The sequence below is a fragment of the Macaca mulatta genome, chromosome 3 (assembly GCF_049350105.2).
Source record: "Macaca mulatta isolate MMU2019108-1 chromosome 3, T2T-MMU8v2.0, whole genome shotgun sequence".
Lineage (NCBI taxonomy): Eukaryota > Metazoa > Chordata > Mammalia > Primates > Cercopithecidae > Macaca > Macaca mulatta.
In genome coordinates this window covers 16,277,521-16,349,609 of record NC_133408.1, presented here as the reverse complement: position 1 = coordinate 16,349,609, position 72,089 = coordinate 16,277,521, and the positions used below count along the sequence as shown (strand labels likewise).

The window sequence follows — 72,089 nt, the reverse complement described above, 5'->3', positions numbered from 1 at the left end:
TAACGAGCCCTCCAGGTGGTTTTGATGGAATGCTAAAAGTTTGAGAACCATGACTATCGTATGTCTCTGCAGACCTCAGTTTGAAAAATATTGCAGTAGCCAATAAGAACACAGGAGTTTAATGAGGGAGGCCATTGCCTGAAGCAGGAACAGCCTGTAGACCCTTAAAAGAGAAGAGCTCATCTATAAGACGGGGCATTGAAATAATGGATTGCACAGTGGAAAAGAAGAAAATGAAAATGAAAGAAAATGACAATAGGCAGATCTACGCATCAATAATCACTTCGGTGAGCACAGAAGTTTCATGCCATTTTTGAATTACAGGATTTATAGTTAGGCAGGCATGCTAAGCTTGATCTGGGAGAACTTAAAAGTTACAGGAAAGAGTGTGGACTTTCTTATTCCGGCATTGAGGAAACCTTGAAGGATAATGAGCTGGGGAATATAAAGACACAAGATTATGTTTAGAAGATGTGATTATGCATTAATGCACTTAGAGAAATGTAAAGGAGAGTCGAAAAGTGATAATTCGATTAAAAGTCTTGCAGTGTTTCAGAAATAAGGTTATGCGGGTCTGCATTAGGGTGCTGGCTATAAGAGACAAAGTTAAATAGATACAGAGATGAAAAGAAGAAAAATGGACGACTGTACTTGGAGTTTGGATGGGGTAGGGGAGAGTGAAGGAGGAACCAAAAAAGGAAGGGAGATGAGAAGAAGGAAAGTGGACAAAAATGACAGCCCAGCTTCAAGGCTGATCAATAAGGAGCATTTACGAACACAGGAAATCCTGAAGGGGTACAAGCTTGGGGCGGGGAGTCGGGGTGGGGGAGATTTGGAGCCTTATCATTTCTCACAATTATCTCTACTCTTTCTATCACATTCAATCCTCGAAACAAATCATTCTACTGCAAAGGAAATAAAGATAATAATTCTACAAGCTTTGTAGCAACTGGATACCAAGGCCCCTCTGGCTTACAAAGAGAGAAAGTCTAAATTTACCCAAGAAATGTTGTTTATCCATATTACATCTGGAGAGCAACTTCAATCTTAATCCTCAAAAATCTTCCAGGAAATTCCCCAGGGAACCTAGAATGCTGGCTCTCATTTACAGTAGCTAAAGACACCTTGGTGGACTTGGATGTATATTTGACCTGAAGTATCTGAAATTTCAAATCTGCCAACAAAAAACATGAATTTTGCCTTTGCATGAAAACATGTCGGCTAAGGAGACTCCATTTGAAGCAGTCTGAAAGCACGTTTTTGCTTCTGCCTCCTCATTAATGCTATGCAAGTGTGTTGCTAAAACATGTAAACATTTCAGGGCGTAGAGAAACCTGCTTGATGCCAGCATTCCTGTTTAATTCTTCCCTCTCCTGGCAAACCTTCTGGAATGTAGTAAACTCCCAGGTGTGCTGATGGGTAACAGAATGATTAAAGAGTAATAAAACACTAAAGGTCACTTTCTGGTTCAGGATTTGGAGATGACCTAGCTCCAGGCAAACTGAGTCAGAGGCTCTGGACTTGACTCAGAGGCGGTGCTTGCATAGGGCAGATTAAAATGCTCTACAAAGCAGAGGCCAGCAACACACACCAGGATGGGAGACAGGAATGCCTGTTAACAACCACTGCTGCCAACTTAAAGGGCTCCCAATGACCAAAACTGGAAGAAGCTGAGCAATAAAATAAATAACATTATATGAGATTATAATGCAAAATATAAAATAAGCATTCATAAACTCATACTCATTGTATTACTTTCCTATGGCTGCCATAACAAATTAACACCCAGTCGGTGACTTAGACAACAGAAATTTGTTTTCTCACAATTCTCAAGGATAAAAATCCGAAATTAAGGTGTTGGCTGGGCTACACTCCCTCTGAGACCCTAGGGGAGAATCCATTCTTTGTCTCCTTCAGCTTCCGGTGGCTCCAGATGTCCCTAGTCTTGTGTCTGCATAACTCCAAGCTCTGCCTCCATCTCCACATGGCCTTATCCTGGGTGCACCTGCTCTTCTGTGTCTTATAAGGACACTTGGCATTGGATTTAGGATCCACCTAGATAATCCAGGAAATCTCATTTTGAAATTCTTAACTTAGTTACGAATGTGATGACTTCTTTGCAAATAAGGTCACATCACAAGTTGCAGGGATTAGGTAGTGGGCATATCTTTTTGGGAGCCACCGTTCAAACCACTATGCTGAAATAAACGAATGATTGATTGAATAAATGGCTGAGTAAACAGGCAAATACATGGAGAGGATAGACAACTCTCCCATGCAAAAGAATTTTAAATAATTTATGGAGCTACTCCCCACTCAAGGAGGTGGAACAAAATTTTCCACTCCTTAAACATGGGCTGTACCTAGTGACTTCCTTCCAAAGAGTACAGTGTGAGAGGGGTTGGGGAGACAGTAACTCTACAGTGGAGAAAGCTAACGAACACTACCCAAGCCAGGTGATCAACGTTAATGTCAACAGCAAAGAATCATGTTAATAGCATAATGTGAAGAGAATGGCATTTGTTTCTGTTGTCTTCCAAAACTAAAAAAAAAAAGAAAAAAGAAAAAACCCATAACACCCTCTAATGCTGAAAAAAGCATCAGAAAAAGCTTCATTGAAAAAAAAAAAAAATCTACATAATGTATGACTGGTACTCCTCAAAGCTTCTCAAGGTCACCAAAACCAAAGTCTGAAAAAATATCACAGTCTTAAAGGAGCCTAATGAGATGGGATGACAAAGCACAATGCAGGATCCTGGACAGGAAAAAAGGAGGTTCAGTAAAAACTCAGGAAGTCTGAAAGAAGGGTGGACTTTAGACTTTAGTTAATAGCAATGTAACGATGCTGGTTTATTAGCTGTGACAGGTGAACCACAGTAATGTGAGATAAGGGTAGCCGGGCCTGGGGTCTATGAAAACACTCTGAACTCTCTATCTTTGCAGCTTTTCTTTAAATCTAAAACTGATCCAAGCATGGTGGCTCCCCTTATAATCCCAGCACTTTGGGAGGCCAAGGCAGGTAAATCACCTGAGGTCAGGAGTTCGAGAACAGCCTGGCCAACATGGCAAAACCCCGTCTGTACTAAAAATACAAAAAATTAGCTGGGTGTGGTGGCACGTGCCTGTAATTCCAGCTACTCGAAAGGCTGAGACAGGAGAATCCCTTGAACTTGGGAGGCGGAGGTTGCAGTGAACTGAGATCACACCATTGCACTCCAGACTGGGAAACAAGAGCAAGACACCGTCTCAAAAAAAGAAAAAAAAACTAAAATTATTCTAAAATAAAAAATGTATTTTAAAAATCTGAATATTGCTGCATTCCTTTGATAAAGGGGTGGGGGCCTAATCCAGGGGTTCTTGGCCTCAGCACTACCGACTTTTGTTGGAGGGAGTTTTTTGTGCATTGTAGGATGTTAAGCAGCATCCCTGGCCTTCATTCACTAGATGCTAGAAGCATACCTCCCTCTCCAGTTTGTGGACACCCAGATACGTCTCCTGACATTGTCAAGGAGTGAGGCAAAATCATTCCTGGTCCAGGACCGCTGACCCCGTCCAAGGCAGAGAGGTCAGATGACCTGAGAAAAACAAACTTATCCAAATCCAAGTGCTGGCTATGCCACTTACCTACTGTGTGACCTCAGGCAACTGACTTCCCTAAGCCTCTGATTTTTCATCCTTATTTTATTTTATTTTATTTTATTTTATTTTATTTTATTTTATTTTTTGAGACAGAGTCTCACTCTATCACCCAGGCTGGAGTGCAATGGCGTGATCTCGGCTCACTGCAACCTCTACCTCCCAGGTTCAAGCAATCCTCCTGCCTCAGCCTCCCGAGTAGCTGAGACTACGGGCCAGTGCCACCACACACAGCTAATTTTTGTATTTTTCACAGAGATGGGGTTTCACCGTCTTGGCCAGGCTGGTCTCAAACTCGTGACCTCAGGCAATCTACCCACCTCAGCCTCCCAAAGTGCTGGGATTACAAGCATGAGCCACCATGCTAGGCCCAATTTCTCATCTTGAAAATGATAATAATGAATCTTTACTTCCTAGGTAATTGTGAGGATAAAAACATGTGAAGATTTGAGCACAAGTGCCTGAATATAGTAAATTAAATAGAAAATACAAGTTGTGATTATTTTGATAACAATTCATAATCCTTCGCTCTGAGAAGGTTTATCCCACCAGATATAATAAAAGATAGACCCTATTGCATCTAATAGTAACTCAGCTGGCCAGGGTCTGTGCTAAGGCATGCAAAATAAACACTGGGAAGGCAAGGGTAGTGACAGCGGGAAGAAAAGGAAGAAATAATGTCTGAGTAACATCTTCTGAGCAGACATAAGGAGGCTTTAATTAACAACCAGGCCCTCAAATACTTTAACAGTAGATGTAGCTCAGGAATGCCACGCAATGCCTGTTGATGGCTTGTCCTGAATGTCATCGTTGTGACCCACGCTGAGTGATGAGCTTATTGAACACCTGACGTTGATGAGCTTCTTTGGAAACAGACTTCATTTTTCTCCAAGCACTTCCTACCAACGTACCTGGTCTGAGTCCTGTTCCCAGTTCTTGATGGCAAAGGAGCTTATTGGTCAGTTGTAGTGGGTAAGAAGGGCCTTCTTATAAATTGATTTGTGTAGACATGATTCGCTAACGTAACTTAAACTTCGGCCTCAGGTCCATGTCACAACACAAGCCTGGACCTGGAGTGGGGATGTGTAATGGGGGCCATACTCTGTCTTCTCCCTCCCTGTCCTGACATCTGTTCCTCCAGAGCCAGGCAGGTGGGAACCAGATCACAGAAGAAGCAGCGCACATCCTCCCGGGTGCTAGTGAGTTACCCACTGGGAGATGTTCACATACTGCCCCTTCCTTGGGGTGCATGGAAGAGTTTTCAAAAGCCTGCAGGGAACTCTACCCTACTAGGTCCCCTATAGGGGCGATGTGTTCTGCTGTCTCCAGTTCCTGTCCTAATAGTGCATCCACACAACTGTTACTGCTGTAATTCCCTGAACACCGCAGAATATCCTCTTGGCCATTGTATCCTCAAGGTACTTTTTGCCAGGCTATCGCCCATTATTTCATTTGGTCCATAGGAACGCATACCTTTGTACCAGACAAAAGGTGTGAGTGTCACCCTCCCAGCTGCCTTCTCTCAACTTCCTAACATCACAAACTGCTCTTATCAGCCTTCTCCCTCCACAGTTATGAAAGCAAGGCAAGAGGAGAGGAACAAGCTCATAAACTCACATACATGCACAGATTTCAGGAAATGTGTCAGGTTCTCCCAAGAAGGTTCTCACCACCCTCTACCACACGGAGATGGATCTTTGAATTTCTTCAGCTAAGCAGGCCTCCAGTCAGTGAATCAGTCTCCACTCTTGTTGGCATGCTCCTATCTCCAAAAGGCAACCTAGAGCCCTGGCCCTCAGGCAGCACAAGGAGGAAACACAGTCTCACTGCCTAAGACCTCTTGCTAGATCAGCAACCACTCTTTCTATGAATCCCCCTTTCTACCAATGCTCTTCTTGAATGAAATGCCATGAAATCTAGTCTTCTCTTTACATAGAGTGTGGGAGTAGCACAACAATCCACTCCTCTTTACCGAGGCATTTGGAAGAGGGATTTGCCACTTCCTAGCATTCCCTTTAAAATATGGAAACACTTCCTGCTTATTATCCTCAGCTTTGGGACTTTAGCTGAAAGCCCTGACCACAGGAAATGTCTCCTTCAACATCCTGTTGATCTGTGTACAGCTGCATTATAGATAGTATTATTGGCCGGGTACCGTGACTCATGCCTGTAATCCCAGCTCTTTGGGAGGCTGAGGTGGGCAGATCACCTGAGGCCAGGAGTTCAAGACCAGTCTCGGCAACATGGCGAAACCTTGTCTCTACTAAAAATACAAAAACTTAACTGGGCGTGGTGGCACGCGCCTGTCATCCCAGCTACTCAGGAAGCTACTCACATGCTGAGGCACCTGGATCACTTGAACCTGGGAGGTAGAAGTTGCAGGGAGCCGAGATTGTGCCACTGCTCTCCAGCCTGGGTGACAGAAAAAGACTCTGTCAAAAAAAACAAAAAGTATTATTTAAATTCTTGTCAGATGTTGACCAGGTAGAGGGTTTATCCCACCAGATATAATAAAAGATAGATTCTATTGCATCTAATAGTAACTCAGCTGGCCAGGGTCTGTGCTAAGGCATGCAAAATAAACACTGGGAAGGCAAGGGTAGTGACAGCGGGAAGAAAAGGAAGAAATAAACCTATCACACGCCAGCATCATGAAGATGTTACCGAGAGCCCATGGCTATTTGGGATCCTGCAGTAACATGAGGAAATAAAGATCAGTCTCACACATAGAAATAGGGAGGGCGTGTTGACGCCATGAAGATCCTCAAACGGACCTCAGGGATGACCATCCTTACCGTAGCTCTAAAGTGACAACCTGAGCCAGGCTCACATCACAAAGAGGAGAATAAGAGAAACCCTCATCCCATAGTGATATCCCAAGACTGTCTCCTGATAAAGCCCCCTCCCATCACCATGCCAACCAGGTGGTGTCAGCCTGTCACTAACGTGGAGATGTTTGTGCTCAGGGTCTGTTTTTCTGGGGATCTTGTGTTGCTCACCTCTTCCTCTTGGACTTTCAGCCCTCTCCATGTGCAGCATCAATAGATGAGAAAACATTCCAACTTACATTGATCCTACTTATTAAGCAAAGGAAGAATATTCTAAGATATAAGGAACAGCTGATTACTGCTATAACGTTGTTTAATAGATAAGAATTAAAGGATGTTACAAGGTTGTGACATTGGTCAACCAGGAGAAAATTTGGAAGGAAATATTAACCAAGGCAGCCTTGATGCTAGCCCCCCATTTCTTGGAAGTAGAGGGCTAAAGGGAATCAGAACAGCTCCTGAGCATCCCAACAAGGATTCCTAGATTTACTCAATTCGAAGATACCATCAACTGTGAGACACAACAAAAAACGGGAGGAAATAACAATTCATCAAAATTTTAAGCATTCAATCAATAGTAAGGTCCTTCTCAATTTCATAAATATTAAAATGTGATGGGAAAAACTAATCAGAAAAGGACAATAATTAAATGACTTCTAGGACTAGAAGAAAACCTGGAAAGGTCTTTCAGCTGACCCCATGCCTTGAGGCAGGCCCCTACACTTCCACCCAAATCAGAGAAAGTCTGACTCATGTTAAAGATTAGGCTCTTTTCATTTTCCATGCCGTTCCCTCAGTGAGAGTGAATTATAATTTGCCATGAATATAAAGGAGGGAAAAAAGCACATACAATTTGCATACTAAAAATTGGAATACTAATGAAGACAAATCACTTTCCTCAGGGAAATGGTCTGCTACTAAAATCCTTTTCCTCTGCTTCTAACTTGGCCTAGTGAAAAATAAATAATTTTTTTAAAACTGCGGGGGGAGGTGGGCAATGAACTTCATTTAGAAAGTATTTCCAAGGTACCCTGGCTTGGTGCATTTTAAGCATGAATTTCAGTAGATGCATGTGTCTTTTAACTATATTGTGCACACATGCTAAGTTACATATGGCTCCTACAAGAATTCGAAATTAGAATCTTCACACTGCAGAGAAAAGTGAAACACTCTTCATTGTACTAGGCAGTGTAGGGTAACCTCCGGCTTTGAGTCAGCTGAACCTAAGTTTGAAATTCAACTTTATAACTCACTTCGGCATCCCACCTCTACCCCTTGAACTTCTGTTTCTTGATTTATAAAATGGTGCAAACAATTCCCACAAGTTACATTCCGGATTCAGTGAGATAACAGGTGTATATAACACTTTAGGCAGTGCCAGAGATTCTCTAAGGTTTTGGTCTATCCTCTCATCCCTGCCCCTTTAAAAAAATTATAGTAGAGTTTTTCAAAGGAAATGCTAATTTTAAAGTGAATCACATTGTTCTTAATTATGCTGGTTTAGATTGCAACTTTCATGGGAAATGAGGAGAAAGAATTTTGTTTTTATTTAACAAACAAATGGTGCCTAGTTTATGCCATGCTCCATATGAGGTGTGAGAACGGACAGAGAGAAGACTGTGGCACAGTTCTGGTTCGCCAGGGTTCCACCATCTAGTGGCCCACTGAGGAGCAGAGCGAAGCCTCGTCAGACACAGTGAGCCAGGTTCTAATAGAGGCACGGTACCAGGGGCAGGGCCCTCAGAGAGGCATCTGACAACCTGGGAACGCTGAAAAGGGCTCCATAGAGGTGCAGGAACTGGAGGACAGCAAGATGTGGATGAAGCAGAGTGGAGTTTGCAGTGAGAACTGGACGCCCTGTTGCTCAGAAGGAAGGGAATCGGCTATCATCATGGCTGTCAGCCAAGGGGCCCAAGGAGGAGAACACACCTTCTATCTGCATAGCTGCCGGAGCGTCCAAAGGTCCAGAAAGGTCTGGGCTCCTTCGACTTTATTCCTCAGGAACTCTGTAAAGTCTCAGATCAACTTTCTGACTGGCCCTCCTTGGTTTCCTCTTCTCTTGTCTCAGGATTCCACAGCCTGCAGCCCCAGTGCTCTTACTGCATTTCATGATCCTCTTGTATATTAGATTCTAATTCCCGATGCTTCTTCTCAAGACCCCTTGTCCTAGAAAATCCATGGAAACTTTCATGGTTGCTAAAGCTTAGAAAAATGTCTTGCCCCAGGCTGGCCTCAAAGGATCACATGAAACCAGTAACTCACCTCTCTGGTATTGATTCAGTGTCTCCAGAGCTGCAATGACCCCTCATGCCATCACAAATGACAGTCTGGGATCAAATTTAGGATCCAGTGTAGAAAGAATGTGGGCATTGAGAGGAAAGGGGTCTGGAATGTGCAACCACTAAATCATCATGGAGCAGAGAAAACATCTGAATGTACTGAGACTAAGCCACTGGCTTCTGAAAGAAGGACAGGAGCCATAGAATTTAACACCTCAAAGAGAACACTAGAAAGAGCCTTCAAAAGGCATGGGAAGCCCCAGCCCCCCTCTGAGCATCCTTGTTCTTGCTCCGACATTCCTCTGCCTGCTTTGATTTTTCTTTCAAGCCACAGGTTCATACCTGGCACGGCAATGAGCAAACTCCATAGCCTGGCACATTTTCCACCTAATATTCACCCCCGGTGGAGACTGATTTATGTATAAATTGTCTTGGCATAACAGGTGACTCCTTGTAACTTGGCTGTCCTTCATTGTCAACAGGGGCCCCTGGAACACGTCTTCCTCACCTGCCTGGTGACTCTGCACCTGTGATTCTCAGTGGCTGCTCGCTCACCCCTTGACTTGCTGGCAGAGGCGGAGGCTGCTGATGGCTGGTATTCATCTCCCCACAGTGGCACCTCATGGTCCTCAACTCTAAGATGCAGAGGGAGGAAGGGAAGATGCAAGCCACTCTGTCATCTCATCCAATGGAAACAGTCACGTGGTGTTGGATCAGGCAGGGCCCTCACTGGGGACTTCTGTTTCAGAACCATCCCCAAGCTGTTACCACCTTTCAATCTCCTTTGGCAACTGGTCTAAGATCAAATGACTTTGGGATAAACTCTTGCCCAAAGTTGGGTCCGTGGCTCTGACTGGATGCTCCTGAATCGGATAATGGAGAAGGGGAGGAGGAATGTTCACGTCTACGACCTCCCAGGAAAATAATTTGAGACTAATTAAAAATAATTTAACTTAAATATAGTTGGGGTTCCCAGGGAAAAACACATCTCCTCTGATGGCAAGGATTAGAAAAATTACATTAAAAAAACCAATGCTCTGAAGCCCTGCTTTGCAAGATTTTGGCTTTTCTCTGCATTTTTGCAGGAAACATAAATTGTCTGCAGTACATTCCAAAGAGCCTCACCCAACAGCACAAGCCAAAGTGCTTACATAGCACAATCTTGATGGTTCTCAGCCCACCCTCGGTAATGGATAATTCTCATGACATTAATAATTTGTTATCTCAAGTGTGAATAAGGTTAGACATTTCTCCTCATAACAGTCTAAAAATAATACCGTGAGAGCCTCTTATATATTGACTCAGTTGCTCTATGGCAAGAAAAGAAGTGATGTAAGGTGACAAGTGTATCCCTCTAATCTTTCTATTCCAACCAAATTATTTTATTTCATGATCTATATCCTACTAATTGCAGGTGTCAGAAATAATAAGTGGTAGCACTTACATGGTACTTACCACGTGCCAGTTACCAGTTGAAGTGCTTTTCTGAACACATCTAATCCCTCAAACTACTTTAGGACAGGTATTATGATTATCAAGAGCCTTTTAAAGATTATGAAACAAAGGCACAGAGAGGTTAAGTAGCTTGCCCAAGATCACACAGCTTGTCCTGTAAGAAGCCAAGCCTGTATTCATACCTGGATGTTCCATATTTAATGTCTGTGTTCTTACCCATTATTACACTCTTATGTCTCTCTAAAAATGTCACATGGGTGAAAATGTCACAAGAGTGAAAAAAGTTAAACATGTTCAATATGTAAGAAAAATATTTTAGGGTTTTTTGGTCTAAATTGTGGGATGTTCAGGGTCTCCAAGCAATTTGTAAAAATTATTTTATTGCTAGTGCAAAAAAAAAAAAAAAACCTAGAGATCATCTAATCCAACTCTTACCATTTTTTATCAATGAGACTGAGGCTCAGAGTAATAAAGAGATTTCCCTGGGGCCAGGCGCGATGGCTCACTCCTGCAATCCCAGCACTTTGGGAGGCCGAGGCCGGTGGATCACGAGGTCAGGAGATCGAGACTATCCTGGCTAATGTGGTGAAACCCCGTCTCTATTAAAAATACGAAAAAATTAGCCTGGCGTGGTGGCGGGCGCCTGTAGTCCCAGCTACTCTGGAGGCTGAGGCAGGAGAATGGTGTGAACCCGGGAGGTGGAGCTTGCAGTGAGCCAAGATGGTGCCACTGCACTCCAGCCTGGGCGACAGAGTAAGAATCCGTCTCAAAAATAAAAAAAGAGAGAGAGAGAGATTTCCCTGAGAACTAAGATTTGGGTGTTTTTCTCCTAGTAATCTTGAAAATACTGCCAGAAAATAGGCTCTTGGATCTTGGTCCCAAATACCATTAATTAACCTTGGGTTAATCCTAAGCAGTTTTCTTAGTTCTGAAATGAGAAGCTTAAAATAAATGTTTTCTAGGGTTTCCTTAAGCTGCACTTTCAATGATTCTAAATTGACTGACTTGTGCAGGATCAAATAGTTTTGTGAACAAGGAAAAAATAGGAGAGGGGTGGGAAAGGCAAGTAGAACTACTAAGAGGGGTCTGGAGGAATGGGGCTGCATCGTCACTGGAGTGGGAACAGAAATCTCTGTGTTTCTTTTGTCTCCTCTAGGGAATGGTCTCAGAGCATGAAAGGAATAAATCAGAACATCAGCCCTTCACCTGATCTGTGTGTGAGTTAAAGCAAGACCTAGGGAGGACAGGGGACAGCAGAGTGTATCTCAGTAATGAGCCCCAAGTTATGCAAAGGGAGATTTGGAACCAAGCTGAACCCAGAATACTAAATTACAGTGCACCTTCAGGTACAGAGGAATTGAATTTCACTGGGGAACCTGAGGAGGCCTATAAACCCACAGAAGGGAGTTGGGCCAAAAAATATATAACCGAGAAGCATGTAGGATGACTAAATTATGATGACATTTTGTCTGTTCTTGTGTGACTATGAAAACTAAATGCATGCCCCCTGCCCCCTTCCAAAAAGAAAAAAGAAAAGAAAAAAAAAACTGCAGCAAAATCTGTTACACCAATGCCTACTGGAGAATATAAAGATTGGGAGGTCAAGTTCCACATCTGTTTTAGCAGTGAGCAGATAGAGTAACAGTAGGAGAGAAGATTGGATTAAAATCTGTAGGCTTGCTAAAAGCAGAAGCCCCAGCCTGTAGGACCTTTTTATATTATGTGACATTTTTTTAATGTCTAGGAAAACATGAGCTCACAGCCATTTTCAAAAGCCTTGAGGAGGACCTTGGACCTCCCTTGAAATGTTAGATTGACCTCTCCATAGTGGTAGCTAACTCTCCACACACAGAGTGAATGCCAGGTGACATCTAAGCTGCAGTTAAAAAGAACAGAACCAGGACTTCCCAGCAGAACTAAATGGAAAAAGATAATGGTTTCTCAACCTTGGCACTCTTAACATTTCAGGCTAACAATTTTTTGTTGTGAGGGGCTGTGCTGTATACAGTGTAGGAAGTTAAGCAGCATCCCTGGTGTATTAGTCTGCTCTCACACTGCTAATGAAGACATACCTCAGACTGAGTAATCTATAAAGGAAAGAGGTTTAATGGACTCATGGGTCCACATGGCTGGGGAGGCCTTACAATCATGATGGAAGGTGAAGGAGGAGCAAAGTCACATCTTATATGGCAGCAGGCAAGAGAGAGAGTGTGCAGGGGAACTCCCCTTTATAAAACCATCAGATCTCATGAGACTTATTCACTATCACAAGAACAGCATGGGAAATACCCACCCCCACCATTAAATTACCTCCCACCAGGGACCTTCCACAACACATGGGAATTATGGGAGCTACAATTTGAGATTTGGGTGAGGACACAGCCAAATCATATCACCTGGCCTCTGCCCACTGGGTGCCAGTAGCATTGCCCCTGCCTCCAAGTTGAGACCAAAAATGTCTCCAGATATTGCCAAATATCCCCAGAGTGGAGAGGAGGGCACAAAACTGCCCCTAGTTGAGAACCAGTGGCGTAGAACGATGAGATTAGAAAGTGGTTCAGCACTCAGAGACCCTGAAACTCAAAAAAAAGAAAAAAAAAAAAAAGCAGTCAAAACCAAAACGCCATATATCACTTTAAGACTCTTTATTCATGTTAATCAAGCTGAAAAATCTGGAGATGATTTGAGATTCAAAGCTTTGTCACTAATTATTTTAACAAGTATTTTAACAAGTACCCTCCAGATGCCCATTGTATTTTCAAATTTTATTTTTTAAAGACCCATTATTTTTCCCTCCTAGGACTGTCAGCTCTCTTCTCCATATTCCTTTTTTTTAATGCTTGTCAAAGTTTAATCAACCTGATTATCAGATTTGAAAATGAATGGCTATAAAATGCAAGTTTCTAAAAACAGATCAATCAACACAATTATGTATGCACCTAATAAAAGGTTTCAGGGGTAGGTTCTCCGTGCCAGGAAGCTATGACCCCAGAGAGAGTTTCTCAGCATAATAGATTAACCTGCCTATTACCAGCAAAGTCTGATAGCTAATGGCTCACACCCAGATTCAATCATAATAGCTACCTGGAGTGAAGTGATGTATCAGATTCTTAACTCTCATGGATGTGGTGCTTGGAAGTTAGGGGAAGAGTGTCTGGGAATCTCAAGTTAACAGAAATGTTATGGGTTGAACTGTGTCCTGCCCCCGGCAACCTAAAATTAATATATTGAAGACCTAGCCCTCTATAGCTCAGAATGGGACCTTATTTGGGAATAGGGTTATTACAGATATAATCAGTTAAGATGAAGTCATGCTGGAGTAGGATGGGCCCCTAATCCAATATGACTGGTGTCTCGTAAAAAGAGGAAATCTGGACACAGACACAGGGAGAACCCCATGTGAAGATGAAAGCAGAGATTGGGGTGATGCATCTACAAGTCAAGGAATGTCCAAACTTGCCAGCAAACCACCAAAGGCTGCAAGAGAGGCCTGGAGCAGACTCTTCCTCCCAACCTCAGAAGGAACCAGCCCTGCTGACACCTGGATCTCAGACTTCTGGCTTCCAGAACTGTGAGAGAATCAATTTCTGTAGCTTAGGTCACCCAGTCTGTGGGACTCTGTGACAGCAGCCTCAGACAATGAATTGAAGAAGCCTATTTCTAGCTCTGCTCTAACTGACCTCTGTCCAGCCACATCCAGGACATGCGGCAGATAATCGTTTTCAAACTGGCGTGGCCAAAATATCTCCCACTAGACTCAAGCAAATGGCATCAACAGAAATTACCTTCTTCAAAGTGAGTACAATTCAAGTGCTGCCCAGACGGTCACATCAGAGGCCTCAAGAACTCTGGTACTTCCCAGCACACTTGCAGGTTTCAGCCGAGGTCACTTATGTACCTAAGCTCAAAACCATTGGCCCTCACAGCTCTGAAACTGGTTTTCCTTTCCTTCTACCAGAACATAATTTTTGTTTCTCTGTATAGGCTCCAGAAGCTTGCATAAAACAGACTTTTTTTTTTCTTTTTTGAGACGGAGTCTCACTCTGTCGCTCAGGCTGGAATGCAGTGGCATGATCTGGGCTCACTGCAATCTCCACCTCCTGGGTTCACGCCATTCTCCTGCCTCAACGTCCCAAGTAGCTGGGATTACAGGCGCCCGCCACCATGCCTGGCTAATTTTTTTTTGTATTTTCAGTAGAGACGGGGTTTCACCATGTTAGCCAGTATGGTCGCGATCTCCTGACCTTGTGATCTGCCGGCCTCAGTCTCCCAAAGTGCTGGGATTACAGGCGTGAGCCACCACGCCCGGCAACAGATTTTTTAAATGTACTTTTCCTTTTATAAACTGTGTACAGAGCTGTCATCACAAGAAAGCACACTCGAATGCCTTATTTGAGCGGTTATCAGGGAAAAAAATTCAGGAGATGCACAGTTTTCCCCAAAGGGATCCAATTCCCTTTTCTAAATCTTTAGCTTCCTGAATTAACAAGTTTAACAAGGGTAATCCAAAACCAAAGCTTTCACGTGAGCTGTGTTTCAGAGATTATTTATAAAGTGGCCTCATTACGAAGCATTTTCTCACAGTGATAATATTATGAGTGAAAGAATCCTAGGCAGTTCAAGAAAAAAAAAAACTGTTTAATCCATAATGTCACTGAAGTACCATTCCCAAAAGAGCAGGCTGAGTCTGACATCCTGGGAGCAAGCGTTCCTGTACTTCCAAAGGGAAAGCCACTTTTCACATGTTTTTAGTCCTCATATTTATTTTACTTCCAGGAAGCAGTGGATATTTTCATGTTAAATTTGGTTTGACTGCGCAACAGGATATAGACTGGGGCTTTTCCTGACTCAGGATTAACGTAGGCACCAATCAGACAATACTCATGTGACTGTAAAATTCAAAGCTCCACCAAGAAAATTGAAGTCTGGATGTAGTGGTTCATGCCTATAATCCCAGAACTTTGGGAGGCTGAGGCGAGAGGATCAGATGAGCCCAGGAGTTCAAGACCAGCCTGGGCAACATAGCAAGACCCCCATCTCTAAAAAAAAAAAATTATTTCATCAGCATGGCGGCACACACCTGTGGTTCCACTTACTCAGGAGACTGAAGTGGGAGAATCGCTTGAGCCCAGGAGGTCAAGACTACGGTGAGCCAAGATCACACCACTGCACTCCAGCCTGGGTGACAGAGCAAGACCCTGTCTCAAAACAGAAAAAGGAAGGAAGGCAGGCAGGAAGGCAGGAAGGCAGGAAGGCAGGCAGGAAGGAAGGAAGGAAAGAAGGAAGGAAGGAGGGAGGGAGGAAGGGAAGAAGGCGAGGCAAGGAAGGGAAGGAGAGAGTGACGGGGGGAGGGACAGAAAAGAAAGTTTACACTGTGAATTGAAGACCTGCTCCAGGATTCTTGAATCCCCTCACCTATTTCAGGAATATAAAGACTAAAGGGAGTGGCAATTTAGAAGGAAGGTGTCTTTGGTGAGAGCTGGTAATATCCTCTAGCTGAGCCCCCAGAGCTGCCATCCTCATCTCGAGTGTGATGAGAAGGGCTTCTACTCTAGGGTACTTTAAAACCATGTTTTCTGTAGTTGGATGACTCCAAGGACCAGTGCCTAGTGACCCCAGAAAAAGCTAAATTAAACTGTGAAATTTCAACTTCTGGCTATGAGAGCATAGCTTGCTTCAAAGCTGCTTTCCTTAGATAAACTATAAAAGCTGAATTTCTGTTTAAAGTAGCTATTTCAAACCACAGCAGATAAAGCAAAGTAGCCAACATTTGAGGAATCAAGATCCAAAGACAAATAAAATGCACTGATATGATCATAACATTCTCTGCCACATTTCTCCTCCTGGTGTTTGCCAATTTCTCAGTGGCATGGGAGAAGAGACAAAAGAGTCACTACATACAGTTATCCCTCAGTATCCATGGGGATAGGTTCTAAGACCCACCCCCGCAACTCCAATACAGATATTTGTGGATGCAAGGGACTTAAGAGTCACTCACAGGCTGGGCGTGGTGGCTCATGCCTGTAATCCCTCGGCCTCCCAAGGGATTGAGCCCAGGAGGTCAAGGCAGCAGTGAGCCAAGATCACACCACTGCACTCCAGCCTGGGTGACAGAGCAAGACCTTCTTGTCTCAAAAAAGAGAAAGGAAGGAAGGAAGGAATGAAACAAGGAAGGAGGGATGGGGGAACACGAGATCAGGAGATGGAGACCATCCTGGCTAACACAGTGAAACCTTGTCTCTACTAAAAATACAAAAAATTAGGCAGGCATGGTGCCATGCGCATGTAGTCCCAGCTACTCAGGAGGCTGAGGCAGGAGAATCTCTTGAACCCGGGAGGCGGAGGTTGCAGTGAGCCAAGATCGCGTCACTGCACTCCAGCCGGGCAACAGAGCAAGACTCCATCTCAAAGAAAAAAAAGAATCCCTCATATAAAATGGCATAGTATTTGCCTATAACCTATGCACATCCTTCCTTATGCTTTAATCATCTCTAGGTTACTTATAAATACCTAATACAATGTAAATGCTATATAAGTCGTTATACTGTATTGTGTTTTATTTGTGTTCTTTTTATTGATTACTTTCCTTTTTTGTTGTTGTTTGTTCGTTTGTTTTTAGACAGGATGTTGCTCTGTCATCCAGGCTGGGCTGGAGTGCAGTGGTGTGAACACAACTCACTGTAGCCTTGATTTCCTGGCCTCGAGCAATCTTCCCACCTCAGCCTCCTGAGAAACTGAGGTACATGCCATCACACTCAACTAATGTTTCTAATTTTTTGCAGAGACACATCTCTTTATGTTCCCCAGGCTGGTCTTGAACTCCTGGGCTCAAGCCATCCTCCTGCCATCAGAAAAATACCAGGCATGTCAAGAAATAGAACCAAGTAATTGTAAAAAAGAGAGGAGGAAGGAAAATGGACAATAGAAAGATACCCCCAGCTCTTTAAAATAAATGTGATTGATGTGTTCAAGAATATAAGATAGCAAGATGGGGAATTTTATCAGAGAATTGAAATCTACTAAGAAACAATATATAAAATTTAGAAATAAAAAAGTCATTAGCTGAAATTAATAACTCAAGAAACAGGGTTAACACTAGCTTAGATAAATAGAAGAAATGGTCAATGAACTGATATTGCTCATTACAAAAATAACTATTGAAGCATGAGAGGGAAAAAAAGGAAATACTTAAGAGTGGAATTGCTCTACGGAACAAGGTAAAAGGCCTAAAGCATGAATAAGTGGAGTTCCAGGAGGCAAAGGAAGAGAGAACGAACAGAAGAAATATTTGAAGAGATTATGAATGAGCCTTTTCTGACACTGAAAGGCAGCCATAGACTCAAGAAGTTCTGCAAACCACATGCAAGACAATCACAAAGAAATCCACACCAAGGCATATTATGGCAAAAACTGCTAAGAACCAAAAATAAGGCGAAAAAGAAACACACTGACGCTTTCAGAGAAGCATGAAACTTTCAGAACACTCTTTTCCTTCTGTGATCTGATTTCTATGAAGAGTTGTATATGGTACTCACTGACTCTCTCCTCTCTTATCCCCAGTCAGCCTATCCAGTAAGGTGGTCAGGTAAGGAGAATTTCTCTCTTTAGCAACCCAGTCAAGCAGCTCACTTCTTGAGTTGGAAGATGCACTCTGCATTAATCTGTGGCAGACAGTGCTAGCTGCCTTCTCAATCATCACTCTCCCCTTCCTCTCTACAAACAGAACGATCGTGCCTAGCTAAAATCAAACCAAAACAACACCTCCTCATTTTCCAGCTTCAATTGTAGTTAGAAATGGCTATGGGACACAGTTCTAGCCAATAATAATTAAGCAGCATTTTTTTAAATTTATTTATTATTATTATACTTTAAGTTCTAGGGTACATGTGCATAACGTGCAGGTTTGTTACATATGTATACTTGTGCCATGTTGGTGTGCTAAGCAGCATTTTTTCATGTGGCTACCAGGAAGCACCTTCAAATGGAATAGAATCAGTTGATACACAGTAAATTAGGATTGTCCTCTTTGCTTTCCTCTTCTCTCTGATTGAAGTGCAGCTATGACAGCAGGAGCTGCAGCAGACATATTACAACTGAAAATGAAAGAAAATCTAAAGAACTTCAAAAATCCATCTGGACATTCTTGAGCTGTTCCACAAACTATGGTCTGACTATCCCAAAACTTCTTGGTCATTTGAAAGGATCATAAAACACTAAGCCACTATTATTTGGATTGTTTTGATATATGCGGCGAAACCCAAACTCTGTTAGAGCTTCCCTTTTCTTGTGGGTTGAAACAAATCTGTAAAAAAATATTCTATTGAGTTCAGCTTGTTGCTACTTTGAAGCTAAGGAAAGCCTCAAAATATCTGACCTAAGAAGAAACTAATCAGCTTCTTCTTCTCACATGGCATTTTTTCAACAGAAGAGAGAGACAATTTAATACAAGATATGTGATCATCAAATTCTGGGCCCTTGCTCAACGAAAATCTGAGTAGGTAAGTTACAAGTCAATCCGTCTTTGGTCTCTAGTATCTACTTCGCTTCAGAACAGAGAGCACAGTATTTAATTATGTCTCAGATTCAGAACACAGAGGAGAACTGGGGAACCAGTTTCCTTCCAAATCAGAGCCTCTGGTGAAGGGGCAGTTTTTTTTCCAATCCATCACAGAGCTATACTTTTATAAAATACAAAAAAACTAAAGCCAGCCATGGTGGCTCATACCTGTCATCCTGGCACTTTGGGAGGCCAAGGCAGGCAGATCACCTAAGGTCAGGAGTTCAAGACCAGCCCAGCCAACATGGTGAAACCCCACCTCTACTAAAAATATAAAATGAGCCCGGTGTGGTGGTGCATGCCTGTAATCTCAGCTACTTGGGAGGCTGAGGCGGGAGACTCGTTTGAACCCAGGAGGTGCAGTTTGTAGTGAGCTGAGATAGTGACACTGTACTCCAGCCTGGGCAACAAGAGTGAAACTTTGGAAAGAAATAAAGAAGGAAGGAAGGAAGGAAGGAAGGAAGGAAGGAAGGAAGGAAGGAAGGAAGGAAGGAAGGAAGGAAGGAAGGAAAGAGAGAGAGAGAAAGAAAGAAAGAAAGAAAGAAAGAAAGAAAGAAAGAAAGAAAGAAAGAAAGAAAGAAAGAAAGAAAGAAAGAAAAGAAAAGAAAAGAAAAGAAAGGAAGGAAGGGGAAGGCAAGGCAAGGCAAGGCAAGGCAAGGGAAGGCAAGGCAGGCAGGCAGGCAGGAAGGAAGGAAAGAAGGAAGGAAGGAAGGAAGGAAGGAGAAGGGGAAAGGGAAGGGAAGGGGAAGGGAAGGCAAGGCAAGGCAAGGCAGAAAGGAAGGAAGGAAGGAAGGAAGGAAGGAAGGAAGGAAAGAAAAGAAAATTGAATTACTGGGAAAGTGAACATTTTTAAATCATATAAAATACATATCTTAATATTATCAATTCAAGAGACATAAAGTAATTCTGTCAAATTGCTTCTTTTTTTTTTTTAAGTTTCTTCAGTCTTACTCTCAATTTTAGTACTTGTCTTACTGTGACCTACTAACAGGTCAAGCACCGGCACTGGTCCACAGACCACAAGTTGAACAGAACAGCTATTGCGATATCTTAGTCAGCTGGGGCTGCTATAACAAAGTGCCCCAGGCAGGGTGACTTAACAGAAACACATTTCTCACAGTTCTGGATACTAGACGTCCAAGATCAAGCTGTCAGTAGGTTTCATCTCTCCAAAGGCCTTTCTCCTTGGCTTGCAGGTGGCTGCCTTCTTGCTGTGTCCTCATCTGGCCTTTCTTCTGTGCACTTGTATCCCTCTCTCTTCTTATAAGGACACCAGTCCTATTGAGTTAGGGTCCCAACCTTATGACCTCATTTAACATTCATTTTCTCATTAAAGTCCTATTTGCAAATGCAGTCACACTGGGGGTTAGAACATTAACATACGAATTTGAGGAGACAGAATTCGGTCCATAAAAAGAGTAATGCTCATATAAGTTTCTGCAATTGCTCTCTGCCTTGGCCTCATTAGAATCTCAAGAGAAAGACCTCCAGATGCCCTCTCATCTCTGAGGGGATTAGAAAGTGCAAAAACGAAAACAGAAAAGTCACTCACAGACAGTGTTCATTTATCCACAGTTCATCTCCAATCAAAAAAGATCATTTTAACAAATCAGCTTGTAAACCTCTCCATCATGATTCTCCCACCTTCATCTGTTCTGTTTATCTTTGTATAGATTTCCTCCAAAGAAGCCCTAACGGGTCAAAAAAAGACTTTTTTAATGAATATTTCCAAGTACATTTGAACAAAGCAACAGCTTTTGAACAAAATTATCCAGACCTTTCTTACTGTGACTGTTGGACCTGCTGTCTTTTTCAAAGGTTATATTTTTGTTTACATTTTGCTTAGGTTTCCTTGGGATTTCATTTTGATGTGTGAGTTTTAGTGTGTGTTCCCTTAGCTCAGGGACAAGGATGGCGCTAATAGAGAGCAGAATTGTAAATCAGGTGTTTTCTCTAACACATTTCTAAGAGTGTGCTAGAATACTCCTGTGCTAGTAGCTCTATCTCTTGCCAGCTGTGACCCATCTTGTGTGCACGCAAGCAGATCAAATATTTTGTCAGGAAGCCCATGAACCACAACTGTGTTCACTTTGTCTTGGAGTAAAGATTTTTCTTTCTCCTTTGCCTGCAACAGCATACATTTGTACTGTCAAATCGTGTATTTTGTTCCTAAAGATGTCTTCGTTTCTTTTTCTAATTCCACAGCAATCTGCTGATTTAACTCATATGTCTCTAAGAGGTGACAGTTCAAGGCATCTGGCACATACAACCTGGTATTTATAATCAGTTCTGCTAATGGCTGCTTCAGTAAGTCTACTCTTGTTGATAATATTTCAGAAAATGAATGATGGTCAAACTACTTAAAATTGCATTTGCAACCAACAAATAAGTATTTGAAAGCCTTGCTGCAAACTATGTACACTGAGAGGCCCTTGGAAGAAAACACCCAGAAAGTCTTTCTTAAATATTTACAATCCTTTTTTTAATAAGATAAATTCGAATTTTTTTTTTTTTTTTTTTTTTTTGGCGAGAGACGGAGTCCTGCTCCATCACCCAACATGAAGTACCATGGTACAATCATAACTTACTGCAGCCTCGACCTCCTGGGCTCAAGTGATCCTCCTTACTCGACCTCCCAAGTAGCTGAAACTACAGGCACACACCACCACACTGGCTAAGTTCTTATTTTTTAATTTTTTGTAGAGATGGGGTCTTGCTATGTTGCCCAGGCTGGTTTCAAACTCCTGGACTCAAGCAATCTTCCCACCTTTGCCTCCCAGAGTGTTGGGATTAAAAGTGTGAGCCACCACACCTGGCAAATTCGAATTTTTAAGTAGAGCAAAGATGTATAGACTGCAGAAATAGATTTTATTTGTATGCTAATGTTATATTTCATCGTATAAACTTTTGGGTCAGGCGTGGTGACTCATGCCTATAATTCCAGTACATTGGGAGTCTGAGGCAGGCAGATCACTTGAGGCCAGGAGTTCCAGACCAGCCTACCCAACACAGCAAAACCCCATCTCTACTAAACATACAAAAATTAGCCAGGCATGGTGGCATATGTCTGTAATCCCAGCTATTCAGGAGGCTGAGGCAGGAGAATTGCTAAACCCAGCAGGTGGAGGTTGCAGTGAGCCAAGATCACGTCACTGCACTCCAGCCTGGGTGACAGAGCAAGACTCCATCTCAAAACGAACAAACAAAAACAAAACTTTTGGATTTTATTAAATCTACAAATAAAGACCAGAAAACTTCCTTGTGGAACCTATGCTCACCTATAACTGTTGTGAATGTTCAAATCACAGTTAACGTCTAGTCATATTTTAAAATGTACATCTAATGTTTTGTTTCCATGGAAACATTTTTGCCTTATTAAGACTTGCTTAAAATGGCCTGTCCAAGCCTTTGTTTCTTGATCTGCAAAACTTAGAAAACTGCAAAACAGTTAAGAGGCATTTTAATTTCTTTATTCTTTTTATTGACCTGCATGTTTATCATCTTGTGATCTAGTTGTTGCTATTCTTGCTTTAAAATTTCACATTGTATTTCTTCAATTCAAATGTTAAGCTCTTGGAAGCAGAAATCATACCATATCTGTTTTATATCTCTGCCTCAGTTTGAGTTTGCTGCTATAACAAAATGAGACTAAGTAATTTACAAAAATAGAAATGCATCTCTTACAGTTCTGGAGGCTGGGAAATCCAAGATCAAGGCACCAGTAGATTCTATGTCTGGTGAGGGCTGTTCTCTGCTTCCAAGATGGCACCCTGTTCCTATATCCATGCCTGGCAGAAAAGATGAATGCTGTGTCTTCAAATGACAGAAAATGGAAGGGCAAAAAGGGGTGCAGCTAGTTCCTTCCATCCTTTTTATAGTAATATTAACCTCATTCATGAGGGTGAAGCTTTCATGACCTAGTCACCTCTCAAGGCCCTACCTTTTAAGACCATCACCTTGGGGTTTACGTTCCAACATATGAGTTTTGGAGGGATGCATACATTTAAACCACAGCAATTCCCTACAGTGGTGCTACTCAAAGTACTTGGCCTCAAACTATTTGTTACTGGTCCCTGATGAGATCAGGAGCTTATACCAAAATATAATTCAGCCACACAGTAGATCAACTATGTCACTAAGCACACTGTTTAGTTGAGCCAACATTTTTTTCTGAGAAGGACTTTCTTGAAGAAGAAATCTGTATGCTGATTCACCTTTCTGGAATAAGCTTCGTATCTCACCATAACAAATGGTTCTGGGAAAAACACCAGTCTGTGGACCATACTTTGAGTAGGACTGGTCTACAGAGATTTTCTATAAAGGTCTATTTCAAATTCTCAATAAACATTGGTTGTTTGACAAATGGCTCATCTGTTCACTTAACAGACATTGACAGAGCATTTATGATGGAAGATGGCAGTAAGAGGTACTATGGTGGGGCAGGATGGGGACACACAAGCCTACGGTTACTTACAGTCTATTAGGCAAGATGACATATTTTAAATACGTGGACAATAGAATCAAAAATGTATAACAAAGGCACAAATAAAACACCATGGAAGTTCCAAAGAGGGAAGGAATTCATCTTACAGGTCACTTGGAAGAAGTAATCTGGAAACTTCTAACTTGAAGGAGGAGCGGAATGTTGAATGATGGAGTTGGGTACGAGGACCATCACCCAGAGCAAACACAGGATGCAAGGAAGCTGCAGACATGTTTAGGAGACCACCCAAGTTTGCTTACTGCTGCCTTTCCTACTCTTTGATTTGGGACAAGCATCCAAGCTCTGAACAATACCTTGCCCGCACCTGTTAAAATGGAAATCATAAAAATAGTATTCATCTTATAGGGTGAAGATCAAAGGACTTAATTCAAGTCAAGTGTTTAGAGCAATGGCCAGTGCTCACTAACTGTCAACTCTTGCTGTTCTCATTATCATTCATCACATTGTTTTTATGGAATGTTAACTTTGCATTAGCTCTTTGATGCTTTCAATATCTTTGGTTTCACGCTTTAGAAAATAAAAAGGCTACTGAAGTCTTTGAACTACCACGAGACCGAGAGTAGAGAAGAATGGATTAAGTCAGAAATGTGATGGTTACCTACAATTAAGGGCAAAAGGAGAAAGCAAAATTAGCAAAGGAAACCAAAAAGCATTATCTGAGAGGTAGGAAGAGAACCAGATAAAGACAGGCACCTGGAATCTGAGCTAGGAAAAAATGTTTTAGCCATTAACAAAAATAGGCCATTAACAAAATCAACTATTTGGGGAAAAAAGAAGCAGCTGAATTTGAGAAGTATGAGGTCATTCAGAGCAACCCTTAAGAGAATTTCTTCAGGGTGATCGAAGCAGACACTAGATTGCAAGAAATAGAGAAGAGAGAAAATAGTGAGGAAGGGGAAACAGTATAGATAATATACTCATTCTTTTGTGAGTATGTACTTTCTGCGACTGAACATGCATGTGTTCATAGGCCACTGAAATGACAGTCAACACTACTAAAGGCAGCTTCTCTCTCTTAAAAATGGGTCATAGACATCTATTGTTTTTTCTGTCCTACCCCATCCCCAACTTGTTCTTTAAACTACTTCTCCCCATACCTCAAACCTTGAAGGTGACATGAACAATACATGGATTTTATTTTTTCTTTTCTGAGATGGAGTCTCACTCTGTCGCCCAGGCTGGAGTGCTGTGGTACAATCTCAGCTCACTGCAACCTCCGACTCCCTGGTTCAAGCGATTCTCCTGCCTCAGCCTCCTGAGTAGCTGGGATTACAGGCACGCACCACCATGCCCGGCTAATTTTTGTATTTTTAGTGGAGACGGAGTTTCACCATGTTGGCCAGGCTGGTCTCGATCTCCTGACTTTGTGATCCACCCGCCTCAGCCTCCCAAAGTGCTGGGATTACAGACATGAGCCACTGCATCCGGCCAATATATGGATTTCTAAATGAGGTACCAGAGAGAAAGCATGAGTCCGTCCTTCCCGTGTGGTAAAAATTTTAAGATGAAAAACTTTGGTGTTTTCAGATGTCATATTTCTTCCCTGCTGTGCTAAGTCAGTCACTGTGCAAAGATAATGATTCCAGTTCTCAGAGAGAAGCAGATTGAAGAAATGAAGAGCAAGAATCCTAAGGGCAGCTAGACCCTAGTTCCAGTTATTTCGGAGGCACGGCTACATTCTGCCTGCCCAGTGGTTTCCCACGCCACATTTTCTTACTTTCCATGAGCTAACATACTTACTCTCTTGTCTTAAGTCCTCTGAGTTATATATGTGCCCCCTTGAGACTTTAAATGACCTAATACAAGAAGGGATATATGTAACGAAGGTTTGGTAGATGTTGGAAATATTAGGACAATGATTTAGGACGATGGCATATTATTCTTAAAATTGAAATGAAACATAAGGCAATAAAACACTTCTCATTAATGTGAAAGAATGAAGACAGTTAAAGACACAGATGAAGTGGGTCTAAATCTCAGTCTTTAACTCAAGCAGGCAATAAATATTGTATTTTTCTATAACTCAACCTAGCTGCTATTATAAGCCCCCATCCCACTGGGTTGGTGGACATTTTATCCTAGTTGGTTCTGGCCTTCCTGCTTTCTTCTCCAGAGTTCTATCAATGTTCTGGGGGTGCTTACAGAATCCTGAAACATGGCTGGGGGGAAGGGAGCTGAAATATTGGTCTGTGAAGTTTTCTGCCAAGTCATGCTTGTTTCTGCTCATGGTGACTTCAGGTCTGTTGGCTTATTTGCTGTTTCCATATAATGCCAGTGGCAAGGGACTCTCACTATCACCTTTGTGCCACACCAGGGGTGCAGTAATCTCTACTAGACTAAGGGCCCATCTGCTATACACCACGAGTCCAATTTCTCTCTGCAATTCTGCTAGACAAGGTAGCAGGTGCACTTTCTCCAGGATTTACAAAGAGCGGATACTCTGTTCACACATCATCCCAGAGGAATCTTCTAGTTTTGGGAAGGACTGAAGTGGGGCAGGGATGAGAATTCTTCTTCTTTCGTGTTTTTCCCCACCATTGGGTCCGTCCTCAGTTGCCCTCTCTTTCTTCGGAGCTTAGAGTATTTGAAACCAAAACCATTAAGACCTATCCTGTCCTACCTCTCCACTGAGACAATGAACGTGGAGACAATTTACTGCTTCTATGGACAGGAAGGAAAAGCAGGAAATGTTGGAAGAAAACAAGTTGATAGAGGTTAATATCTCAAAAATATGATCCGAACCCTCAGAGAACTTTAGAAATGAAATAAGAGAAAATGAGAGGAGTTTTCATTAGATAGATTTGATGATCTCGGTAAGGGAAGAGGTGAGAGTTTTCTGTGAGGAGAGGAGAGCTGAGGATTGACAGCTGATTCAGAGGATTGCTGAACAGCAGAAGGAGCTGGGCACCTAGACAACTTGAATTTACCCCCAAGCCCTCAGCACTGTTTCTCAGCTTCCTCTATCAGGTCCTGTCACCCAGAAATGGCATGAGAAAGGGTTCAGTAAGAAGTATCCAGATATGGATGTGACAAATGGGGACAGTGAAGGGCTAAGCGTGGTGAGGGATGCTAAGGTGCTGGCGAGGAAACTGTGCAAAGGAGCCATGGGGTCCAGGCTGGGTAGAGGAACAACTGAGGCCGACTGGGGCAAAGAGTTCAGACAAGAGACTGGAGCTGTGGGAACAGATGTCCCAGTGAGGATGAAGAGCCACTTCAACACGAATGAGAACATGAGGGTTAGAGAAGGAGAGACTCCAGATGTGACAAAGTCCTAGGAGATGAAAAAGAATACTACTAGAAAGTCCACATCCCCTGCCTATGCTGAGAACCAGGTCTGCTATTAAACCCAGAGACACCCACTCTAAGCCATCTACCCCAGCACCAACTATATCAATTTCCGTGGACTCTCTAATAATAAGTAGGACCTAGATTCTCTCAAGGAACCTGGAACTATCCCCACCAAGTATTTGCTTTATTCCAGATTTCCAAAGTCTTATGAAAACAGGGACTAAGGACACGACCCATAAGGCACACATTGGGATAGTAGCAACGTCAAACAGCCCTGTGGTGAAGAATGCCACAGAGTCTAAGGTCTACTGCTTGGGGACAGCTGAATGTTTCCACAAAGAGGGCATTAGGTTTTTAATCTTCATTTTGCACGTGATTTTTGCTCTCCTTTGGGTAAGGCAAATCTCATCACTGGTTTTTGTTGTTGTGTTTTGATGCAGAGTCTCACTCTGTCACCCAGGCAGGATCATGGCTCACTGCTGCCTCAAACGCCTAGGCTCAAGCAGTCCTCCCACTTCAACCTCCCAAATAGCTGTGACTACAGGCAGCACCACAATGCCCAGCTAATTTAATTTTTTTTATTTTTTTAGAGATAGTGGTCTCACTATGGTACCCAGGCTGCTCTTAAACTCCTGGCCTCAAGCAGTCCTCCCAGTTCAGCCTCCCAAAGTGCTGGGATAACAGCCATGAGCCACCGCACCCAGTCTCATAATTGGTTTTTATGTTTTAAGTTTCTCTATTTACTGAGAATAATACCTTTCACAGAGCAATATTGTTCCTAGGATTAAAGTGCAAAGTGTACACTTAAAGCTGGGGAAATAGCAAACATCATTATTTTACCATCTCCACTGAAGAGCACTATTTTGCATTTCTAGAGAAATTTGAAGCTTCTGAGAGTTTCAGTGTCATCAATTGGCTGGTGCCTGTGACCTTCTTATAGAACAGGATGGTGTATTCCACTTTTTGAATAATAAATAGGAACAACAGGCATATTCTCAACAGAGGTGGCATTTGAACACAAGTGTTCTCAGTTTCCTGTCTTTTATTCAGGAAACTCATTTCTAATCCTGCTTTATAAATGCACACGTCTCTATTTCCTTCCTGTTGATGGTATATTTCCATTGTCTCTGCTTGCTGAGGTCCTCAAAACACAAATGCAATCATCTTTATGCCTTGTTTACATTTGCTTCTTGGGAACTTCAATAATCATATAGAAAGCCTCACTACCTTCTATTTTAACATCTGGGACACTGGGCAGCTACTAACTAGTTATACATCAGGCGCGTAAGAAAATAAATCAAGCTTGCGTGGAGGATCCCCGGCCAAGAGAAAGCTTTTTTTTTTTTTTTTGCATTTTTTTTTTAATTGGATTGGCAAATCGTATAATCAGGATCTCTCTAGGATTTTGTACCTGGCAATAAAGGAAAACAATGTTGTGGAAGCTGTTTTGAGGGAACCTGAAATGCTCAAGGGCCTGAGGGGAAACTTCCCAACTCTCACTTTAAAAGAAATAGACAAGAGCACACAGATACTGCACTGCGAAAATTTGATTAAGGATTGCAATAGAATTGGCCAACATCTCAACGGAGTTACGGGATTGCCAGAGTCTCTGAATTGCCTCAACACAGAGCCATTATTCTGAGTCTGGGAATGCTAAATGAAATCCATGCCTACTATGTATGCGTTATCAGAAACTAAAAAAGACCTATTTTATTTCATTGTTGGTAGTATGTTTTTTTCATTTTCTGTTTATGCTTCTTTTGAAGTACCTGCTTCTTTTCCCTATTAAGTAATCATGAATTACACTTGCAAAGTACAGTATCTTTTGCTTTAAATCCCTCTTCGTGCCTGTTTTCTAATTCATCCTCAATAGACACAGCAGCTCTTGTCCACATTTCACAGATGAAACTCAATGAGGGAAAATGCAGACTTAAGCAAAGCCTTTGGCAGAATCCACTACCCAGAGCAAGGCATAGGAGCAAGATGCAGTCTATGCAGTCTCCCTTGTCCAGGTCATGGGACTACCTTGGGTCCAGTCAACCTTGGAAAACTGTACGAAGCCTTACAAAGCAACCACGGGAAGGGTGACACTTGTTTAGTACAACACCGTATTAACCATGTATTTCCGATGCTTTGACATCTTGGGGCCTTGCTAATCTTGGAGACACTGTGACCCCCTGCCACAGACCCCCACCACCACTTCCCCAATGACTGGAAATAGTAAAGGACTCTTTTGCAAGCGCGCTTTCCATATGCAAACCAACCAATCTCTTGAGAGGCAATAGAGCCCATGCCTCTCAAGCACCTCTTTTACTGGGCTCTGACACTCTAGGCCATTATTTCTTTGCCCTAATCACCCCAGAGCCTGGTACTAGACAAGTGACGACATCTTCTACGCCTCAAAAACTGCTGAAATGATTGAAACAAACCAATTCTAAGCTGGTTTACCCTGCCTCACCTGCTCTTTCCCCTGGAAATCACAGTAAAAAGTCTTGCCCATGTTTTCCCCTCTCTCCCTCTGCCTCCTGACCAACGCTGATGCTTCTCTGTGTGCCCCGACTCCCCATGGCATGGCATGACCCCTCTGTTTCAAATCTATGACAAGTCATCTTTTCAATGGCAGTTATCTACTGACCCGTTTGCCTCACTATATCCAAATAATAATGAAACGTACATTTGAAAACATGCACATTTCTTCTCTTGTATTCATTAAACTCTAAAGAAATTAAAAATTAAAAGAAGCTTGGACCAGCAGATGAAGGATAATCCTAACATCTGCCTCTCCCTCCTGAACCCCTGCAAAGCCATCACATGTGCAATCAATATGATTTCTGAATTGGAAGATTGTCTGCTCAGCTTGAGTTATTCCTTCAAGCTGAACAGGCAACAGAAAGCAGACAAGAAATGGCCTAGCTGATGATAAATGCCTAAATCAAAAACGTCGTAGCAGTCCTCCTCTTACACAGCCCTCCACACACGTTCATCATACGGTGATTCCATCAGTTCAGGGCTTGCTCACCGAAGGGATTGGTTAGAAGTGGCTTAACTTCCAATAGGACATTTGCACTGTAATGGGAGCATAGAGCACCTACTGTCTTTCTTTAAGGCCTGTTGTGGAAATAGTTTGGGAACTGAAACAAGTTTTAGAGTTTACTCTGAGGTTGGAAGGTGGGGATGGGAGATAGGACCAGACTTTTTAAAAAAATTCTATTTGTGGTTTTCTCAAGGTACAGAAGACTGCCAGGGAGAAAAAAATAATTTCCTGTACATTTGAAATACAATCTGCCTTTTATAGATTGGTTTTAAGATATGATATTCTTCTTTTTATTTCAAAGAGCAGATGAAAATGGAAAATGGTTAGCTATTCTAAAAATCATATAATCATAATTATCAATTTGAATTCCTATTGCTAATTCTTGCTACTGCAGTGAAATGATTTATCATAAAACACATCTTGGGATTTTAATTGTGTGCACTTGAATTGTATTTGCATATTCTCAGCACACTTCATCATTTTCATTCCTGATAAAGCACTTCCAAAGAAACTTTGCTCTGTCAGTTTAAGAATGTATTGTTTTTTCATATCTTCAAAAACTATGGGTAATTGCTATCACATTCTGAATATGTTTAGGATTAAAGGTAGCCTGGACTTTATGAAATGGTGCCACCAAGCTCAGATTTCAAAAATGCTGGTCTAGGTGTCCAACATTTAATGTTATTCATGTCCACGCCCTGTATAATATTGTTTAAGGATTTCTCACATGATGGTAGAAACTGGACCAATAACATTTCCCTTGAAAGTGAAATTTTCTCAAAACCTGTCTTCTTCCTACATCCTTAAGGAACCAAGAAGCTAAAAAGGAAAGGAGGCTGTTAAAACATTAACCAACTGGATCCTCTTCTATGGTTCCTTCTCTTTTCCTTCTTTCATCCTTGACTCATGGTCCCCAGCATCATGTTTTTCCCCTCTGAGGACAAAATGGACTCAGAGTCATGAACAAGCAAATGCATCACATATGTTTTTAAAAATGATAATAACCCTATTTAATGAATCCAACAAAAGCACAAACCTAACTCTTCCCACCATTAAAGAGCAAAGCTAATAATTTACACATATCACTTATTTAAGCTTTATTTTATTTGTATACCTCAAATGTACATTGATATAAATGTCTAGACAATGGAGAGATCTTTTGCAGAATTGAGGATTGTTCATTGAAAATTAGCCCTAATCTAGCCAAGTATATATATAGTATTATATACATATACGTATATGTATATATAGTATTATATACATAGTATTATATACATGTACATATATGTATATATACATTTGAGTTAATAAATATATAAACTCAATTCTCTATATATATTGAGTTATATATAGAGAGATATATATCTCTTAGGCATCAATGTCAAAGGTGTTATGATGCAATAAAGCAGTAAATAACATAGCTTCAAAATATTTAAAACAAAAATTCAGAGCAGTACAGAAAAAAAATAGGCACTTCTACCATTGTAGCACGATATTTTAACATACTTTTTCTGACAATAGATCAAACAGAAAATAAATTGGTAAGGATACAGATTGAACACTACCCAAAACATTATCTTACATGCATATATTGAGCACTATATCTTCGAAATACATTATTTTCAAGAACATGAAGAATATTTATATTTAAAAAAGCATTAAAACTGACCACCTCTTAAAGTCTTTAAACATGTCAAATAATTGATCTCATATAGAGATCACTTTTCAACCAAAAGTCAATTTAATTATTACTTATAATGACAAAACCATACATGAAAACACCCATATGTTTGGTAATTTAAAAGCACAAATTGAATAACTCGTAAGTCAAAGAAGAAATCACAAGAGAAATTATAAATATTTAGAATTTAAATAACAAAAATAGCACATGCCCCATAAAACTTGTGATATAAAGGCAAAGTGCTACATAGAGTAAAATTTATAAAGTAATGTGATTATAATAAAAAAGTGAATATGGTGAAAATGTATCTATATGTCCAAAGAGTGGTAAAGGATGTAAAACTAAAGATAAGAACGTATAGGCCGGGCGCGGTGGCTCAAGCCTGTAATCCCAGCACTTTGGGAGGCCGAGATGGGCGGATCACGAGGTCGGGAGATCGAGACCAACCTGGCTAACACGGTGAAACCCCGTCTCTACTAAAAAGTACAAAAAACTAGCCGGGCGAGGTGGCGGGCGCCTGTAGTCCCAGCTACTCGGGAGGCTGAGGCAGGAGAATGGCGTGAACCCGGGAGGCGGAGCTTGCAGTGAGCTGAGATCCGGCCACTGCACTCCAGCCTGGGCGACAGAGTGAGACTCCGTCTCAAAAAAAAAAAAAAAAAAAAAAAAAAAAGAACGTATAATAGAGGAAAGCAAACACAGAAAGGAATGGTGATGTGAGAACTTGGTTATTTGAAAGAATAATAAAACTGACAGCCTTCTAACAAGTTTAATCTACAAAAAGAGAGAGACAGAATAAATAATATTGGAATGAACTTTAACCAAAATTATAGACACTATACATATTAAAAAGATAATAACTTAGTACTAATAAATATGAAAACAGATGAGCAAATCATTGAAAAATATAATTTACAAAATGTCCTAGAGAACAACTAAAAAACAGTAAATAGGCATATTAACATTTTTTTGAATTGAATAAGTCAAAAACAACTTTCTGAAAAGAAAATATTAGTTCCATGTAGTTTGATTAGCCAGCTCTAGGAACAAGTAATTCCTGAAAAGGTAAGTTTCTAAGAATAAAAGGAGAGACACTCCCCAATTCATTTTATACAGTTAGTATTACTTTGTATGAAAAACTGGCAAGGGCATTATAAGAATGAAAAATTACAGACCAATCTTCCAAATAGCAATGTAAAAATCATATATATGTTTATCTGCGTGTTTTTATATATGCCAAAATTATATATATTTATATCTGGTTCATTCAGAAATAAAAAGTAAAATGGCAAGCCATTAGTAGAAAAAGATATTTACTCTATGTATAGAGACAGTAAATATATTTATTTATATATTTATATATGACAAAAGTGTACATTCATAATTTAATTTTTTAATGTGATGTCTATTAACCAGTAAGAAAAATAAAGGCCATCTAATTAAAGTGGGAGGGAAGGCAGGAAAATAGACCTGATCTAGACATCACAAATGAGAATATTAATGATTTATCACAGCATGGGATGAAAATGATGAAGTGTGCCGAGAATATGCAAATACAATTCAAGTGCACACAATTAAAATCCCATATCATGATTAATCATAGCAAATGTGTGTGTGCATTCCTAGCAACAAATTAAGCAAAATATGCATAAGACTATGCTAGACATATTAATTATTAAAAGACTTCAAATAAGTCCTAATTAAATGGAGAGATATACAAGATATACCATGTTCATGGATTGGAAGAAGCAATATAAAACAAGTCGGTTCTCTGCAAATTCATGTACAGATGAAAGGTATTTACAGTGTAAGTTGCAATGAATTTGTGTGTATGTGTGTATATGTAACTTGTCAAAAGAAGTTTCCAAAATATATATGGAAAAACATGGAGCCAGGATAACCAAGACATTTTAAGACAACAACTTAGTGAAGCTTGCTATACCAGATATCAAGAATTCTTACAAAATGTTTACATTCATGACACTATAGAATTATTATAGGGAAAAGCAAACAGATCAATGAAACAGACTTGAAACTTGATTTATGTCAGAGCTGGCATCGCAAACCAGTGAGAAACATATAGACTTTAAATAAACATTACTTAGACAATTGTTATTGGTGTGGAAGAAATTAAATCAAAGCCCCTTTTAACTTCTTGCACAGAAACAGATTCCAGACAGATTAAAGATGTAAATATGAAAGGCAAAACTGTTCAACTTTTAGTCAAAATATAGGACAACATATTTGTAGTATTAGGAGAAGGAAAAAGTCTCTCTTTTTTTTTTTTTTTTTTTTTTTTGGTAGACATGGGATCTCACTATGTTGCTGAAGCTGGTCTCACTCCTGACCTCAAGCAATCCTCCCACCTTCGTCTTCCAAAGTTCTGGGATTACAGGCAGGAGCCACCACACTGGGCCAGGAAAACTGTCTTAAGATGCAAAAGATGCAAGTCATTTTTTAAAAGTGATAAATTAGCTAAACTAAAATTAAGGATTTTTGGTCCCTAAAAGATATGAAATATAAAAAGACAACCCACAAACTGGAGAGAAAAATGCTTGCCCTATATGTTACTGACAAAGGAATAGTAACTAAGCAAAGAACTTCTGCAAATCATTTTAAAAAGCAAATGACTTGATAGGAAACTGAAACAAAAAATTTAAACAGTTCTTCAGAGGAGAGAAAATCGAAAGGACCAAAAAAATACAAGTAAGATTCTCAGCTTTGTTAATCGCCAAGAAAATAAAAATTCAAACCACAATTAGGTACTCTATTATGACTTCCAGACTGACAAAAGTTGAAGAGCCTAACAAAATCTAACGTTGGCAAGGATATGGAATTATCCTTCTGGTGGGATCATAAATTGAGACAAGCATCTATGAAAACTGTTATCAACCAGCAAGTGTTTCTTCTAGAAGACAGGTGTATATTCATAGCACTCCTTTTCATAATAAAAATAGGAAAAATCTGAATGTTCATCAAAGATAGCAGAGGTAACAAACTATGTGAGAGTCATACAATGAAAACACTGCCTTCTTGTGACAATTAATAAATTACAGGTAAATGTAAAAACATGGAGAATCTCAGAGACATAATGTTGAACTAGAAAGGAAATATCATAACACATACACTATAATTTTATCTATATAAAGTTCAAAAATATGCAACATTAAATAATATGTTACTTAGGAAAATACCATCTGGGAAAACTAAAGTTAAAAAAAGAGAGAGAGAGGCCAGGCGCAGTGGTTCACACCTGTAATCCCAGCTTTGGGAGGCCGAGGCGGGTGGATCACGAGGTCAGGAGATCAAGACCATCCTGGCTAACACAGTGAAACCCCGTCTCTACTAAAAATACAAAAAAAATTAGCAGGGCGTGGTGGCGAGCCCCTGTTGTGCCAGCTATGCGGGATGCTGAGGCAGGAGAATGGCTGGGAGGCCATGAATCTGGGAGGCGAAGCTTGCAGTGAGCTGAGATGGCACCACTGCACTCCAGCAGAGAGACAGAGAGATAAACACAAGTTAATTCAGCCAGGGTGGTTTCCTCTGAGTAGAGAGGAAAGGGAATGGGACAAGGACTTCAATTATAATAATAATTTTTTTTTTTGTAGTGGTAGCGGTGGTAACCAGGTGGGATACTCCAGATGTTCATTGTATCATTAGTTTTTATATTTTATACATAGTTTACAAGTATTTTGGGGGTCTCCTCAATAATGAATTTAAAATTTTTTAATGAATGGTCTTCAAGGATTGTCTTTCAAGAAGTAGTGGCATAGATGAACAAAAAGTGTTGGAACCTTACCTAGACTGGATACTCTGGCTGAAATACGACAGGAGGGACAAAAAGGATCAGCTGCAGAACCTTAGTCTCAGAGGAAGTGGCATAGCAGATCGAAAACCAGTGGAGAGGCTCAGATGTAATAAAACAATCTGGGGATCCAGTTACTAGAACGAGGTCACAAGAAAGGGATAGATGACACAGAACAAAGCCAGAACCCATCCAGGGCCAACACTCCAAGTGAACCAGCACTAAGGCTGAATCATTTGAATTATTGTCCTGAGTTCCTTTGTCCCAAGGAAAAGCATGGATTCCATCGCTGTTGTACAGGGTTGAATATTAAAAGAGGAGCTGAAGAGAATCAAGCCTTAAATGAGAAGTCAGTAAAGGTGAGAAGCTAAGCAGGTCTTTATATCATTGTCAAGAAAAAAAATGAGTTTCTTCCTATTTTACAGGTAGAGATCTCAAAAGAAGTTTAAGTGACTTATCTGAAGTCATTTCATCATCAGTTTGGAACTAGAAATAGAATCCATCAGTCTTAGTTCTTTTTGTTGATGTCATCCCTCGTCTACACTCCCTCATTCATAAATTACTTAGCAGCTACACACAGTCTATGCAGGAAGCAGGCCATGAGTCACAGGCTCAGGTGTTTCAGACAAGGTTTTGTTTCTTTATTTTCAGTTCCCATCTTTTTTTTTTTTTTTCCGGCTCTAAAAACAGCAGCTGTGCCCAACAGTACTCAATGGAAGAAAGAACAGAACTCATTTATAGAGCAGAGGACAAAAATAGTTTGCCCAGCATTTATACTATGCTCTTTGGAGCTCAGGGTCAAAGATTTCAGCAGGAGTTTTCTTTAATAACCTAAATTTAGTTACTTTCTTTTACCACGTTGAAGTGGTTTTAAGTGTCTATTCACATAACAATGAACGTGAAGGTCTATCCAATGCCAACAAGTTGGATCACTGCTTAGGTGGAAATAGCGTGGCTTAAAGAAATCAGCAGCATATAATTGAGGTCACAAAAAGACATTTTGTTGGCAAAACCCAAGAGGCTGTGGTAATAAAGTATGCCTGAAAATGAGAATAGAAAAATATTTCCCTACGTAAGTGTTACAACTGCATCAGACGTTAAATTTACATTCAGAATTATTTTGCTCAGAAGAGTAGACCTCTGCTTCCTAAAGGAAAGAAGAAATTTTAAAATAAATAAAACACATTTAAACAACCCAGGTCTACCACCATTTTTCTTTTGTTTTTTTGTTTGTTTGTTTTGTTTTTTTTGTTTTGTTTTGTTTTTTGAAACAGAGTCTCTCTCTGTCACCCAGGCTGGAGTGCAGTGGCGCGATCTCGGCTCACTGCAAGCTCTGCCTCCCGGGTTCACGCCATTCTCCTGCCTCAGCCTCCCGAGTAGCTGGGACTACAGGCACCCGTCACCACACATGGCTAGTAGAAACGCGGTTTCACCATGTTAGCCAGGATGGTTTCCATCTTCCTGACCTCATGATCTGTCCACCTCAGCCTCCCAAAGGGCTGGGATTACAGGCGTGAGCCACTGCGCCCAGCCCTACCACCCGTTTTCTATATGACCTGACATAAGTTTACTCTGAGCTTTGGTTTCCCAACTGGTCAATGGCCATTCCTGGCTCCCCAAAGAGAAACAGTTACCAGAACACTTGGCAGAGCATGAAGAGTCATTCAAATGGTGAATTGGAAATACAGCTGAAATTGGATTCCATGAAATTTTCTCATGATAACCCTAGGAATATATGGGGGAAATGGGTAGAAGATAAGAGAACCAGCTATTTTGATTCATGAATTGCCCAATGAGAGGGGATTCGTGGTTTCCTTTTAATCTGAGAGGATGTATTACATTTCTGTTGGTGCCAAACACAATACCCAAAATTTAGCAGCTTAAAACAACACATTTTACTATCTCACAGTTCTGTAGGCCAGAAATTCAGTAAGCCTGGCTGGGTTCTCTGTTTAGAATTTCACAAAACCAAAGTCAAGGCATCAGCCAGGCTGGGCCTTTATCTGGAGGTTCTGGAGAAGAATCTAATTCTAAACTCGTTCAGTTTGTTGACAGAATTCAGCTCTTTGTGGATGCAGGTCGGTGGTTCCCATTTATTTGCTGGCTGTTAGGTGGGAGCATCTCTCTGCTTCTAAGCAGCGCCTGCATCCCTTCATATGGGGTCCGCTCCATCATCAAAGTTAGCAACAGTGTGTTGAATCTCCTCCATGCTTTGAATCTCTGACTTCTGCTATCAGTACAGAAAACTCTCTGCTTTTAAGAACTCGTGTGATTAGATCAGACCTAACCAGATCATTGCAAGATCGTTAACATACCACAGTCACGAGAGTGCTATCTTATCCTATTCCCAGTTCCCATGAATCAGGGCAGGGCATTTTTGTGGAGGCCATTGTAGAAATTCTGCCCGTCACAAAGAAAGCAGTGGATAAAAGTCAATAACACGGGTTTTGGTGAAGACTGATTTGCTTTCAAATTCCAGCTCTGTAATTCGAGTGGGTCTCTGTTTAAAGTCAGGTTAAATTGCTAAACTTCTCAAGCTTCACTTTCTATAGATTACAATCTACTTAGGAGCAGGGGTACCAACTACCACTTCCCATATACTTTGCACAGGGCCCAAGACATGCCAGTGTTTGCAACTATTTAAAAGGATGAATGAATGAATAACATTGAAAGTTATCCCCAAAACATACTGTAAAGCTATATTTGGGCCTGTTTTGTCAATGTTTCTTTCACTGACGTGGGCCAATGAGATTGTGTTAATGAATTTACCCAAACTGACTTGGTTCAATGAACGAAAATGTAGAAGCAATGTACATCAAAGAGATAAGTGAAACAAAGCTGGGCCAAACATTGAGTAACACAGCTGAAATTAAGAAGAGTCATGGCAAACTAAAAAAAAAAAAACACAAGCATTTCAATCAACTAAAATGAAGATTAATTAGTTTCCTTAATGACTTTGACAGCTAGGAAGCTTGGAGCTAGCTTTGTCTTAACTCAGTTACAGTTTTCCCTTAGCCTGGGTTATCTGGCATAGTTGCCCTGCCTCTTGTCCTTTGTCTCTAATGCTTGATGGTTTTAATGTGATACTTTGTTTTACTGTAAATCACCTGAAAGCTTATTAGGAAGTACACAAGATATAAAATATGATAAAATGGAGAAAAGTCTGTTTTCTAAAATATCAGGGGTCCTAAAGAAAAGAGCAGGAAGGGATTTTTCTCAAGGAGATCCAAGAACAGAATCACTTTCTTAAAGATTGACATAATGAATGGGTCACACATAGAGAGTGTCAGCTTGGGCTAAACCAGGCTGGTAGGAATGGGCTCCAAGGCAAGGTGGTGGAGGAAATGACCTTACCTGATCATTTTCCCATCACACTCTGTGCCCCTCCCACCCTAAACTTCAGTGAAAGTCCTAATCTGTCAAAATGCTATTATGTAAATGGGATTTTTTTTTTTTGGTGCAGATGGTTAAAGCCAGGTGGAGAAAGAAGATGGTACAAACATAGTTACATACAGAGAAATGGGAGTAAGGACAAAAGAGACTTTGAGCTATTATACATCTTTGAATGTTTTTATCATAATTGCTGAGACACAGGAAGACCCCAGATGAAGACTGAACAAATAAATTAATAATTATCAGATAAGCTTTAGTTCCTACCCTTATGTACCCTAAACCATTTGGCAAGGTTACTCCTGAAGAAATTCATCCATTTAATGAGGGATTCAGTGGTCTCTCTCTAGATTTATTTTTAAAACCTAAGATTTTGAAAATAAACACATCTCTTTGTTGTGTTTATAAGATTTGAAATTGAAATATTTTGTTGATTTAATATATAATGATACGAAAGTACATAGATATATGAATTTAGACATTTATTTAAGACTTGGAGTTCCAATAAGGCAGCTTGTACCATTTTAGAGTGACAAAAAAAGGTATCAGCCTAGAAAAACTTTCTATCAAGTGTGGAAAATTTACCCCTGGTCTTTCCACATCTCCATCATATGTATGTTTGAGCTACAATAAGTTTAAAAGAGAAATGGAGCAAGGGGTCCCTAAGACATGCAAAACAATCCAGTTCTGGTTGAGAAAAGTAACTGTGGAAAGACCACCAATTCTCCCTTTTCGGGGCACACAGAGACAAAAGGTTGAATACTTGCCACTGGGAATAGGAGCAGAACTAACGTGTTTCATCTCATCCAAAGCAGTCAGAGGCAGGTATGTTTTCTCTCTGTTCTCTTCTCGCCCTTTAGTGTGGCTGAAACAACGAGATAGCAGAGCTATAAAACATAGCAGCCGGCCGGGCGCGGTGGCTCAAGCCTGTAATCCCAGCACTTTGGGAGGCCTAGACGGGCGGATCACGAGGTCAGGAAATCGAGACCATCCTGGCTAACACGGTGAAACCCCATCTCTACTAAAAATACAAGGGCGTGGTGGCGGGTGCCTGTAGTCCCAGCTACTCGGGAGGCTGAGGCAGGAGAATGGCGGGAACACGGGAGGCGGAGCTTGCGGTGAGCCGAGATCGCGCCACTGCACTCCAGTCTGGGCGACAGAGCGAGACTCCGTCTCAAAAAACAAAACAAAACAAAAAAAAAAAACACAGCAGCCCAGATCCCTGAGTCACTATAGGAGAGCTCCAAGGAGAACTGACTCACTGAGTAAGACTTAGACAAGAGTCATAAATAACTTCATTGGATTAAGCCTGAGATTTGAGGGTGTACTTATTACTGCAGTATAGCCTGTATTATCCTAATACCAAAACAGTATTCCAAATCATAAACACAAATATTTCTTGATCTGAAGTCAATTGGGATTCAACTGTTTCAAATTACCTACAACACGAATTAGACATTATAGAGGAACTAGCAAAAACTTACTTCTTTATTATAAATATTTATCATCTATAGTCAACTAATAATAAGAAAATAGCCAATAAATCAGAGGAATTTACAAAATGCACAGAGATTTTGTTTTGTTTTGTTTTGTTTTGTTTTACTACTTACAAGCACCTTCCAGATAGTAGTCACCCAAAGTTTAATTTTAAAAATACTTTTTGGGCCGGGCGTGGTGGCTCACGCCTGTAATCCCAGCACTTTGGGAGGCTGAGGTGGGCGGATCATGAGGTCAGGAGATAAAGACCATCCTGGCTAACACAGTGAAACCCCATCTCTACTAAAAATACAAAAAATTAGCTGGGGGTGGTGGCGGGCGCCTGTAGTCCCAGCTACTTGGGAGGCTGAGGCAGGAGAATGGCGTGAACCCAGAAGGCAGAGCTTGCAGTGAGCCGAGATAGCGCCACTGCGCTCCAGCCTGAGCAACAGAGCGAGACTCTGTCTCAAAATAAAAAAAATAAAAAAAAGTAATTGTGGCTGGGTACGGTGGCTCACACCTGTAATCCCAGCACTTTGAGAGGCTGAGGCAGGTGAATTGCTTGAGCTCAGAGATTCAAGACGAGTCTAGGCAACATGGTGAAACCCTGTCTCTACCAAAAATACAAAAATTAGGCGGGCATGGTGGTGCATGCTCCACAGCTACTCGGGAGGCTGAGGCATGGGAATCACTTGAGCCCAGGAAGCGGAGGTTGCAGTGAGCTGAGATCATGCTGTTACACTCCAGCCTGGGTGACAGAGTAAGACCTGTCTCAAAAAATAAAATAAAAATAAAAAATAAAAATATACTAATTTTAAGTAACACTGAAAAATTATTCCTAGCAAATGTTCTGAACCTTATCAGACCCCGGCTTATTTTGCCACATAGGATTAGTGCTAATTAGGCTCCAGCACAAACAGGTGTTTTTTAAAGCCTCCAGTCCTGGCGTCATGGGAGGTAGAGAATGTCATCTCTCTCTGGGTCATCCAAATGGTTCTTAAAGGCTTCCTTTCACGTAAGACGTGAGCTTGGCATTCTATTTAGCTAGTGAGTTGGGGATGAATGTACATTTTTCCTCTAAGCCTTGAAAGTTTAATCCATTCTGTGCAAGATAAATCTCAGCAGGCATTTGGGGAAAGTTGAATTTACTGAGAGGTTCATATGTGGTATAATATTTCTGTCAAATAGAAGATACTAGCTGCCAATGGGGTTATAAAAGCAACTGCCTGGTCAAGATTTGTGCTGATCACTATGTTTATCACCCTCATGAGTAACTCCTAGTTCTCAAGTCATTGTTTATCCACATACATTTTTCAGACATATTCATTAGCATGAGGAATGTTTGATATCAACATCAATTTTGTTAAATCTCTGATCTGCTATCCCAAACACATCAGGCAACACTACTGAAATGCTGAAGGCTTTATATAAAATCATGAATACTGTTGCCTAACTAAAATATCCTTGAGAAACACAAAGGATATTATTACTGTGTATCTTTACTTATCCAAACCGTTTTAATAGAGTAGATAAATTAATTAAAGGAATGGCAAACACCATTTTTGTTAATAGATTTGCATCTTTCCTATCAGCATAACAAATTTTCTCACGATATTCCAAAGAATAATTTAGCCTATTATGTAATTTTCAAAAATCATCTAGAACAATTTTTAGGCATCAAAATTCCCTTTGAAGTTTTGTCGATATTGAGCTAGACTTGTTTTCTCTGTTAATCATACACATCTCCCACTCATATCACCCACAGCACACTCAGTAAATATACTCCATGTCCATTGAGCAAAATGCACTTCCTATTTAAGCTAAAGAGAGAAACCCATAGGTGAGCAAGTTTCCTAATTCATGTTTTTTACTTGATTTTCTTTGTGGTTACTGTTTAACTTTCTTTAGGTCTTATTCTTTCAGATGTGATTAGATTTATGACTAACGATACTAATACCATGTGTATATCCTGAAGTTGAGGCTTAGACACATTAGGAGAAACTTTCCTAATCTTCTCCTAAATTTTGGAATAGAAACTCACCACCCCCTTCTCAGACCTCCTGTCCCCACCTATGCCTCTATTATGGGCTGCTATATTTTTAGTTTCTTGACATCAAAAGTGATAGATCATTCATCTGAAATTTCCATATGTGCAGCCAGCATGTAATACAAAGTAGGTCCTCAAAAAATTTTGAACCATCTGAATTATCTGCTCTTAGAAGGCACTTTTCAAATCATGGAATATTATTAATTTTTAGATTATTTTATATCGAAATATAACAAACATGCTGAAAAACACACACAGCATAAATTTAATGACTTAGAAAGAACCTCCATGTAACCACTGCCAGATCAAAACATGGAACATTGCCTGCACCTCAGAAGCCCCCCTCGAGTCTTCCCGTGAATACTGTCTTCCCAAAGGTAATGACTATCCTGACTTCTAACCCTGTAATCTCATTTTTCTTGTCTAAAAACTTAAATAAATGGGCTCATACTGTATTTATTCTATTATGCCTGGGTTCTTTCACTCCACATTATGATTGTGAGGTTCAGCCAGGTTGTCGCCCATAGCTCTAGTTTGGCCATTGTCATTGCTGTGTAATATTCCATTGTAAAAATATACTGCAATTTATTTTTCCATTATAATGTTGATAGACATTAGGTTGTTTATGGTGAAGTCCAAATGTGCACATTTTCTAGTTATGTGGCAAATATCTGTAGCTTGCCTTGAAAGCAAATAATTTTTCATACATGTTTCTTAACAAAATGCAAGGCATTCTGCCTGACCCTGTAAGGTTGCACATATGGAGTGCTACTGTTGAGCTTTTTTGTCAGCTGCTGGGACAAAAATAAATTCCACCTAGGGTGAGAGATGTTTGACCAGAATTTGTGAGTATGTTTGTGTGTAAGAGGAAATGGGGTGAGAAGAAGGTGGAGAGCTGTAAAAGAACACCATTATCCCCAAACCATTGGACAGATTAAAAATGATTTTATATTATAACACCGATGAGCAAGTTTCTTAATCCACAAATATTCTTGACTGCCTTATACGTGCCAGGTATTGTCATGACCACAGAATATACAATGGTGAATGCACACACACAGACCCTGGAAGCTTGGGTCTGGTTCTGTGAAACGAATCAATAGAAATGAAACCAAGTGTGATATACCAGCCACAGAAAGACAAATACTACCCAATTCCACTTTACATGAGGCATCCAAAAGAGTCAAATTTGTAGAATCCAAGAGTAGAATGACAGTTACCACGAGCTAGGGGAAGGGGGAAATGGGGAGTTATTGACAAAAAGGCATGAAGTTTCAGTCAGACAAGGTGAACGGACTCTAGAGATCAGCTATACAGTATGGTACCTTTAGTCAGCAATAATGTATGGTCAACTCAAAAAGTTGTTAGGAGGGTAGATGTCATGTTAAGTGTTCTTACCAAAATAAAATAGAAAAAAATTTTCAACCAAGTTTGCTCTACTATTAAAATTAGTTTATTGAAATAGAAGAGTTGGTGCCATTTGATATATTAATAAGGGAAGAGAGGGATTCACAGCTTGAAAGGTGAGATTCTAGGTCATTCTACAGGAAGGGTTCCCCTTGCTGCTGCCACTGTTTCTGTTGTGTTTGTTGCCAGAATTGAGTCTTCACTCTGAAGAGTTCACAAGGCACCCTTTGCTGCTTTGTCTGGTTTATCAAGAAAGTGGCTGTGCAGTTGACAGAGGGGGTAAAAAGACCTGAAAGGAGAATTAAGTCAGGATGATACACAGATTCTAGTGATCCAAAGAATGAGTTCACTCTTCAGTAGAAGCTAGATAATCCATATCATCCATAGTATAATGGTTGGCAGCAGCTGAATCCATAGCCTCCATAGCCACAGCCATAGCCTAGCCTGCGGAAGCTGCCACAACCGCAGCCAAAGCCATAGACCCAGCCACCAAAGCCTCCAGAACCACAGCCCAGGCCTCCATAATAGCTGCTGTAGTAGCTCATGGTTCAGCAACTGTAGATGTATTTGGAGGTCAAAGGCAAGTTTCCTGAGTACAACTATCACCAGCTTCCCTGGGACTTTTGTACATCCTCAGTGATGGGTAGGGTAGACTTCTCATGGCGTAGATTCAATTGCATGAAAAGAATCTCATTCACCTTAAAACTGTAGAACAATTCCTGACACTAAGTAAATATGTTTCCATTTGATTTCTGTGCAGTTTGGATTCCACAGGATGGTTATGCTGTCTTCAAAGCCCTCCTGCTTTGACCATCATAGTTAAAGCTCTATAATCAGACATAAGAGCAGCAATCAGCTTCAATTTTGTCACCTATAATTGTTCTTTCATTACATCCCTTCCCAGTGTCTGATTCTTAATGTATTCCTTTCCCAAATATTTAATGCCCAACTAATGCATCCCAGGCGCTATGCTCAGAGCTAGGGATACAACTGTAAATAAGAACTGCCCTTCCCAATCCCATGAGTTTTACCCCTTCATCTTTGTTATTTAAGTTATTGAAGTAATAGAAGAGGTACATTTACTGTATAAATCCAACAAAATGTGGCCAACAGCACAATAGGATCACATTTATTTTTTTAGGAGAGAGAAAAAAACCCAAATGGCAAAATTTTGTTTCCTTACACATTACTACCCTTTTACTCAATGTTGTTTATGAAACTTTTGATGGCTCTTAGCTCTTACTGCAAGATTCTTTTCCATTATTCAATGTTTATATAGGAAATACCACTGGAGGCAAGAGCTGTGGGTGTGATTTTTGCAAAGTAATACCTTATTCTTCATCTTTGTAATCTTCTTCTTTTTTAAAAATAAACTTTTAAGGCCAGGCGCGGTGGCTTATGCTTGTAATCCCAGCATTTTGGGAGCCCAAGGTGGGCAGATCACCTGAGGTTGGGAGTTCGAGACGAGCCTGACCAACAGGGAGAAACCTCGTCTCTACTAAAAACACAAAATTAGCCAAGTGTGATGGCGCATGACTGTAATCCCAGCTACTCGGGAGGCTGAGGCAGGAAACCAGGAGGCAGAGGTTGCAGTGAGCTGAGATCGCGCCACTGCACTCCAGCCTGGGCAACAAGAGTGAAACTCCATCTAAAAAACTAAAAATAAAAAAATAAGAATAATAATCTTCTAAAGAGATTAACATCTGAGTATTGGCTCTATGCATCTGACTCCACAGCCACAGGTGGGCAGGCAGCCTTCTCTGCCTTACTGAATTTCTAACACGATCAGGAAAGAGGTTTTAAAAAGTTGTTTTCCAAATTCTGGGATTCCGTCTTTTGTTCTCTAAGGAAACCTTAATTAAACTATAATTTACAGAAATACGTAAAATTAAACATACTTAAATATGACATTTTCTTTTTGAAGAATGAAGCCCACTGAAGTGTTCATAATGAGGGTCAGAATCATTACTACTTAACCATTGGTATCAAAACCAATTTCAAACACATAAGCAGTAGAATTATTCTATGTACTATTAATAATCACTTCAGGTAGAATAATATAATATAGGAACTAGTGTAACCTCTTATTTTACAGATGATGAAACAGCATTGGAGAAGACTGGTCAGATCACCCAGTGAGTGACAAAACCCAGACTAGAACCTAAATCATTCACTTTCACCTCTTTCTTTTCATCATCATATTTTATAGATGTTGAACAACAAAGGCAAAAGCAAGAAATATTGTATTATCACAACAGAAAAATGAAAACTTTTCTTTGCTTTCTGGGCTGGTGAGCTTTCTCATTTTGATTTTTGATCTATATGCTGATTGGTCTGTTCCTTTCCTTTGGGCCAGAACTCAAAGGACTAAAATTAGCAAGTGAAAACTGAACGTCACACCCACTTATTCTCGATGTGATTACAATCAAAATGCTTGTTGCACTGATTGTTCAAGAGATGTAAAACTGAGAGGGGAGAACAAAGATAGGTTCAAAAGTTTTGAAGTGGAAAGTTGAAGCCCAACTCCTTTTTGTCTTAGAGTTAAAAGTATATGTATTCACCAAGAGATAAATATTAAAGCAAAACAACATGTAAAATAGGACTCTTAGTTTTAGCTGAGGACCTGTATCATCAGTGACAACAGCTCTCAGATTACAAAGAAAGGTGGTAATCTACCTGAGAAGGACTTGCAAAGGGAGCTGTAGAAACCTAGATCTGCAGTCTGCAACTAATTGAAACCCTCTTTGCAATAATTTTAACTGACAAAATTGTAACAGTGAAAGAGATCTGATCTAACCGACTGCTTCTTGCTTTTAACCTCTAAGCTGTCCTTGTTCATTCCTGGGTGTAGGCCAAACTAACTTTGGGAGGAATTTATAGTTTAACTTCAAAACAAAGATGATAACAGCCCTTTCCTGAGATAAAGCCCCTTCTTGCATGAGGACCAGTCTGCCTTTGTAGGACTAACAAATGAACTATAAGATTAGAGGCCAGGTGCAGTGGCTCACCTGAGGTCAGGAGTTTGAGACCAGCCTGACCTATATGGTGAAACCCCATCTCTACTAAAAATATAAAAATTAGCCAGGTGTGGTGGTGGGCGCCTGTAGTCCCAGCTACTCGGGAGGCTGAGGCAGGAGAATTGCTTGAACCCAGGAGGTGGAAGTTGCAGTGAGCCAAGATTATACCACTGCACTCCAGCTTGGGCGACAGAGCGAGACTCCATCTCAAAAAAAAAAAAAAAAAAAAAAGATTAGGAAGTGTGGCTTCAGAGTCATGCAGCCAGAGGCTCCAGCTGCAAGATTCTCAACCTCCCCGAGTTGCTCCTGGGGATAACATCAGTGTCGTAAAACCTAAGATCAGCACTTGAAATATTTGGCAGACTTTGCCTTCTGATGCACCAAGGGATGCCACCCAAACAAGTAACCTGGCTCAATGAGTTCTGCAATCCCACCCAGAAACAGAAGATAACAAGAAGACCCACTTCAACCCGCTGATTTCATCCTGACCCAGCCACTCAGTACCCCCCACTTCCCGATCCCCTACCCACCAAATTATCCTTAAAAACCCTGATCCTCAAATTTTCAGGGAGACTGATTTGAGTAATAATAAAACTCCAGTCTCCTGTACAGCTGGCTCTGTGAGAATTAAATTCTCTATTGCAATTCCCCCATCTTGATAAATTGGCTCTGTCTAGGCAGCGGGCAAGAACCCATTGGCCAGTTACACTAAGCTCCTATCTCCAATCATGAAATACGCTGGAGAGGCCAAGCATTAGGAAGGGGAAGAGATTCCTTTGGAAATGGTCTTCAAGAACCTAGGCATTTTCTAGCCAACTTCCATGGGAAGTGTACTGTATCCCTTGAATTTGGAAGGCACAGCCAACTGCTGTCTGACTCAGGGCTGGGAAAGTGACTACAGGTGAGAGACAGGGCTGAACAGTCCATCGCAATGAGCCAGGGCTGAGTTTCAGAGTAACCTTGCCCCCTATCTGTGACTGTTCAAAGATACATGGTTCCTGGCTGCCAGATAGGAATCTGGGGTGGGAATGCCACTGAGCTGATTTAAAAGGGATCCTGGTCAAGAGGGTGAAGCAACCTCAGCCAAAGCAATTTGGATGGTCCCATGAGATGCAGAAAGTGAGGGAGGATGTGAGCAGTCCACTAGAGGGATTGTTATACCAGAGCACTGATGAGAGGCCCATGAGTGCAAGAGTCAGCTCCAAAAGATGCACAATTCGGAGAACCCTCTGGTCAGATTGTCAGAGGCATGCATCTCTCCCCCACTCCCTGTTTTAAGCCCAGAAGAGTCAGAGCAGCCTAGAGCTGAGACCGATGCTTAAGAGAGAGGTCCACCCTGCCTCTCTCACCACTGCTGGTTTATAGGTTTACAGAGGAAAGTTGAAGCCCAACTCTTTCTTGCACAAGAGTTGTTAAAAGTAATATATTGGCCGGGCGCGGTGGCTCACACCTGTAATCCCAGCACTTTGGGAGGCTGAGGTGGGCGGATCATGAGGTCAGGAGATCAAGACCATCCTGGCTAACATGGTGAAACTCTGTCTCTACTAAAAATACAAAAAATTAGCCAGGCGTGGTGGTGGGCACCTGTAGTCCCAGCTACTTGGGAGGCTGAGGCAGGAGAATGGCGTGAACCTGGGAGGTGGAGCTTGCAGTGAGCTGAGATCGCTCCACTGCACTCCAGCCTGGGCGACAGAGCAAAACTCTGTCTCAAAATATATATATATATATATATTTAGCAGCACTAGTGTAGTTCTGGTAATAGGCATAAATTATACCTGAGAAAGTACTGATCTGATATTCGTGGTAAAATCATCCCCCCAAACTGAGTTGACTTACAGAGCTAGCGAGATATATGTGTGTGTGTACACACACAAATATATACATACTTACATATTCTTGCAGAGCTAACAATATATACACGTGTACACACATGTATATACACACACATATACACACATATGTATATACACACATATATGTACATATACGCACATATACATATATACATACACACATATATATACACACATACACATATATACAAGTCTTTATAGTCAGTGATATAAGGAGGCTATTTTTAAACGTATATAAGCAGAAATTTTGTGTTTATGTAAAAACACTGATATACAGTATAAAAACACTGATATACTGATATACACTTTTATTGTTTCTCTCCATTTATGGGCCATACTAAGTTTTAGGATATAAAAGCACAGCCGAAATCCTGGATGCTATGTGACCCCAAGGTAATACTCTCGAGCTGCTTCTGCCAGAGAGCTGACTCGTGGCATCGCATGTAAGGAGCCCTGATGGTCTACCAAGGGGAGTGTGTCTTCAGCCTGGACACCAAGGAGAAAGTGCTTCCTCCCACTCAAGGGAATCCAAACACCTCTCCTACTGCCACAGCAAGCAGAACCTCCATCACATCAGAGAAACAAATGCAGCTGGAAAAAGAAGACCACAGAGTCAGAGCATTCAGGCCGGCGAGGCCCAGAGCTGCAGTCTCAGGCCAAAATTCTTTAAGTCTCAGGCCAAAATTCTTTTGGCAGGCAGTACAGAAAAATAACTATATCCTTAGAAATCAAGTGATAAAGATTGAGTGATTGAGAGAAAAACTGCCTTTAAAGACAGAAGAATAAGCTATCAGAAATGAGGAAAAGAGATCCAATGCAAGAATCAGACAGGGTACAAAGAAGAGATTGGAAGATAATTTTTTTTTCTGAGAAAAAATGGAGATAATCATGATTAAAAATAATCATTGCCTTTACAAAGACCCACTCTTACTTACCCTGTGGAAACCGGGATTTGTAGCTCCTTTATCGTTGTTTAGCTGGCATACTAGTCCTAGGATACCAAGCCGATGTGCTTTCATTCTTGGCAATATCTGCAACCACATGAAAGCACTGGAGTTCTCTGGGAAACCGATTTGGGAAAGGAGTTGTGAGTATGGGATGTTTAGTAAGGAGAGCCCTAGGATCCGCCCTAAGGAAGGGAGCCTGGGCTGACCTCTCAGGTCCTCTGCAGCTAGACTGGCCCTTGCAGTGCTGTGCCAGATGGCCAGGCCTTTATATTCCTATACTGATCAGTCATCAAATGTGGGAAGAAGTGTGAGCTTGGGTGAGCAGCTCAGCAGCTGAGCCAATCCTGGAAGGGGCTCACAGCTGCAGGTTGTGTACTCACCATGCTCCCAGTGCCTGGGGAACAAGTCAGTTCTTGGAGGGGATCTGGCAGCACATCCCGGTGTTGAGCACATGCTACCCCAGGCTCCTGCTGCAGATGCTGCCCGGGCCTCGCCTGTATGGTTAGACCCTCAATGCCAGCAGTCCTCCTGTTACGGTTTGGCTCTGTGTCCCCACCCAAATCTCATGTCGAATTGTAATCCCCACGTGTTGGATGAAGTGCCTGGTGGGAGGTGACTGAATCATGGGGGTGGACTTCCCCCTTGCTGTTCTCGTGATAGTGAGTGAGTTCTTATGAGATCTGGTGGTATAAAAGTGTGTAGCACCTCCCCCTTCACTCTCTGTCTTGCCACCATGTGAAGAAGATGCTTGCTTCCCCTTCACCTTTCCGCCGTGATTGTAAGTTTCCTGAGGCCTCCCAGTCATGCTTCCTGTACAGCCTGCAGAACTGTGAGTCAATTAAACCTCTTTTCTTCTTAAATTACCCAGTCACTAGTAGTTCTTTTTCTGTTTTTTGTTTTTTGTTGTTGTTGTTTTTAAATATGGAGTCTCACTCTGTCACCCAGTTTGGAATGCAGTGGTGCAATCTTGGCTCATTGCAACCTCCTCCTCCTGGGTTCAAGCGATTCTCCTGCCTCAGCCTCCAGAGTAGCTGGGACTACAGGCATGCACCACCACACCTGGCTAATTTATATATATATTTTTTAGTAGCGTGGGGTTTCACCATATTGGCCAGGCTGGGCTCAAACTCCTGACCTCATGATTTGCCTGCCTCGGCCTCCCAAAGTGCTAGGATTACAGGCATGACCTGGTAGTTCTTTATAGCAGTCAGAGAATGGACTAATACACCTCCCACGGATGTAATCCACATCGCTGTGCCTGCCGGCTTTTGGCTGAACCACTAAAGGCAGCTTTGCTCATAAGTGAGAACATTTGGAAGTGCCAGGGAATGAATATCTCCCTCCCTCCCACCAGCAGCCTTTAATCACTGACTCTTGGGAGTTAATAAAGACCCAGCTACCTAACCCCTCCGTGGGCTAGTTCTGATGTATGTTTCCTGCTATTTCTCCAGTTTCCATGGGAGATTAAGTGCCAGTCACCCACTGCAGGAACTGTCTTAGTAGCCCACCCTTTGCTGTCCATCTTCCTCTCCATTTCTCACTTTCCCACTCCCCTACGTCTGTTCCCTCCCCCTTCCAAATAAACTACTTGCACTCAAATCTTTATCCAAGGATCTATCTTTGGGAGAAGCCAAACTAAACAGCTCCAAAATCAAATATATATATATATATATATATATATATATATATATATATATATGCCTGGTAGACACAGATCATAGAGTTTCTTCCATTAAAAAAAAAAACCAATGTGTAGACATTAATGCGACCAGGAAGAAGAAGGATATAGTATAATGAAATCCTTTCCAAGAAGAAAAAGAACAAAGACAACCTACTGTTTTAGTCCGTTCAGGCTGCTATTTTTTAAAACATAAAATGGATGGCTTAAATCAATAGAAATCTATTTCTCACAGTTCTGGAGTCTGGGAAGTCTGAGATCAAGGTGCCAGTAGATTTGGTGTCTGGTGAGGGTCTGCTCCCTCGTTCGTAGACGGCACCTTCTCCCTGTGTTCTCTCAAGGTGGAAGAGGCAAGCTCGCTCTCTGGGTTCCCTTTTATGAGGACACTAATGCCATTCATGCAGGCTATGTCCTCACTACCTAATCACCTTCCCAAAGCCCCACCTCCTAACACCGTCATCTCAGGGGTTAGAATTCCAACATAGGAATTTGGACTGTAGCGTTTGGACTGTAGCACCCACTCTGTATAATGCACTGGAGTATAAAACAAAGGGTGGGAGGAAGAAATTGTAGACACAAGTCCTCACCTTCCCCTTCTCAAGATAGAAGTCTGTAGTGTGAAGGGCAACTAGAAACATCCAGGCAGGTACTGTTAGAGAAATACAATTAACAACAGCACATCTCCAACCCAGAAAACTTCCCACGAAGGAACAAGAGGAAGAAAACAATTTCGTTATTGAATAAACATTGAACCAGAATGTGGTGCACATCACAGGCGACCCACTAAGAAATTGTGAAGACAGAAAGAAGTCTCACCTTTTTATACAGCCAAGCAGATACAGCCCGTTACATACATGTTCTCAAAATAAACAACACCTACGCCTCCACAAGAGGACTTGGCAGCACGATTTGTCACACATAGCTCATCCTAGATTCACTGAGTAATTGCAGTGACCATCTGTGTTTCCCAACTGGCTTTATTCAAAGGAAAAATAAACTTCTTATATCCTGATGATAGAAGGTAGTTTGGGATCAAGACACCTACCAAAGTGACAGAGAATTTACAATGACAAATTTTCTAAAGTAAATTATCTAAGAAAAAGGAGGTATCTTCCCTTATTTTCAACAGAGACAATGACACTTCTTTTTTTTTTTTTTTTTTTTTTTTTTTTTTTTTTTGAGATGGAGTCTGGCTCTTGTCACCCAGGCTGGAGTGCAATAGGACCATCTCAGCTTACTGCAATCTCCACCTCCCGGGTTCGGGCAATTCTATTGCCTCAGCCTCCTGAGTAGCTGGGATTATAGGCGCCTGCCACCATGCCCAGCTAATTTTTTGTATTTTTAGTAGAGACAGGGTTTCACCATGTTGGCCAGGCTGGTCCCAAACTCCTGACCTCGGGTGATCCACCTGCCTCGGCCTCCCAAAGTGCTGGGATTACAGGCCCAGCCTCTTATTTTTGTTTGTATTTGCCCTTACAGTACCTAGAAACCCCTACACTTGAGAGGTTTTCGTGGAAGACAATTTAGATGATGCTCCAGTGAACAAGGTGGAGAATTAAGGAGACAAGAGAAGGGACAAGGGATCCGATCAAACTATCCCATGTTGTCTGTTATAGAACTTTAGGTTTTCCTGTAAGATGGGGAGTCATTAGAGAGTTTTGCCCAGAGGAATGATACGATTTGGCTTACATGTTAGAGTCACTCATTATTCATAAGTATCTATTAGCAACTCTATTCCTGGGATTATTCTTGGTACTAAAGAAGGTACACAAGAAACAGAGCTTTGTTGTAAGGTTTTTTACTCTCCTGATCTGGAAATAACAGGGAAAAGCAGCCTCTAGTAACACAGGTCATATAAGCAGCTGTCAGTGTACAGAAAAGGCAAGAAGAAAAGAATACAGAGAAAATGGAAGACTAAGGGCTGAAATAGTCACAGAACGCATCAAGGGGAAGACAGAATTTGAGCTGGGCATGAAAGGGTGGTAGTAGTTGGAAGACACAGAGGAAAAGACTATAACTTAAGGGTCAGGAATGACTCTAAATATACTGAATTGGATTTGGACAGCTTGGGAAAAACTAACAAGATTGCAGAAGTCTGATGCTGCAAGAGGCTAAGGGTTACTGATAAGGAAGGACAATGAACAGATCATCATGTAACTGGCTAGTAGAAATGTTCCCGTTCTCTGCTCTGATATCTTCAACTGGAGCCGAACAGAGTGGCCATATATTTGCATAATGGCCTCCTCCTTGTTACTTTTTACCAATTAGCTGGGTTTAACAAGAAGCAATTATGACAATTACTTTTAATTACTTCTGCTATTCCCTCCTCACCCTATTCTTCCTTTCCTACCCCTTAGATTAAAAACTCACCCTCATTGTTGTGTAAAACTTTAAATAACTTAGAAGCTTTGAACAAAATGCCAGTTTACTGGAGGGTGAGGAAGGATTCTTCAAGACTGATGAGAACCAAAATTATGATGGTTACTTTTATTTGGCAAACTGACTGGGTCATGGAGTGCTTGATATTCAAGAATATCAAGCAAAATTCAAGGCTAAGTATTTCTCCTGGTGTTTCTGCAAAAGTGTTTTGGATGGATTAACATTTAAACCGATGGACTAAGTGAAGCAATTGCCTTCCCTAGTGTCAGTGGGCCTCATCCAATCAGCTGAAGGTCTAAATAGAGCTAAAAAGCCAACTATTGCCCAAGTAGGAGGGAATCTCTCCTGCCTGACTGCCTTTTGACTGACATGAGATTTTTTCCTGCCTTCAGACTCACACTGATGCACAGGCTCTTCCTGAGTCTTCAGTCTGCCAGGCTTTGGACTGGTACCACAACACAGACTCTCCTGGTTCTCAGGCCTTCAGATTCAGACTGGAACCAAACCATCAGCTCTCCTGGGTCTCCAGCCTACCAACCCACCCTGCAGATATTAAGACTGCTCAGCCTCCATGATTGCATGAACCGATTTCTTGTAATAAATCTCTTTCTACATATATACATCTTGTTGGTTCTGTTTCTCTAGAAAACACTAATACAGAGATACATCTGAAAATTTCCCTCCTCTTGCTTTTGGGATGTGGGTTGCCAAGGGGTTGAGAATAGTGGAAGCAGGAGAAGGCTGGAAAGGTATCATAATACTGCGACTTCTAAAAGCACTTGTGGGCTTCCCTCAGGCCCAGAGTAGGGCATCACCCACTCTCATAGGGTAATAAATGTCGGGGGGGATCACAAAACATGAGCTTCTTCTAAGTAGTGGCCTATTCACCTTGGGACCTAAGGGGCTGCCACTGAAAAAGAAACAGTCTGTACAGTAACAGGTGAGTACAGATTGGAAGCCACCTGGCCATGGCACAGCCCTCAGGGAGGAGTGAGAGACACAGCTGAATTCAGCCCTTGGACACAAGCCTAAAGACATTTCCTTATAATAGTCACAAACATAAATACTAGTGAATGCTTACTCAGTAACAGACGCTGTGCTATGGGCCTTGGGTCTACTGTTTCATGTAATCTTTGCAACGACTCTACAGGTAAAAATTACTGTCCTTACTTTTCAGATGGGAAAACAGAGGTCTAATGAAGTGTATTAGTCAGGGTTTTCCAGAGAAACAGGAAAAGAGAATGTGTGTGTATATGTGTATGTGTGTGTGTACATATATTTATAAACCTCTCTCTGTCTCATATATATATATATGTCTCACATATATATCTCATATATATATATGAGACAGAGAGAAGTTTATAATGGAAATTGTCTCATGCAACTTTGGAAGCCAAGAAGCCCCGTCATATGCCACTGCAAGTTGGGGAAGCAAGAAAGCCAGTGGTATAGTTCAATCCAAGTCCTCTGGCCTGAGAGCCAGAGGAGCCAATGGTATACCAGGCTAAGTCCAAAGCTACAAGAACCAGGAGCTCTGATATCCTTGGTTCTTGACACACAAGAAGGTGTATGTTCCAACTCAAATAGAGAGAGCAAATTTGCCCTTCCTCTGCCTCTTCATTCTATTTAGAGACTCAAAGTATTGGGTGATGTCTGCCCACATTGGTGGGCGATTCTTTAACCCAGCAGATTGATTCAAATGTTAACTTCTTCTTGAAACCCCTCACAGACAACACTAAAATAATATTTTCTCAGTTATCTGGGCATCCTTTAGCCCAGGCAAGTTGACACATGAAATTAGCCATCCCACGAAGTTAAGAGAAGTTACAGCTGAAGAGACTGAGGGTCCAAGACTCTAAAAATGTGTTGTAGGGACTGAATGAATTGTTCTCAGAAATGTGTGTAGCCAAGTGTCTGGCATGTGATAAGCCTTCAATAAATGAATTTTTTTATGTTCACATTGTCATCATTATCATCACTATTATTATATTCTTCCTTCACTATACTTTATCAAATACTAATACATTTCTCTGGCTCTAATAAGGCTAAAATGCTAAAGGCATCACTCTGTATATGCCCTTTAAATTCAAAGCTACATGAAAGTGTATTTGTTGGCCAGGCCCGGTGGCTCACACCTGTAATCCCAGCACTTTGGGATGCCGAGGAGGGCAGATCATAATGTCAGGAGTTCAAGAGCAGCCTGACCAATATGATGAAACCGCATTTCTATGAAAAATATTTTTAAAAAATTAGCTGGGTGTGGTGATGCACATTCCTGTAGTCCCAGCTACTCAGGAGGCTGAGGCAGGAGAATCGCTTGAACCCGGGAGGCAGAGGTTGCAGTGAGCCGGGATCAATCCACTGCACTCCAGCCTGGGCAACATAGCGAGACTCCATCTGAAAAAAAAAAAAAAAGGATATTTGGGCACACTAGAGAAACACTAGGAATGTGCACACACGGAGAGAAGACCACATGAGTTCACAGCAAGGAGGTGGTCCAGCTACAAGCCAAGGAGAGAGGCCTCAGAAAAAAACAATCCCACGGGCCTTGATTTTGGAGTTCCAGCCTCCTGAACTGTGAGAAAATATATTTCTGTTGTTTAAGCCACCCAGCCTGTGGTATTTTGTTATCGCAGCCTGAACAGACTAATACAAACATTAACAGAGTAGTCTTATTACATCATGGATAACTTCAATAGACAATGGTAAGTTGGACAGAGCAGACCTCCATCCAGGGAAATACTGTGGCAGATGGGGGTAAAGGACACAGACTTTGCAATCATATCCCAAAGCCTCCACTTGCTCCCTTGGGCATGTTACTTAACCTGCGAATCCATATCCTCTTCTGCGAAATGACACTCATGGAAGGATCACAGGAGATAAGGTTTATAAAAGCATTTTTCATAGTTCTTAAAGGCCACTGCTTAACATATGTCAATGCCCTGCCCTCATCTTCCTGTCCAACTCAGTTACATAGGAGTAGTAAGGCCTCGGTTCTAAGATAATTGGAAAATGCCAAATAGACGAGTAAAAGTTACTGAGTGAAATAAATGCATATAAGCCTGAGTGTGTGCACAAATGCATGGGCGAGGTGCCTAACACGGGGCAGGTGTGGCTGTTCTCTGAGCCTACTGTGTAAGCTTGGGATCCATTCTAATGAGTGGTTTTGTGCTATAATTGTAGTTGGATAGTCTGACTAACACCAGAGGCCAAAGGTGACCCTGGTGGAACATTTGGAAGAAAAAGCCAGAATTTGATGGAGTATGTTCACCAGTTTCCAAATGCCAAATAGAACTAAAATCAGATTACTGGCCAAGTAAAGAAGAATCCACATGAATTATTAAGAGCATGGGTCATTTTGAGGCTCCTTGGAATTAACCATGTCTCTGAGATATTCATGTTCTTCTGTAAAGATCTCCCGTAAATGATTATTTTAGTGTGACCTCTTAAAGTCCCTCGGCTCCTGTTGAGCTGCCAGATCCCAAGGTGATCAAGGGGGACAACAAGCCAAACTGAAAGAAACAACCAGGCCTTTATTCATTTATCACAAGAGTGAAGGCAAGAGACAAAGAAAGAGAAAAAGGAGGGAGGGGGAAGAACTAGGGTTAAAAGGTACTAGGTCAGAGTACCCAATGGAGAGAAGAGTCTTAGTCAAGGTCCCCCCATAAGGAACATCTTGGTGGATGTACCTGAAAAGTGCCCCCGCTCTCGCAGGGCTATAGATAAGGAGGACCCCAAATGGAGATGTCTTGGCTATGAATGTGAATATCCATAAGTGTATGAGCAGTAAGTGTGGGGGGATTTGAATCCTTGACTGCACCTCCCTCCTCCAGAGACTGCAATGTGGGGAGGTCAACTTTCTCCCCTGAGACCTGCCAGGAAAAGCCTTGCAATTGTCTTTGGTCAGACCTAAGAGATCGTACCCAGGACTTTAACCTGGAGCTGGACTCTTCACTATTGATAAGATCTCCACCACACATTGGCCTGAAGCCATTGGTCTTAACCTTAGAGTCTGGAATTACTAGGGAATCTGTTTAAAACTACAAATTCTCTCCTCTGAAAATGCACATAGATATATTTGGCATAAAATTTCATGAAATGTATAAAACCATGAAGTCTACCTGTAGACCCAAGGTTAAGAAATCCATCACCAGAGAGAAACAGATTACTTAGTCAGGAATATGAATAATGTAAAGGCCTGTGTGGCTTCACTGTGGGATGTCACTAGAGGATAAAATCAGGTAACCTGGCCAGTGACTGCAGAACCACTCTGATAGCACCCCAGAACTGGCTTCATCTGTCATAAGGTTTAACCACCATGCCCACTTCTAAAGGTGAATACTGGTATCGTGTGTGTGTGTGTGTGTATGTGTGTGTGTGTGTGTGATGTGTGTGTGTAAAACAACTGATTGAATAAATCTAACAACCCAGCAAGCACATATAGCTTGTGAAACTCAATAAATACTTAAGTCGGTGCTCAATAATTGTATTAGTTTGGTTAGGTTGCCATAACGAAATGCCACAGACTGGGTGGCTTAGACAACAGAAATTTATTTATCACCATTCTAGAGGCTGAGAAGTCCAAGATTAAGGTGCCAGCAAGCTATGTTTCATTCTGAGGCCTCTTCTCTTGGCTTGTAGACAGCCACCTTCTCCCTATGTTCTTATATGACAGAGAGAGAAAGAGAGAGCAAAGCAAAGCTCTCCCTTATTCGCTCTCTCACTCTCTCTCTCTCTCTCTCTCTTTTTTTTCTTGAGACGGAGTCTTGGCCTGTCGCCCCGGCTAGAGTGCAGTGGCACAATCTTGGCTTACTGTAACCTCTGCCTCCGGGGTTCAAAGGATTCTCTTGCCTCAGCTCCCGAGTACCTGGGATTACAGGTGTGCACCACAATGGCCGTCTAATTTTTTGTATTTTAGTATAGACAGGGTTTCACCATGTTGCCCAGGTTGGTCTCTAACTCCCGAGCTCTCTAACCTAATCTGCCTACCTCAGCCTCCCAAAGTGCTAGGATTACAGGCATAAGCCACCATGCCCAGCTGGTTTCTCTCTCTTCTTATAAGGACACTAATCCTATCAGTTTAGGGACCCACCCTTACGACCTCACCTACCCTTAATTGCCTCCTAAAAACTCAATCTCTAAATACAATCACAATGGCGGTTAAGGCTTCAACACACAAATTTTTGAGGGACACAATTCAGTTCATTGTTTTATATATTATATATAAATTATATATTATATACATATATATTTATACCAGTTCTTCACTCTCAATCTCTAAAGGATTTCTCCCACTAAACTGAAAGTCTCTTTGCACTACTGGACTTGAGTCAACCATGAAACAGTGACAAGTCACTTCCAGAGATACCCAACATCCTTGGATTATGTTGAACATTTAGCCCCTGAAAGCATAGAACCTACCTATTCTTAATAATGCTTCTTTCTGCAAAGGAAAAATAAAATTTTTCCAAAAATTTTATAGATTTTTCTGGTGGGCTATATATATATTGATGGGGAGTAACCACAAATTCATACCCCACTGTGAGATTAGATTATATTCCCACACTACTTCAGCAAGGTTACAAACCCTACTGAAAGCATAGTGGCCATGCAGGGCAGAAACAGATGTGATATACTTTACCCTCAAAATGTTTCATGGAGGGCATGTAGTCACCATTGACTTTTTTGGCTCAAGGTAAGGTCTTGGTGGAAAACTGCCAAGTCACTGCCCTTTTAATATACATGGCTTATATATCATCATTTCAGAAGCATTTATATTAAAATAAATGAGGTACATTAAAATCTGTGTGCTACCCTTTAACAAAACTTTTACAAACATCAAGCTCTCCTGCTTTTTGAACCCAAATTAGCACTAGCAAGGCCCTATCCTCCTCCAGGGGGTGAGGGTAGTCAGTGCCTCAATGTCCTTTGTATTAGCTCATTCTCTCGCTGCTAATAAAGACATACGTGAGACTGGGTAATTTATAAAGAAAAACAGGTTTAATGAGCTCACAGTTCCACATGACTAGGGAGGCCTCGTAATCATGGTGGAAGGCAAGGAGCAGCAAAAGCCCATCTTACATGTAAGGTGGGAGGCAAAGACGGCTTGTGTAGGGAAACTCCCCTTCATAAAGCCATCAGATCTCATAACACTTATTCACTATCATGAGAACAGCATTGTGAAGACCTGCCGCCATGATTCAATCACCTCCCACCGGGTCCCTTCCACAACACATGGGAATCATAGGAGCTACAAATCAAGATGAGATTTGGGTGGGGACACGGCCAAACCATATCATCCCTGAACAATACAGCTTCTCCACTTTCTGGAAAATTCATGTTCTTGGGGTGCTTAAAACACCATGATTCACTGCATTTTGCCTGAAAGGTGATTGAAACACTCATAAGAAATTATCAGAAAAAAACTAGTTCAATTTGGAAAAATAATACATGGATTCAGTTATAGAAACTCAGAGGAATGCACGAATTAGACTGAGAAAACACAATCCCAATAAGAGACCCTCCTCTAGCTCAGCAGCTAAGATTTCTCTGTTTCCATGTCATTAGGTAACATGCTCTAAATAATTTTAATTGTTCATATAGATCAGTAACGGAAGCTTTACAATGCCCTACATGAAAGGTTGTTTTTCCATAAGTGCAGGCTTCCATATTAAAAATTCATTCAAAATTACCAGATGAATTGACCACTGAAGCAAATAATTGAAATTATCAGAGTATCAAATAAAAATATGTTTAAGTTCACTTTTTAAAAAAAATCTTTAAAATGTTGCTGACAAAGTAATTTTTAGTTTTCATTTTTAAATTGTCAGTGCTTTTTTCCAGATACCATTCATCCTTGAAAAAAAATCATATTTTGGTCTATAATTGCAAAAATTATTTTTCACGGTTAGTGTCATATTTCTAAATGTTGCTGCATTTTAATTTTTGTAATTCTATCAATTTCATGTCTGGAGTTCTTCCCTGCCACCTCAGCTGAGCTCACATGCCCACTGGTAGGTGCTGTAGAATTTCCTCTCACAAATATAGCCTTAAGTTATTAATGTTTATTTGAGAGAGGGAAAGAGAGAGGAAGATTCTTATAAATGGCTCTGAGCACCTATTGAGGATGAGAAGATTTTGTTTAACTAAAATCAACTTGGCTCTTGAGAACATATTTCTCCTTGACGATTGAAACATCTTACCTTGTCATTCAAGTTAAACTCAATTGCTACCATTTTAAAATGTAGCGACTCAATATTAAACTCAGTCAATTCAAGCCTTTGTTCCTCAGCTCCTTTCTCCCTGGGAATGGTTTTTACTGGTGGGTGGGTTTGCATTGTCCTGGCACCAGGTGTAAGAGGCAACTGGAGTTGGCATCTACAACTGACTTCCTCTAAACCCAATCAAGTTTCCCTTAGGTTCACTAGCTCTGTCCCAGAATGCTGCAACCTACCTCCAATAGGAAAAGAGGACATAGAATGAAGGGATTGGGAAAATCTAAGTGGCTTTTCTTTGCTCTACCTCATACACAGTGAGGTCTAGTGTATTAGTCCATTTTCATACTGCTGTGAAGAAATACCAGAGACTGGGTAGTTTATAAAGAAAAAGAGGTTTAATGGACTCACAGTTCCACATGGCTGGGGAGGCCTCACGATCATGGCGGAAGGCGAAGGAGGAGCAAAGGGACGTCTTACATGGTGATGGGCAAGAGAGTGTGTGCAAAATAATTGTCCTTTATAAAACCATCAGTTCTCACAGGACATATTCGCTATCACAAGAACATCATGGGATAAAATCTGTCCCCATGATTCAATTACCTCCCACCAGATCCCTCCCACAAACCATGAGGATTATGGGAGCTACAGCTCAAGATGATATTTGGGTGGGAACACAGCCAAACATATCGGCTAGATTCTGTTAGACTCTCTCAGTTCATTACCTGGACACCTTAGCCATACAGTCTCCGATGCCATGTTGGACATTCTTGGGTCAAGAGAAACAAAGTGTGGTCAGCAAGGCTGGGGAAAGAGGTAACTTCAGTACACACTAGTATCCAAACCATGTGTACTTTCTCTCCAAATCTCCTCCTCGCTTCCGCTAGATAGACTTTTATCTCCTTTCTTTCACTAAGGTATAACTTACATAGAGTATATGAACAATTCAATGAGTTTTAATAAATGTATACACTTTTGTAACCTATAGCCTTATCAAGATATAGAATATTCTATCACCCCAGAAATTTTTCTTATGCTTCCCACTCCCCCATCAATTATCACTCCTAGGCAAACACTTTTCTGATTTCTATCATCACAGATTAATTTTGAGTGTGCCAGAATTTCATAAAAATGAAATCATGCAGTGTGTGCTATTTGGGGTCTGGCTTCATCCACTCAGCGTCATGTTTTTGAGATGCATGCATGTGGCACTATTAGTAATTTATTCCATTATGTTACATTGTATGAAATTTTTTTTCCAATTTCTCCCATCCATCTTTATTGATTCTCAAGATTTTGCACAGAAAACTCTTTGGGGGTTAGAAGAGCAGTAATTGCATCACACTGTTTTCAAAATTTCAGGTTTCAAAAGCAAATCACTAAAAAATATATATAGCTCCTGATTTGAGTTAGATACAGGGACAAAAAAGCAGCACATACTTGAAGGTTACATGGTCTACAAATGGTGGCAATATTTTGCTTGGGAGAGTAGTTCTGTTGGTATTTATTTTTTAAATACTCAAAAGGCTCAACCTCAAGCAGTAATAAACACAAGCAAAAGTGATTTAACCCTTAAAATAAATACTCAGAAAAACCTCTCTGTACATACAAGTGAAAGAATATGTAACACTTTCACTCAAAAAATTATAATAATAATAAAGGATTTGTTCATACATGTAGCTGAAATCTGCTGTTCCGGCCCACATGTTCCCAGAAGGGAGTCACAGACATAGGTGACCACTGTGGTTTTCTTACAGCCTTTTTGTACTGGGACACTATTACCACCAAAAATTTGTCCCTCTTGTTTTATTTTTAAATGTTTTTAATTTTTTCTTCCTTTTTTTTTGTTTTATTTTGTTTTGTTTTACAGCATGCCAAATCCTTTGACATATGTGACGGCCTTCAACAATCTCTCTTTAAGTTTTTCTTTGCTTGAATATTCCGGAAGTAAAAGCACATGAAAGCAAGTATGAGATGTAGGTAACCTTTCTGTGTCTGGGCCATTTTTGGCTATAATCTTCTTTAATTTTCCTACTCCTCCCACAAGTGCTCTGTTTGTGCCCATTGTAAACGGCAAGAAGAGTCTTTTCTGTTCATCTGTAAATGAATTAATGATTTCCCAGAACTCCCTAATCAGAATGGAGTCCCTGGTATAGCCACCATCTTATTCCGTAGTTTCTTCTAGTGCTTGGAAATCTAGATTCTGGCTTCCACATATAAACAATTCAATTTCTTCTGGTCTGAATAAATACTTTAAGGGCGATTCATTGGTCACCATATGAAAACCTCTCCAAAAAGCCTTGAACTGTTTATCTACTGATTTATTGAGAATGTAGTCAGAATAAAGATTGACAAATTCCTTCCTGTTTTCATTTGTCATTGGAATTTTATCACCATTTTCCTTTAGATCATACATCATTGAGTTACCAAAAAGATCTGTCTGTGATACCTGGAAAGTGATCATCATGTCATCTTCCACATTCCCTTCATACGCCAATAAATCTTTTTAACTCTGATACAGAACTGGGTGAGAGTCTCCCAAGTCACGAAAAGTTCCTTTTTTCCCCGTTAGCTTCCTGTAGACAACCATGGGAAAATGTACATCCAGTATACAGTTATTGTAAATAGCCAGACCCAGTACTATGCCAATCAGAGTAAACTGACCCTCAGTTTGAAAAGATGGATTAGCTGGGCATAGTGGCTCACGCCTGTAATCCCAGCACTTTGGGAGGCTGTGGTGGGCGGATCACGAAGTCAGGAGATTGAGACCATCCTGGCTAACATAGTGAAACCCTGTCTCTACTAAAGGGTACAAAAAAAAAAAATTAGCCAGGCGTGGTGGTGGGCGCCTGTAGTCCCAGCTACTTGGGAGGCTGAGGCAGTAGAATGGCGTGAACCCAGGAGGCGGAGGTTGCAGTGAGCGGAGATCGTGCCACTGTACTCCAGCCTGGGTGACAGAACGAGACTACATCTCAAAAAAGGAAAAGAAAAGAAGACGGATTAAACCAAAGCAATTTTGTAGGTTCATCGTATGTGAACATACCAATATCTGGATTGAAGATTTCCTCCACAATCAGCTGAAAAAATTATTTGGAAACACCTCCCTCATCAACTCCTTGTTCTCCTTCAAATTTCACATAGAACTGCTTCTTCAAGTCTGCAGGATTTTCCATAGTAATCATCTCTAGCCAGACAAATGCATCATCTATTATATGGTCACATCTAACGATGAGTCTCAAATATGGATTCAACTGCTGTCCTTGAACTAAGCTGTAGAGAACAGTGATTCTTCGTTCACTGTACATGTGAATTCTGTTGTCGTAATATGATCCCAGATTCTTTGTGACAGCATACACTATAAAGGGATATGCCATAAAAGAGAATTTGTTCTCTGCTTCTACTTTGAAAACAGTATAATCTTTATGCATTTCTAGAACCTCCTTCAGTGGTTCATTAATAAACTCTTCAAAAGGAGTAAGTGATTTTTGACTATCCAGGGTTTTAACACCAAGTTCAGTTTCCAGAGGGTCCACTCAAGGACCTTTCTTGTTTCTTCTTTCTTCTCCTGAAGTGTCAGCTCACTGGACTCAGGGATGGACTCTTCATCATCTTCCTCATTGTGGTTTGTGTCCACTTCCCCTCCCACTACATTTGCATAGTAAACCATTTTCAAGCACTTCGAAGCAGCAACAATGGCATCATCATCGTTCACTAGATTTCGACTGTTAAATTCATTGCTTACGACTTTGTAAGTAATAATATGTCTCCATCATTCTCCGAATCTGGTCTGCATTGTATTTAGACCACAGTCTGATCAGTTTTCCTTGGGCTGCAAGGGGTAGCTTGCTCATTGCCTTGCAAAATCATGGCAAAGCCATTTCCAGATATTCAGGACTGTGGAGATTTCTATTCTCCATTACGATAATGAACAAATTCAGATAATTAGGATCTTGAGAGTATACGTTGTGATACATCAAGCCACATTCCACATTAGGTGACAAATATACAAGTGCATTGAGAAAGGCTGTTTGAATTTTTTCATTAGAGAGCAATCTGGTGTAGACCTTGTTAATGGCATCAATATCCATAGACACATGACCGGGGCCTAATTTTTGCAAATTGTTGTCTCCCTGTGAGCTATCACCTGTCCTTGAGGAAGATGCTTCTGAGTCTTCTTCCATAGTAGCAGCAGAAGATGCAGCTTTTTCATTTTCATTTTCATCCTTGTCTTCATCCTTTGCTTGAAGAGACTTCAGTTCTTCCTTGGTGTGTTAACTTTCCAGAAGCTCTGTACCAATGCCTCAGTACTAGAAAAAAACTCTTCCAGTAACACAGATTAAAGGGGAATAATCCTCTTTCTCTACATAATTCAAGAATTTCATATACCTTCTCTTCTGTTAAGTAAGTCACATCTTTAAAATCCATATGAAAATTTTACAGCTTGTTTATCTAGTCACCTAATAGACATTTAGATTATTCCCAATTTTTTAATACTATGAATAAAATTGCTATGAATGTTTACATACAAATACTTTTGGACATATATTTTTATTTCTCTTGGGTAAATTGATCTACTAGCACTATGTGTCCCTAGACAAGGTGTAAACTTGCTGGGTCAAAGGGTAGATGAATGTTTCACTTTATCAGAAACTGCCGAACAGTTTTCTGAAGTGACTGTACTTAGTCTTTTTGGAGGGAAACTGCTCTTAGTAATCTCACATCTTCTTCTATTCTGTTGTTTAAGATGTAAGTTCTACATTCTTATCCTCCAAGCAATAGCTGCCTTAAAGCCCCACATATTTTCTTCCCTAAAAAGTTCAGATTTTACAAATACAAAATGCTATCACTCTATTAAGAATTATAAAAGCTCATTTTAGAACAAAAAGCTAAGGATTCGACTCTTTGTTCATGCTGTGTTCTTTTTAGTCTTCCCTTCACTGACAGCCTGAGATTTGTGGCTTAGTTTAAACGGCCAAAGAGCGACAGGATCACAAGTGGTGACGAGGAAGAAAAACACATGAGATCAGATTTTAAAATATCAGCTAGCAATTTGGGACACCGAGCAATGCCCAATAAACTTGCTGAACAAGTTTATTCTAAAGGTTTGATAACAGCCAATGAGCAGTGCAGGAAAAATAAATACGACCACGGCTGGGGACATTTCATTTACTATTCCTGTGGTATTTCCAACAGAGAAACAAGAGAATGAATTTGCCTTTCACTCAAGAGCTATCACTATCAATGTATTTCTATGATGTTAGGAGAAACCCTGAATATTGCAATATACATTATCCCTCTGTATGTAAATTATAGGTTATAGAGCTATGGGGCTATGATTTTTTTTTTTTTTTTTTTTTTTTGAGACAGAGTTTCGCTCTTGTTGCCCAGGCTGGAGTGCAGTGGCATGATCTAGGCTCACTACAACCTCCACCTACCAGTTTCAAGCGATTCTCCTGCCTCAGCCTCCCAGGTAGCTGAGATTACAGGCGTCCACCACCACATCTGACTAATTTTGTATTTTTAGTAGAGATGGGGCTTCACCATGTTGGCCAGGCTGATCTCAAACTCCTGACCTTGTGATCTGCCCACCTTGGCCTCCCAAAGTGCTGGGATTACAGGCATGAGCCACCATGCCCGGCCCAGTCTATGATTTTTATGTAGGCAACAACATTTTCTTTAAAAAAAAAATCCAAAAGTACGTACACTGGTCAGTTGCAGAAGTTCTCAAAGAATTATGCCTCCCAAAATTCATGCCCTGGTGTAGCTCTTGCACCTTCAATTGATGCTGAATAAACCAGGTTACTTTATAAACACTAGAATTCAGTGGAGGTGATGCTCTGCAGCTCTGGAACTGAGCCTTTAGAAGGGCTGCATCCCAGCTTTGTTGCTGCTAGGAGCTCTGCACAGCCATAGAAGTACAGCTATTCTTCCAGACTGATGAGGTGAGGATGACACAAACAGAAGGAGAGGATACGAAGGAGAATCAGAGTGCAAGCAACAGCGAGAACTGAGGCCCCAGATGTAATGATCTCAAGTCAGTCATCTGATGTGGTCCAGTCCAGCATATATCACATGGAGCAGAGGCAAGCTGTTCCCACTATGCACCTTGTGAATTCCTGACCCACAGAATAGCAATCAAATAAAATTGTTATTCTTTTAAGCTACTAAACGTAGTGGGTGTTTTCATGTAACAATAGAAGTGGTCTTGTGGTGAGTTCCTCATTTCAGTTGACTGAAAAGGAAATGTTAGGCCTGATTTAGATGGTTCTGCATGATATGCAAGCATCACTCAGAAATAGACAACGATAGCACCACAGCCCACCCAGGTGTGGCTGTGAGGGACAATAGGAAGTGAAAGCCTCCCAGCAGGTAGAGATCTACACTGATTTATGGGAAGTAGCTTCATATTTGACTGATTGGGCAGAGTCTGTGGGGGGAAAAACATGATTAGAAAAAATGACGACAAAATAATTATTGAGAAAGGGAATATAAATGGAGTTCTCTGAATGCCCACCGTGTAAAATTGTTCAGATTCCATGTGACTGCTCACTGAAGAGTTATCTCAGCAGAGGAGGATCTTATTAATAACATGGACAAGATGACCTAGTATGCGGATATCCATTTGGCTGTTTTCCACGTCATCCCACTTCTTGCCCAACAACCTCATTAATCAATTGGCCGTGGTGGTAGAGTTGAAGGTTATATATGGACTCAGTAAGGTGGATCTGATCCAGCCACTGCTGAGTGCTCAATCTGCCAGCAGCAGAGCCCATCCCTGAATCTCTGATGTAGCTTCACTACCTGAGAGAATCCTCTAGTCATCTGGAGGCACCATGGAAGGGCAGTGGTTTGTTCTCACTGGAAAAGACACTCACTCTGCATGTAAATGTGCCTTCCCCGCCCACAATGCTCCTGCCAAAATCAGTTCTTGTAGACTCAGAGAAGGCCTCGTTAATTATCAAAGTGTCACACACAGCCTTGTTTCCAAACCAGGAGATCATATTCTATCAAATAAAATATGACAATAAGCTCACATGTATAGTACTGACTAGTCTTACCATGCTCCCAATTAGCCACTGGTCTGATAGAACAGCTGAATAACCTTTGGGAAACTTAGTTATGACACCAGCTTGGGGACAACACTTGGCAGGGAAGTTATAGCTAGTTATATCATATTGTATAATAAGGAATGAAACTTTTAGTTATCCCACTCAGAAAGAACGATGACCAGCAGGAATGGGCAGAGGAAGAAGGGAATGATAACACCAGTTAAGCCTGTCTGTCCAGTTATAAAAACAAAGACTAGTAATTTTGACTATTGTTTTTCTTACTTTCATATGAATATTTGTGTGTATATTAACCAATTATGTTCCTTTCTTCCCCTTCTCCCATTAAGCTAGTATTGATCATCAGATGTACTAATAGTTGGTTAGTCTTATACCTCAGCATTCAGGCTACAAGATATCAACGGAAAAGTGTGATGCAGCTTAAAGGGTAATAACATCACCCAGAGATGGATTAGATGACACATGAGACTTTGTATCCTTTTGGGGCAAGAAGGTTAGCAGGTGTGAGGTTGCTTGAGGGGTGGTTGCAACATGTTAGAAAGTTAAATATAAGTTAAAAAGGTATATATGATGCCAAGTTAACAATGGGTTGACTATGTAGTTTGATGCATGCCAACTGGTCTACTAGCACTATGATTCCCAGAATTATCTTCTGGGAAACCTGAGCAAGATTTGGAAGGCAGAAGTGAACGGTAGCCATTGACTCTTCAAAGACCATCATTGTTAGCGCAACAAGGGATAGAGGCAGAAGTGCTGGCAGATTCCAGCCCTCATTCATGTTTTCCCTCCTCTGTATCTAGCTCTTCTTCCTGACTGCAAGCTTTGCTGACTGTGATGGGTAATTTTATATGTCAACTCAGAGGGTGTTTTGAGATGAGATTAACATTTAAATCAGTGAACTTTAGGTAAAGTAGATTGCCTTCCATAATGTGGGTGGGCCTCATCCAACACATTAAAGGCTTGAACTGAACAAAAAGATCAGCCTCCTTGAGCAAGAGGAACTTCTCCAACAGACTGCCTTCAGCCTTTATCTGCACTACCAGCTCTCCAGGATCTCAGGCTTGACAGTCGCCCTGCAGATTTTAAGACTTCCCAGACTTCGTAAACACGTGAGGCAATTCCATAGATAGAAAGATGGGTGGATGGATGGATAGATAGGTAGAGACAGATACACAGATAGATGATAGGCAGATAGATGGATAGATATAGATAGATGATTGATAGATAGATGATAGATAGATAGATGGATAGATATAGATAGATGATTGATAGATAGATGATAGATAGATAGATAGATGATACACAGATAGATGATATACAGATAGATGGATAGATGATAGATAGGTAGGTAGGTAGGTAGATAGATAGATAGATAGATAGATAGATAGATAGATAGATAGATAGATAGGCAGGCAGATAGATTCTACTGGTTCTTTTCTCTGGAAAGCCTGAACACACGGGCCAACAGTCTTTCCAGGCCCATAACCAGATGCAGAGGCAACAACAGGGTTCCCAGGCTCCTTCCCAGTTTCACTCCTCAGCTGCTGTCCCTGCCTTCACATATTCCTTTGTGAACTCTGCCCTTGTCCACTTGCACTAGCATTTCAGAAGGCACGGTTATAGACATTTCTCTGATCCTCCCAACCCTCCTTGTAAACTATACTTCTCCAGCCCCTTCCATAATGGTATAAGGCCTTATTCCTATGATAAATCCCTTATTCTATAAAACTCATAATTGTTCTGCTGTCTTTATTGTACCATGACTGATACAATATATTACCATTTTGTGCAAAAGAAATTGTGCTAATGTTCTCAGCATAGGCAGTAAAGCACTCACACTGTTAAATGGTTCTCATTTCTTGTCCCATTCATCCACTCATTCATTCACTGAGGAAACAGTTGCTAAGTACCTACCATTGGCTGGGTGCTGTTCTAAGACAGCAGACTTAAAATAAACAAAGGGCTGCAATGTGAATATGATCAACATCTAGAACTATAACCACTGAAGGGAAATCGCCAGGAGGAGATTTCCGTTCAATATTAAGAACTTTCTGACAATTAAAACTGCCTCAAAGGAATGGCCTCTCTGTTCTAAGGTAGTAAGGGCTTAGTACTACAGAAATTACCTAGCGACTTACTTACCAGGGACACATCAGAAGCCCTGATGCATCAGTTAGTGGAGTTGAAATATTCACCAGGTTCACTTTTAAATTTTATATTTGTATTTGATGATTCTAATATGTTATATGCTATATGTGAGATTTTGAGACTCTGTATTCTGTCTGTATTCTAAAGTGACTATGAGATATAGTAGGATTATATAGTAGTCTCAGAACAATACCAAAAAGGGAAGAGAACAGGTGCTTTTTGTTTACCATATGCTAGGCAGTCTTCATTAGTTGTTTTATAATCCTCCCAAAACTCTAAAAAGTAAGTGCTATTATCCCCTCTGTATGGATAAAGACACTGAAATTCAGCAAGTTTTAGTAACTTACTCAAACATGTCAGCCACCAATCAGAAGAAACTGAAAATTTTCTGACCCCAACCCCATGTTTTTTCTTATCTGTATCACCTCAAGTTTCAGCATTTTTATGTAAGAATGAATATGGGTTAGGCACAGTGGCTCGTGCCTGTAATCCCAGCACTTTGGAAGTCTGAGTCAGGTGGATCACCTGAGGTCGGGAGTTCGAGACCAGCCTGACCAACATGGAGAAACCCTATCTCCACTAAAAATACAAAATTAGCCGAGCATGGTGGTGCATGCCTGTAATCCCAGCTATTCGAGAGGCTGAGGCAGGAGAATCACTTGAACTCAGGAGATGGAGGTTGCAGTGAGCCAAGATCACACCATTGCACTCCAGCCTGGGCAACAAGAGTGAAACTCCGTCTCAAAAAAAAAAAAAAAAAAAAGATTTAATATGATTACTATTCATAATTATTATAAGATTATTAACTTTCACATAACAAAGCATAATTCCCCATTTTTCAGGTCAAATCTTAATGCATGCATATTTTAATATACATCTTAGAATATATACTGTATTAAATATATTAAGACAATAACACTACATCATTTATCAAATGTTTTGTATGTTCCAACCACTCCAAAGTGCTTTACATTCTCAATTCATCCTCACAGGAGTCCTGCAAATGGAGATATTTTTTAGCCTTATCCTACAGATAAGAACAATGAAAATCAAAGAGGCTAAGACATGTTTCCAAAGTTGATCAGCAACTAGAAAGACAGCGGCAAGGCTGGAATTCCAATTTTGTTCTGGTTGACTTTGAAGCGCCTTTTCCGTGTTCTGGGTATCCTGGATTACTCTCTCACTTGGGCTGGGGCAGGGATGGTGATTTTTCTTACCATATTTTGTGAGATGACTTGCTCTTTCTCCTACATGTTCCAAGATTATTTGCTGCTTCTCCCTCTGGTTGTCTCCTTAAACAGCTTCTTGTTTATTTCTACAACAGTTTCTACTTTCAGCCCCATTTAAAATAAAAATTAGGAAGACTCACCCCATCAATCCATTTTAATATGAGGAATTGGTTGAGCAAATCAAACAAAATATTTGAGAATACTGAAGTTGCCGTGAATGACATATTACTACCATTCATTGTAATTTAGTTGTTCTAAGCCTTTTTTTTTTTTTTTTTTTAACTTTGCTCAATCAAGCACTCCTAACTTGATGGCCTTGCTTCTAGCCATGATCCAAATCCACAGAGGATTTCATTTAGACTTTAAACTATAACTGACTTGTTGTAGGAGATGTTTAAGACAACCAGAGATATAAATTGTCTCATATACCGCCAAGGGAAAAATGATTGTATCTTGTAATACGAACCTCAGGATAGGGATGAACTTGTTGGCTGTGTACTCCTGTTACCAACATCAGCTCCAAAGAAGAAAAATAGAATTGAGGAGAAGAGAATTTGTTTTCAGCTCATTATAGGGAAAGGAAAACTACATTAGTATATATGATTCATACATAAAGAGGAACATATACATAAAAACACAGTGGGAGGGAAGAAAGCTAGCATGTATTAAGGCTTAATATATACCAAGAGCTTCAGGTACCTTACAAAATCTTAAGAGATCTGGTTATTTCCATATTACGAAGGAAAGAATTGCAAAAAAAAAAAAAAAAAACTGAGTTTATAAACCCCTCCAACTCAAAAGTCCACATTTTCTCCACATATTCTATTGACTTTATACACAATCTTATATAAACTCCTCTTAGAAATTCTGAGATCGTTGTAGATCACTTACCTTTTTAAGATTTCAGAATGAAAATAAAGTCATGAGTCTCCAAAGGGGACTTTGGACTCATGTGCAGCCTCTACCAATTGTCCCCTCTTCTTCAGTTTTCATTACCCAGTTTACAAGTGCCCTTGTGTTTAAGTCTTGACAAAAGTTGTTTGGAAGCCTTGACATTTTTACGGAAAGTAAATAGAAAAAAATTTTTCTCCCATTTAGAAAGCATTAGAAAACTTCTAGCTACCTGGAGACGACATCTATTGTTACGAGGAGCCCAAAGCCCATCTCACTTGA

At 40.9% G+C, this 72,089-nt stretch overlaps 1 protein-coding gene, 1 non-coding gene and 1 pseudogene across 2 annotated transcripts; all 3 read right to left on the bottom strand.

The window, feature by feature from the left end:
* Positions 1–43,407: 43,407 nt before the first annotated feature.
* On the bottom strand, positions 43,408–49,325 carry LOC114676824 (uncharacterized). The gene is made up of 2 exons (XR_003727901.2): positions 49,190–49,325; positions 43,408–43,673 (listed from the first exon to the last, which is right to left on the bottom strand). It is a non-coding gene; the product is annotated as an uncharacterized LOC114676824 (transcript).
* On the bottom strand, positions 43,762–43,929 carry KRTAP19-8 (keratin associated protein 19-8). Its single transcript, XM_077995860.1, has one exon. The coding sequence runs from the start codon at positions 43,927–43,929 to the stop codon at positions 43,762–43,764; it is 168 nt and encodes a 55-aa protein (XP_077851986.1).
* A 12,983-nt stretch (positions 49,326–62,308) lies between the features above and the next one.
* On the bottom strand, positions 62,309–64,897 carry LOC100427227 (ubiquitin-protein ligase E3A-like; annotated as a pseudogene).
* Positions 64,898–72,089: the final 7,192 nt, after the last annotated feature.

Bases quoted from the DNA above. Each gene is read 5' to 3' on its own strand.
- KRTAP19-8 (XM_077995860.1), bottom strand. From the start codon at position 43,929: ATGAGCTACTACAGCAGCTATTATGGAGGCCTGGGCTGTGGTTCTGGA.